General features: G+C 50.2%; 2 protein-coding genes across 3 annotated transcripts in view; one reads left to right on the top strand and one right to left on the bottom strand.

Moving 5' to 3' along the window:
* Positions 1–19,048: 19,048 nt before the first annotated feature.
* Pafah2 (platelet activating factor acetylhydrolase 2) lies at positions 19,049–50,346 on the bottom strand. Its single transcript, XM_055610989.1, has 11 exons — positions 50,253–50,346; positions 44,121–44,256; positions 43,012–43,165; positions 42,142–42,238; positions 35,251–35,319; positions 34,661–34,799; positions 33,379–33,492; positions 29,282–29,373; positions 27,356–27,526; positions 24,901–25,055; positions 19,049–21,181 (listed from the first exon to the last, which is right to left on the bottom strand). The coding sequence occupies exons 2-11, from the start codon at positions 44,208–44,210 to the stop codon at positions 21,072–21,074; spliced, it is 1,191 nt and encodes a 396-aa protein (XP_055466964.1). The 5' UTR covers positions 44,211–44,256; positions 50,253–50,346; the 3' UTR covers positions 19,049–21,071.
* A 20,180-nt stretch (positions 50,347–70,526) lies between these two features.
* The window catches only part of Extl1 (exostosin like glycosyltransferase 1), a 15,246-nt gene continuing 14,856 nt past the window's right edge, over positions 70,527–70,916 (top strand). The window contains exon 1 of one of the 2 annotated variants that reach the window (XM_055611095.1): positions 70,527–70,916. This exon is cut by the window's right edge and continues 1,235 nt beyond it. The gene's annotated coding sequence lies outside the window, so the exon portion shown is untranslated. The other variant, XM_055611094.1, reaches the window with a different exon arrangement.

Here is a 70,916-nt window from a genome sequence, read left to right as displayed (position 1 = left end):
TGATGGTTTGCACAGCTCCCTGGAACTGATCAGCCATTACCTTGGTATTATTTCCTCTTAAGTTCCCATTACCTAAAGCTGTGTGTTCAGTCTCTAGTCTCAGCCGATTAACCTCCCCAGCAGGCAGGAAGACGTACTCCCAAGCTATGGACTCCACAGTCCCTTCCAGCCAGCACGGCTGCCAATGGGCAGCGTGGGCCGTGCCCCCTTCCCTATCCCAGCCACAGGTCACCGTGGGGATCCCATCCTGATCACAGAAGCTCTCAATCGGCTGGCATGGGTCTGGAGACATTCTCCAGGTAGGATGTGCAGTGGAAGTTTCTTTTTCTTGGTAAACTCAGTTATGTTCCGTAAGTATGTTTTTGTTTAATCGAAAGTGTGAGATTTTTCGTTGGGCTGTAGTTTGGCCACACCTGTTAATCGTGACGTGCGGAGCGTGGCTTTTGCCAGCTGGTAACGGCCTGCCACGTGCAGCACGGAGAGGGGCGTGGGCTAGGACTCTGAGAGCATAAATATGAGAGTGAGCGAGAGACGGCGTGGCTTGTGGTGTGTAGCGGTTTGGAGCAGACAGAGAAACCCTTCAGGGCGCAGCGGCGTGGAGGAGCCTGCTGGCTGTCTCTGTGGTTGACGGAGATTGGTACAGAGCCCTCAAAGAGCCCCCTGACCCTAACTAGCCGGGAGAAGTAAAGGGGTCTGGGCCCCTCTCCCCACTAACCTGTTCTCTCTCCTGCTTAAGGTTGGGAGGGTTGGTGGAAGAGAGGTAGGGGCCTAAACACCCCAAATAGAGTTAAAAAAAAAAAAAAAGTGCTACAGGTGGCTTCCCACTACACGTATGACTGCTGATTAGTGCCCCATGTCTCAAACACTATATTTTTAGGCATGGTCTCATGTAGCAAAGGCTAGCCTTGAACTCACAGTATAGCTGATAATGATCTTGAACTTCTGCCCCTTCTGCCCCTGTCTCCTAAGAGCTGGGGGTTACAGGTATACACTGCCATGCTGAGTTTGTTCACTGGTAGGGACGGACCCCAGGGCTTTGAGCATGCTAGGCCTCCTTCACTCTCTTCTACAACTCCGAAGACAGGAACGCCGGGGGTTGAGAGCTCGGCCACTGAGCTACACCCGAGACCTGGAACCAGGAAGTCGAGATCTTCCCATTTTACAGATGAAAAAGTGCATCTCTGAAAGACAAGGGAGCACAGCCAGGGTGGCGTGGCCATTGACAACAGGTTCAGGGTTGGCCAAAGGTTATGTCTATCCAGAGGCCGTCTGCTTGTCATTTCCCATAGCTGGCCACTGCCATCTGCCTCCTCACCGGAACGCAGCTCAGCCCGAGGCGGAGGGAGCCTGGCCTTCCATCTTGACTCTTACCCCTTCTGTCTTCTCAGCTTCCCTCAGTGCCCCAACCACAGAGTAGGGCTTTCATTCTTTTTCTCTGATGTCTTTCCTTGTCGCCAGTGTCTGCGGTGGCAGGTTTCTGGGACTTCTGTTCACAGGTGTGCCGCAGCTAACTGAAAAGGGAAAACTCGGAATGATTAAAATAATGAGGCGATTGAAAGACACCTCTGGCCCCAGCTGTCCTCAGGGAAGCCTGTTGTCCTAACAGGGACCTGGCCTGATGACTCCCTCTGTGTGTGTGTGTGTGTGTGTGTGTGTGTGTGTTGGGGAGCTCATTTGCTGGGGTGGGGGTGGGGTGAAGAGAAGAGGTTTGTGGGAAGACATAGGGCTAAGGCAGGGGATTAGAAAAAAAAGCAAGAATTTCGGGCTGACTATAAAACATGACATCATCCCTTTCGGGAATCAAGAATCTTTCTCTGCCCCCACCAGGGAATTGAACCCAGGGCCTTGCATTAGCCCAAGACACTCTCTGTGTGTGCATGCATGTGGGGGCCAGAAGATATTCTCAGCTGTCCCTTAGGCACCTTATTTTCGAGACAGAATCTCTCACTGGTCTGGAACTTGGCTACGCTGGCTGGCCAGTGAGCCCAGGGATTGCCAATTCTAGGGTCATCAGCACGCCATCACACCTGGGCATCACGCCTGGGCATCACACAGGTCCTTATGCCTGCTATGAGACCACCTTACCCAAATGAGCCACCTCTCCACCCCTAAGACCTCTCCCCACTCTGCCCCCTTTGGTTTGGTTTTGTTCCTTTGAAGCAGATTCTCAACTTGTAGCCTTTGCTGGCCTTGATCTCACATGGGTCTTTCTGCGGGGATTAAAGGCGTGGGCCACCACGCCCAGCCTAGGCGTAGTCTCTTTTAATGTATGAGTATGAAGTGAAATTGCCTTTGGAGAACCTTGTCTTTACCATTTGCTCTTTTTCCTCTTTTAAAGAGAGGAAGCCTGAAGTCTGGGGTGTGTGTTGGGGGGGAAGGGTGTCAGGATTCACTGGTGAGACACTGAATCCCATCCCTCAGCCCGGAACGAAGAAAGTGAGAACAAAAAGAGAAATGCTATGACAGCCTGAAAGGGTCTGTGGGTGGGAGCCGTCTCCTGGAAGACAGACAGGTCATGGGGAGCTGAGAAGGGGTCCTTTATCTCTGTTCCTTTAGGCCCAGGAAGGGACTGTTAGCACAGATGCTGTCATCTAAGGGCTCATGGACTGAGCCAAGATAAAAATGGTATTTAGCAGAAGAGAGAAAAATGAATTCAATTCCCAGTCCAGTTATGAGTTAGCAGCAGCCGTGGGCAGAATGGCAATGAGCTCCTTATTTTAAGCATGCTCTACAGAGATGAAAATAGAGCAAGTGTTGAAGCAACCCAGATTTTTTTTTTTTTTTTTTTTTTTTGCCATCAGTGGATTTAAGACCTCTCCTTTATCAGTCAGGGAGGAGAGAGAAGTATGGTCTTCAAAAACCCTCAGGACAATGGGGTAGCTTAGAGGTAAAGGGGCTTGCTGCTGAGCCTGATGGCAGAGTTCAATCCCTGGCACCACATGATGGGAGGAGAAACAACCCCAAGTTGACCTCTGACCTGTATGTCCATGCCATGACACACACATGTCCACATATAACAATAAACAGACTTTAAAAACTTAAGAAAAGGGATCTCCTTTGTGTAAAGAAGAGCTTTCCCTCTCACTGCTAGAGAAACTTCGTTTTCATATTGGTGCTGGCTTCTAAAAAGGATGATGCACTCTTGCCCCTCTTCTGAGCTTTTGAGTCAAAGCAAGACCCTCTCAAAACAGGGGCACCTGACAGTGGTACCCACGTGAGTACCTGGCACCAGATACATTACATACATTATTGCTTCTAGACTTTGCCACACCCTTTGTTCTGCACCATTTCGGCTCAGGGTAAGAGCACTGGTTAGTTTTTATTGTCACTCTGACACTTGGAAAGAGGAACTCGTCCCTCACAGCCAGGCCTGGCATGGCACACCTGTAATTCCTGCACCAGGGAGGTAGAGGCAGGAGGGTTAAGAGTTCAAGGCCAGTCTCCTCGACTCGGTAGGTTTCAGGCCAGCTGATAATATGGGGTGCTGTCTCAAGAACAAAACAAGGGCTGGGGTGAAGCTGGGCCAGTAGGAGGCTTGCCTAGCTGTGCATGGGCTCATGAGTGTGAGCTTGAGCTCTAGCACATATAAACCGGATGTGGTTGCCCCCAGAAGGTGATGGCAGAGGGACCAGAAGGCCAAGGTCATCCTTGGCTACATAGGGAGTTGAGATCAATTTGGGCTAGAGACTGTGTCTCCAAAAACAAAACCAACCAACTAAACAAACAAACAACTGAAATGAGGGCTAGAGAGAGGGCTCAGCTGGTAAGGCGCTTGCCGCTGCCAACTCTGATGACCTGAGTTTCAACTCCCAGGACCCACTTGGGCGGAAGGAGAGACCTGACCCCTGAGAGTTCTCCTCTGACTTTACAAATGTGTGCTGTGGCGTACGCACCACCTCATCCACGCATAAATGTAGCCAAGAAGTCAACAAGGCAAAAAGTCAGCCGGGTAACGCATGCCAGCAAACCCAGCATTTGGGAGGCAGAAAAGGAGGAGCACTACAAATCTGAGGCTAGCCTAGTCTATATCACAAGTTCCAGGCCAGGCAAGGGCATATAAGCAAGCCTGTGTTTTGAAATAAGCCACCCCACTCCACCCCACCCCACCAAAAACAAACAAACAAACAAACAAACAAACAAACAAAAAAACCCTCAAAAAACCAAAAAACAAAAAACAAGTGGGAAGTGGTAGCACACACCTTTAATCCCAGCATTTGGGAGGCAGAGGCAGCTAAATCTGTGAATTTGAGGCCAGCATGGTCTACAGAGAGAGTTCCAGGACAGCCAGGGCTACGCAAAGAAACCCTGTCTGGAAAAATAAAACTGAAAAAAATAAATAATCCCAAAACAAATAGTACAAAGGTAGGATTTGAGCACAGCCCTGCCTAACACCAAAACCCAGGATTTCTCTGTGCCACAGAGATTTTGGTTTAATTGTTACCTGATGGCAAGGCCTCCCCTGACTGACTGACCATGCGGTGCCCTGTCCCTGGCACTCAGTGTACTGCCCCTCTGTCACTTCTGTTGTATCCTTTGATTACTTGTGTTTTAAGATAAGACTTCATTCTGTAGCCCGCCAGACCTCAAACTCACACAATCCTCCTGCCTCAGCTTTCCAAGTACTGATGTGGCAGTTTGAATAAGAGCGGCACACATAGGCTCATGTATTCGAATTCTCAGTCAGCAGGGAGTGGCATCACTTAGAAGGATGAGGGGTGTGGCCTTGTAGGCGGAAGTGTGTCATGGGGGGTGGGCTTTGATGCTTCAGAAGCACAAGGCTGGTCTAGAGACTCTCTCTTCCTGCTGCCTGTGTATCCAGATGTAGAATTCTCAGCATCATGTCTGCCTGAATGCAGCCATGTTTCCTACCAGGACAACAGACTAAACCTCTGAAACCAGAAGCCAACCCCAACTGAATGCTTTCCTTTATAAGAGCTGCTGTGGTCCTGGTGTCTCTTCACAGCAACAGAACACTAAGACAACTTAGTGATCAATCACTGATATGTGCCACTTTTGAAAAAGAACAATCCAGGAACCTTTAGGGAACCAACAGGTTTGAGATTCTGCAGGGATGAAAGGAAGAGGAACAGGCACAGGGGCACCTTGGGGAGGAAAGTGGCATCCAGACCCCAGCACATGAGATGGGGCAGGAGGTGCTCTTCTACAAGTTAATCTCGGCGTGGACAGAGCTAAGCGGACGAGAAAAGAAGGCAGTGGCGCCGGTCGCCTGCCCGTTGCCTGCGCTTCTTCCTGCCCCTTCATCGAGGAAGATGAAAGGATAAAGAAGCCTTGCCCACAGCACAGGCACTTGACTAGTCCAGGCAAGAGACCTACAAAGTTGCTTTATCGAGATCTTTCTTCGGCTTGCCCAGGCTTGGCCTCGCTGGGAATGAGATGGGATCACTCAGAAAAGCCCTGCTCATGCCAAAGCCTGGCATGCTGGGGGGCGGAGTGGGAGGGGGGCACGCACTGCCCGCTATCAAACAGAAATCTCTCTTTAAAACTCTGGCAAACACTATAAACTCGCTGGAAAACCACACAGTCGATCAGGTCCTGTTTTGCACGCAGCTCTGAGAGTGGTAAGTCAGTCTTTTGGAACCTGCAGAACCAGGATTTGGGTACAATTGCTAAGAGACTAAAAAGCTTCATTGCTAGACAGGGGCCTGAAGGAGCAATGTGCGTATGGAACTGGAGTTAGAAAACCATGGAAGCCCAGAAACCGTAACAGGCCGATACAGGCTGTCCCATTCAAGCACTGCACTGGGGGTGGCACCCTGGTCCACAGCCCCTGCAGCTGTCTCTAGAGGCGACAGTTTGGGATTACCGCAGACATGTGCAGTAGAGTCTTTGCCTGATGGTGTCTCTCAGGTCCCCAAGCTTGCATGGCAAGCACTCTTCTGAGTGAGCTATCTCCTGACGTCTTTCGCTTTTTACTGCATCAAGCATCAAGCCCGTGGCTGTAGCCATTCATCCAGGCAAGGCTCTGGCTTGAGCCACATCCCCAGTGCCATTGCCTGATGGCTTTAATTTAATGCTAACGCTACTTAAAAACCCCTTGCTCCATAATCACGAATCAGCTCACCCCCCACCCCCCGGCTCCACCAGTGAGTGAAGGGCAAACAGAGAGTGCTCTGGCTGGGGGCAAGCATTCCTTCTGGTCTCCCCTCTACTAAGCCAGGTAGCACTCTGGCTTTGTGGGACAGCCTAGTGGTGTGGCTAACCCCTTTTCTTCTCAGGTACATAGAGCAATTCGTTTACACCTCCAAGCCTTCTTGGGGGATAGCCAACAAATTTCCAATACGCTGGAACTGAGGTCTCACTTCTCACTGAACTCCTTTGCGGTCTCTCTGCCGGGAATCTTCTAGAAGGGAATGAGTAGAAGCAGCAGTATCCATATGTACAGTATTTTTATTTACTATCATTTTTATCTATGTGTACATGTATGTGCCTGCTTAGCCGTATGTGCAAGAACAGGCTGAGTCCAGACGAGGCCGTCAGAAATCCTGGAATGGCATCACAGACAGCCGTGAGTAGCCCATTGCGGGTGCTGGGAACTAAACCCAGGTCCCCTGCAAGAGCAGCAATTGTTCTTAACCTTTGAGTCGTCGACGCAAACCCAACTCCCTCCCTCCCCCCCCTCTCTTTCCTTTGGTATCCCAGGCTTGCCAGGAGCTCACCACGTACCCCAGGCTGGCCTCTGACTTCTGATAGTCCTTCTATCTTAGCCCCTCACATGCTAGGATTGTGTGTGAGAGCCCCCATGCCTGGATTGTTCTAAAAATCTCAGTAATAAGCCTCTGTCATGGTGGATTATCCTTCCCTGAGATGCACACGTGCCGAGAGAGGTGTGGCTTGGTTGAGAGAGTGCTTGCCTCGCATGCTTGGGCCTCTGCACTTGATCTCCAGCACTGAGTGTTCCCGGGAGGTGGAAGCAGGAGTATCAGAAGTTCAAAGTCGGTTTTGGCTATATATATCAAGTTCAAGGTCAGCCTGGGCTAGATGGAAAAAAAAAGTACATGTTGGAACTATACTCTGTTATATGATGATACTCAGGGGTGGGGCCTTTGGAAGTCAATTTGGTGAAGAAAAGATCATGGGGGCAGACCCCATAATTGGTTAGTGTCCTTGTAGGAAGAGAAAGAGACAGGTGGTATAGCTCAGTGGAAGACCACCTGAAGGAAAGGAGGAACAAGCTGATTTGTCCTTCCACCATGTGAAACGTGGCAGAAGGCAGCAAGATGGTGGCCATCCAAAGTGGACAAACCACCAGCAGCCAACCAGTATCCCTTTTTATTTTTTTTTTTTGGGGGGGGGAAGGTTGGTTTTTCAAGACAGGGTTTCCCTGTGTATCCCTGGCTGTCCTGAAACACACTCTGTAGACCAGGCTGGCCTTGAACTCAGATCCTCCTGCTTCTGCTTCCCAGTGCTGGGATCAGAGGTGTGCCCCACCACACTGGGCTTCAGTTAGCCCTGAGCTTGGCCTTCTCAAGGCCTTGCCAGCTGTAGACTTCAGTTGCTGTTTCCGCCTCCTGTGTTATTATGTTATTGCACCCCGAGCTGAAGAGATGGCATCTGTTTCTCACAAATGAAGAGGTGGGAGGGGGTGGGAGGCGTGGACACAGGAGGGGAGCTAGCTGGGCCAAGATAAATGAAAACCCCAAACAAGTCAAAATAGGCACTTCGGGCAGAAATCCAAAATGGAGAAGACATGCCCTCTGGGGGCTTTCTACAGGGGACCTGAGGGCCTCTGGCCGTTCTCTTAGAGCAGCTTAGGGAGGCCTCATCCAGGCTCTGCAGCTCCAGGCTGTGACCTGGGTAGAGCAGGAAGGTGAAACAGCTCCCTGGGCTCAGCTGTGTTTCAAGCAGAGTGTCCGGAGCACCATGACAGGGATGGAGGGCCGCCCAGCTCTGCCCTCTTCCCTCAGATTTGCAACCCAGGGGCGAGAGGGGCGTGGCCTGTGGGAGATGAGAGATGGGCGGAGCTTTTGTTCAAGGGGAGGAGGAGGGTAGAGTCAGTCTGCAATCTTCCCTGCTGGAAGACGGTGTCCTGTCAGATAAGAGCTTAGCCTGGGGGTTACCACATGGGTTCCAGCTGAACCGAGCCTCACGGCCCGGAAAAGCCAAAGATGCAGGGGACATTTTGATCCCAGAGGCATTTTGCTATCAAAGCACTGAATAGAACAGAAAATCAGGTTGTTCCTGCAAGACCTACCCAGCTCTTGCTTGCTTTCTGATGCTCACCCAGCCCGCCACTCCACTGCCACTGACCTTCCCATCCCTGACAGTCACCAGGCCTCTAGCCACCTCTCCACTGTAGATTGTTCCAAGTTTCCAGTGCTGGGAGCCAGGGTAGGCTGAGAATCAGAGAGGAAGTGGGGATGTCGGCTTTGCAGGCATCAGTTCAGGATAAAAATTAGAAAACAACCATCTGGAGCCTGGAGAGAGGGCTTGATGCTCTTGCTGAGGACAGCACCCACGTCGTACGGCTCACCACCACCTTTACCGACAAATGCAGGAGCCTCTGACGCCCTTCTCAGGCCTCTGAATGCACACCTGCACACACAGACTCAAAAGGAAAAATAACAAAAATAAAATCTAAAAAAAATGTGTAAGTATCTGGTCTTAAGAATAAAGGTCCTCAGCTGGGCGGCGGCGGCGGCGGCGGCATATTCCTTTAATCCCAGTACTCAGGAGGCAGAGGCAGGCAGATCTCTGAGTTCAAGACCAGCCTGGCCTACAGAGCTGGACAGCCGAGGCTACACAGAGAAACCCTGTCTTGAAAACAAGACAAAACAAATGTCCTCACGTGAATCGATGGTGCACCGGCAGGCAGGTCTACCGAATGGCTGCTATAAGGTGTGGAAGGGCACAGAAGGTGCTGAAGGCACCAGAAGCTTTCCTACACGAAGTGAGAGATTTACGAAAGCTTCCGGGTGAAGAAGCCAGGCCTCAGAAGGGGAACCCTAGGAATGGAGCACCGGACAGTCCTTGGGAGGATGCAGGTGACCGGTCCATACACCCTGTCCTCCTGCCTGCCCTTGTGGCCTGGCGCACAAACACAACGTAGCCTCTCAGGTAGGCCTGCGGGGTAGGCAATGACAGAGGCCTAGCCAGTCAGGGAGACACACGACCCAAGCAGCATCTCTGGGGTCCAACAACCTGTTCCTTGGTAGAGAGCAACGCCAAAGGCTTCATCCTCTAGGATTGTGGTCTAGAAGGGGCTGGGAGGTTGGGGCTGCTGGCGACCATCTTGCCTCCATCTGGAGCGTCAACAGCCCTACTTCAGATTTCCCGTGCCAGTAAATCCCCTTGTTGCTCAGACTAGATCACATCCGTATTTTGTTGTGACTAACAGGCTCCCAACACGCTCTCCTGTTCCTTGGGTTTGTACATGCGGGGATCCCAAAGGGAACCCTGCCGCTTTCTGACAGTCCATGCCCATCTGTGTACCCACAGTTGGCAGCCACACCTTCCGCTCTGGAAAGGGAACCCGTGCGCTCCACGGGAAACCTGCACAGCCGCCCTTCCACGCTAACCAAACCCCTCATCCATTGTTATGGTTTGCATGTAAAACGTCCCCCCGCAGCCTCATGTGTTTGAGCATTTGGTTCCTAGCCACTTGGTGCCAGCCTTCGGTGCCTGTGGAAGTGGGAACTTCTGGACAGAGAGCCTCGCTGACAGAGGTGAATCCCTGGGGGCAGGCTTTTGCAGGTTCATCTGCTACCAGGTCAGGCCCAAGCTCTCTCTGCTTCCAGGTCCACCCCCAGGTGAAGGAGCCATGCTGAAAACCCCGCCTCTCCAGCCACCATGCCCTGCCTGCCATGACGGACTCACTGTGTAGCCAAGGGTGACCTCGGACCTCGGCTCTCAGCTCAGTATTAGGTCTCAAGAAAGTTTTCTAAACTCTCACAGCTAGAAAGTGGGGATCCGGGGCTGACCACAGAACCGTGGGCCACAGTCCCTGTTCATTCACGTTCCCTGCCTTCCACCAGCTATCTCATTTGTGCTGGGTGTGACTTCAGTAATTAATTGAGCATCGCCTAATTCACTTGCCAGCACTTGCCTGTCCCCGTGGCCCTCTGCTTAGCACTACCCTGGTCCAGTCAGGGTAGCTAGGTTCTAGTCCACAGCTGTGCTGATGAGCCTTCATGGCTAAACCTCTAATTGTCTTTTCTTTTTATTTCCTCCTTTTTCGTTTTTTATGTGTACATGAGTGCTATGCACATGCATGCTTTTTGCATGTGTGTGGGTTCACATGTGTGCAAATACAAGTGGAAGCTGGAGATCGGTGCTGGGGCTTACCCCTGATAGCTCTTCATCAAGGCAGGATTCCTTGATCAAACCCAGAGCTCACTGAGATAGTCTTGCTAGCCAGCTAGATCAAGGAATCCCACGTCTCTGCCTTCGGAAGCTGGAATGGCAGGCAGCCGCCACAGCTATCCAGCAATCACTTTTAAATCTCTGAGGCACCTCCCCGGTCTGGAGTCCTTATTATTATTATTATTTTTTTATTTTTTATTTTATTTTTTAAGAACAGGTCAGGGTTAGAGAGTGAACACTGTATTCCCTTTATGCTGACCATACTGACTCGGTGAAGTCAGACAGCATTCCAGGTAGGAGAGAGGACACAGCAGGTCCCCATTCGGCTGCACACAGCATCAGCCCGCAGAGAGCCAGAGGCGCCGGGAGATGAGGCTGGGTCCCCACAGCATTAGTCACTGTCTGCTTCCCCTCCCCAGGAGACGGGAGGGAAGAGGCACACCAATTAGGCTGAATTGATGAGGGACTTCAGGATGATGAAAGGGTGAGGAGTCATGTCAGAGGATAGAAGTGGGAGATCCGGACCACTCAACCCAGAGGGATGACAGGAAGGGCCAGGTCTCCAGGGGATAGACAGCCGGGTGGCAGGGCCAGAGCGCCAGTCCAAGGCTCAGGGTGGTCAGGGACCCGCTGGCTCTAGTCCTGGCTGTCAAAGAAAACAAATGGAAAGCAGTGTGGCCCTCGACCAGTTATTTCAGTTCTCTAATCTTCAATTTCCACATCCAGAAAATTGAGAGGTCAGGAGTGGGGTGGGGCAGTAAATCCAACCAATGTATACAAAGAAACGTGTATGATGCTAGCAGGTAGACATTTGTAATCGTGGTTGGTGGGAGGTGTGGGCAAGAGGAACAGGAGAGGCCAGCCTCAGTGACATGGTAACTAAGGCTAGCCTGGGCTATGAGATGCAGACCCTGTCCCAAAAAGGAGGTTGGGAGATAGACAGCCTGGGCTGGTGAGATAGCTTGCTCTTTCAGCACGGGGACCTGAGTTTGCTCCCCAGAAACCATGCAATAAACAAGGCTAGTTGTGGTGGCGGATTTTTAATCCCAGTGCTGAGGAGGTGGAGACAGGCAGGCCTGGGACTCACTGCCATCCAGCCTAGCCCACTTGACTAGTTCTAGGCCAGTGAGAGACCCAGCTAAAACCCAAAGCCACCTTGACAGTGTCCTCTGGCTTCTATACATGTACATACATACACACACACACACACACACACACACACACACACACACACACACACACACACACGTGCACACCTACCCCACTGCTTACATTTTAAAAATCCTTAAAAACATACGTACCTGCATATACACACAAAACATTTCCTCAATAAAAGTAAATAAACAGCCAGGCATGGTGCACCCTCCTTAGTCCCAGCACCCTGATCTGTGAAAGCTGTTGCAGACACTCTGAGCTGTGAGTCCCGGACCAGCCAGGGCCACATAGTAACTCCATGCCTCTTGGTTACTTTTCTGTTGCTGCCACCAAACACCATAAACAACTTAAGGGAAAGGGGTTTATTTTGGCTTACGGACCAGAGGGGTGGAAGACCATCGTGGCAAGGCAGAAACAGGGCATCAAGCGGCAGGCAAGGCAGGAGCAAGACTCTAAGAGGTCACATCTTATAATCCTGGCTCTAGGTTGCTGGAGACCCGGGATCCCTGGGCTCATTGGCCAGTCAGACTAGCCTACCTGTGGAGTCTCAGGCTGGTGAGGAACCCTATCTCAAAGAGGAAGCAAGAGGGATCGAGAAAGCATCAGGCATCTTTCCATAGGCACCATCTAATCACTCCCTCCCTCTCTCCCTCCCCCCTTCTCTTCCTGGTATCCAGATCCAGATCCTCAGTGGCAGTGAAGACACTGGCCTGTGGGTGAAGGCCCTGGCTACAACGCCAGAACCATGTAGAAGCCATCTCTGCAGCCTTGTGCCACTAGAGGATGGCAGTGGACGCCTATGCGTGTGGCTTGCGTTGGGGGTGATGCCCAGTGATCATAGTGGCATTTACAGCCCAGACGGACCACTTGAGTGTCCTCCCTGAGACCCACGTGGTGAAGAGAGAACCAGCTTCCGGGAACCTTGTCCTCTGATCTCCACAAGCCACCACCCCATACAAAAAATAAACAAACAAAAGCTCAACAGCTGGAGAGCTGGCTCAGCAGTTAAGAGCTCGCACTGCTGTTCCGGAGGACGGCTGTTCCATTCCAAGCTCCCATGTTGAGTGATTCGATGTCACTTGCACCTCCAGCTCCAGGGAATCCAATGCCCATTTCCAGCCTCTTTGGTCACCTGCACCCACATGGCATTCACCGGCTCAGTGGCTTGCATTTTATCCTCTTGGATCCTCTCTCTCTCTCTCTCTCTCTCTCTCTCTCACCCTTTTCTCTCTTTGATCACTTACTTTGGGAGATGCCAGAAGCTAAGTCTGGACACTCCACGTTCTAAGAAATGTAGGCCTTGTAATGATAGTGACAGGAATGAAGGCCCCTTGGCTCAGCCTCATGGGAGATGATCAGCCAAAACAATCCATCTATGGCACTCCAGAATCCCTGAGCCATCAAAAGTGCGAAGGAACACTTAAATCCTGGCACAACTGGTTACACAGTGATAGATAATTGTTGGCATATTTAAAAAAAACTTTTATTTACGTTTCTTATATCTTCTACTCCCTTCTCCACCCCAATCCTTCCCAACACCCCAACACTAGGTAGGAGAGAGTCAGGGTTAGGGGAGAGGGGGAGCAGTTCTTTCTCTTTCCTAGCTGTTTCCTGCTGGTTAGGGTCATTGGGTTCCTGAGAGCCAGTCCGATCCTTGTTTCAGGAGATCTTCATCTTCTTGTCTCACAACAGCAACCAGGAGCTTCAGGGGAAGCAGGAGCAGCCTTGTTCTTCTTCCTCGCTCCATTCCCTGGGCTCTGGCATTTGTTCTCTCCAGAGTCCTCAGATTTAAACTATCTGCAGCTGGCAAAGAGCTCAGAGGCCACACAAAGTAAATAGTTCGCCGTTGTGAACAATCTGAATCAGCCGCATATCCCACACGTGGGATTGAAACAAAAACATGTTTACATCCACGACAGAAAACCAATAAAAATACCAAGTACACTCAAGTAGCTCACACTCATTTTGTTCTGGGGACAGGATTCCTGGAGCCTAGGCTGGCCTTGAACTTACTATGTAACTGTCTTAGTTTCCTTTTCTGGGTCTGTGCTACACTACCCAACAAAAGCAATGTAAAGGGGTTTGCTTTGGCTCACAAGTCATGGCGGTGGGAAATCAAGGCAGCAGGAGCTTGAAGCAAATGGTCACGGAGCATCCACAGTCGGGACGCCAGGGAGGGAGTCTGGCTAGTTCCCTTTCCAGACTCAGAGTGTCCAGGTTCCCAGCCAGGGAATGGCACTGCCCACAGCAGAGAGTCTACCCATTCCAATCAGTGTAGTAAAGATAATTCTCCTCCTGGTGCACCCAGAGCCTACCCTAACCTAGATCATTTCTCACAGGGGCGCAGAGAGCCTTGTCTCCCATGATTCTAGACCTGGCTAAGGGCATAGTGAGTGTGAACCATTACCACAGCCAAGAAGCACCTTGAACTGATCCTCCTGCCTCCCCCTCCTTCGTCTAGGATCCCAGGTGCGCACCAGCAGGCTTGCCCCTCAAGCTCAGGTACCTGACACTTTTTTAGCCTCTCACTCTCCTCTGCTAAGCTGAAACCGGTCACCTGGGCCACTCTTGAGGGGTGTGGGTCCCCTGTGACAGCACTCACCACAGCAGACCTGCCTAGTCACTTTTCCCCCTTGCCTTTAGATTCGGTTCTGTGAGCCCAGGGCCAGCCACAGCGCAGGCACCAGTGCCAACCCTCGAGGCCTTCTAGGCTAGGCGTCTTCCTTACCCAAAGGCTCCAAGGTACAACTGTACTGTGAATTGGGGGGAGGGGTCTGAGAACAAAACCTGGGCAGTGATGAGTGTGTCTAGAGTGTGTGTGTAGCTGGAAGATCTAGGGCTGTTCGTTTTCACAGACCCTGAGGGCTTGTTGACACTAGTCAAGCACTCTACCAACCGAGCTGTGCGTACTCAACCGAAGATTTTAACCCAATCTGCCTGCTACCTGCTGAGTATGTGTGAACTCTGGTTTCTTCACGGACTAAACCAGCCAATTTTTCTTCTAAAATGTCACGGTTCTGAGTTCCAGGACTTACTCTTATTCCCTAAAATCAGGCCAATCTGTCTAAGTCCCTGTGTGGCGGGTGTCTTGACCTCCGCTGAGTGTCTGTGCGACTTCCCATCAGATCCCATCCATCTGGGCCCCACCCTCGATCCTCTGGGGACCAGCATCTCCAGAACCCTGAGCAGATCCTAGGCCTCTCCATATACAGTCCCCAAGAGAGTCTGACGTACACATGCAACTACTAATCAGAATTGGGGGTTCACTGACTTCTAAGAGAATCTAAGTGTGTTTCTCTCAGCTAATGACTCCATGGATTACGGAGACGCTTTTATATCGGATGGATGGATGGATGGATGGATGGATGGATGGATGGATGGATGGGTGACAGACAGATGGATGAAGCCTGTTTTTTATTGCTATCCAAAGTACACGTGTTACTGCTTGGACCTAGTGGTGTTTTCAACAGAAACAACTCTTTGTATGAACAGGCTAGGCAATGCATTTAGCTGGGGAAGAGAGTGGGGGTTATTTCAGCTGACAGGGGAGCTGGTACAGAAATGTTTTTTCTTTCTTTGTCTGTTTATCTATGCGTGTGGCATATGTATGTCTGTGTGTATACATGAGTAAGCCAGAGGGTCGACACAGGGTCTCTTCCCCTCTTGAGCTCCACCTTAGTCTCTGAGACAGCATCTCTGGTTGAACCCATAAGCTCACACACTGGCTAGATTGGCTGACCAGTGAGCCCGGGACCTGCCTTCTCCACCTCAGCCCTGGGGTTGCAGACGTGTACCCCTGTACTTGGCTTTGCCGTGGATGCTGGGGAGCCAAACTTGGGTCCCCACACTTGCAGAGTACTTTCCTGACCCAGCCTGAGACCCTCTTTCTTTTTGTGGAGTGGCTTTGGTGAGGGGCTAAAGCACTGGCTTTGGAGCCCACATTTTAGGTTCAAGTCCTGTTCCCATCACCTAGATGCTGGTGTCTTGGCTGGTCCAGCAAATTTTCCAAGGCTCACCTTCTTGGTCCAAACAATGGAAATAAATGCACTGCCTTCTAGAAATGAGGTTCGGATTAAATGGTACAGTGTGCAGAAAGCACTCAGCACAGTACCCAACACAGAAGTGAAGTGCTTACTGCCAAGCAGTAGCTAGCTCACCCAGCAAATGCAAAATTCGGCACACCTGATGGGTAACAGCAACACGTGTCTTCCCGGATAGCGCTTTGTAGACAACAAGGGTCATTCCATTTTACCCTAGTCATCCAGCAAAAAAAACACCCGAGGTGGGCAAGGCCCCCACGAGTGACCCTACTTTGCTGAAAGGGAAACAAAAGCCCAGGAGGCCCCACTGGCTCCAGATCAAACAGCAAAAGAAAGTGCCTGTGTCTGAATCCAGTCTTGGGCGTGATTCTGTGAAGATGAATAATTACTCATGCACACTGGGCAGGCTGCGCGTCTCGGGCCCATCTGGCTTCGCAGCTCGAGGACGGCCGTGTTTCTAAGCAGCTTTTTTTAGACGAGATCAAGATGGGAGAGAGGAGCTGGCAAACTGCTTTCCCTCGTTTTCCAGGCTGGCATGATTTGTGCTCAGCTCTGCCCTCCTCCTCATTCCCAAATGCTTCTTGCCTGTGGCTTCCCAAAGTTCTCTGAAGCTGCTCTTGGCTGGATGGCCAGCCGCTAGCTCTGCCCTGGCTCCTCAGCTAGGATCTGGGGAAAAGCAAAAAAAGGGGAACAGGGGCAGCTGCAGGAGACATCAGAGAGCTTGGGCCAACACCAGCTGGTCACGAGTCTGGGTAGGGAATGAGGAGCAGATAGAGGCCAAAGGGCAGGGTTCCTGCTGCCTCTGTCAGTTAGCAGGGGGGTGTTATTCCCCGTCCAACAGATGGGCCCTGGAATCATGTAATGAAGTAGAACATTCACTGTGGCACAGACCGCTGCTCTCCCGGGAGCACGAGGCCCGGAGATCAAATGTTGACTGAATGCAATCAGGACACTTCATTGAAGAGGTAGGCTGGCTGGGAGGGGCAGACCAGCCTGAAGCTCCAGGGGTATCAGGGGTATCGAGGTGCACCTGAAGGGGGCTGGGAGGCCCTGAGAGTCAGCAAAGCACCGGGAGGGAGGGCTAGGGAATGGAAAGACACGGGAAGAGTGTGCAGAGGCCGGGACAGAGCAGACGAAATAAGGTACGATTCTATGGGCACCTTGTAAACTGTCAGGAGTGGCAGGCAGAGCTGAAGGGGCCTCAGACGAGCCAGCTCAACCGCTGCCGCCCCACATCCTGGTTCACAGAGAGGAAGGCTGGAATCCACAGAGCAACATGAGGTTGCACAGTGAGAGAGGGCGACAACCGACTGGGCAAGAACCCAGGGATCTCAGGAGAGGCCCATGAAGCCCTGTGCCCACAGAAGGCTAAGGAGAGACATCTTCTTCAGTGGTGTGGCCACCGGTGGGGTGTCCACACTCTTGGGAATGCCTCATCCTTACCCATGCTTCTGTAAAGAATCCTCCGTGAAGTCACTGAGACAGGGCACACACGCACAACATGTGTGCTTGAACACACACACACACACACACCACACACACACACACACGCACCATCAAAACAGAAAGAGGACCAGTTAGGAAGAGCTATCAAAGGGAGGGAGGGGCTGGAGGGGGGTGACTGATAAAAATATACTTTATCTATGTGTGAAAACGTTGTAACCAGGAGGCTGGAACAAGGCTCAGTGGCTAGAGCATAGACTGCTCTTGCAAAGGACCCGGGTTCAGCTCCCAGCACCCACGTGGTGGCTTGCAACTCTCTGTAACTTCAGTTCCAGAGGAACAGACGCCCTCTTCTGGCCTCTGTTGAATCCTGCATGCACGTGGGACTTCTAAACACAGAACACAAACACATACGCAGTAAGAACAATAGCGCTAATAACATTCCGGAAAAATTATCAAAAGAAAAAAAAATAAAAACCACAAAAGAAAATATCACGATGCAATCTATCGCCATGCATAATTAGCACTAACAAAATCTAGAAAAAAAACCCCAAAAACTCAGGGCTCCAACCGACTGATTTGTTCTTGCCACTAGACAGCCCACCCTGCCAGCCTGGGGTTTTGGCACGAGGACCGTGCTTCAGATGGACCTGGCCACAGAACACAGGGGCCTGAGGGACTAGTCCAGGGCCCTGTAAACAGGAGTGGGGGCGTGAGCAGCTGTCAAGTAGACTCAAGGCAAATGGAGAGGACTGGTCGGTGTTAGACCCACCGTTTCCAGGAAACAAGGGGCTTTGTAGTTATAGGGGGTAGAAGTGAAGGAGAGCATGCAGAGGTGACTCATTGGTCACTCTCAGGGTGGGGCCTTTCTCCCAAGGACACAGGGGACTTGACCCACTGACCCCAGCCTCAAAATCCACAGACAAAAATTAGCCAGCCTCTGCAGCCGTTCTTCCATTTGACATTTAAAGATTTATTTATTTATTTAATGTATGCGTGGTTCCCTGAGTTTTGGTGCACATGTGCATGGAGAAACCCTCGGAGGTCAGAAGAGAGCTTCAGACTCACCCAGAACTGGGGCTACAGGCCATTGTGGGTCATCATATGGACGCTGGGAATGGGACCCTGGTCCTCTGTAAGAGCAGTGGGTTCTCTTAACTACAGACCTATCTTTCCCGTCCACCTGCTGATGTTTTAGAACTTGGGCCTGTGTTTGGATGATTAGGTGTGCAATTAAAACCCAAATCAATCCATTAGTGTAAGCTACTGGGTGAGAGGCCTGCAGGGTTCCAACCGTGCTGTGAACTTTGATTTCTGGTGTAAGAACCAAGAAATCAGAGCAAAAAACAATGGGAGGGTGTCTCTCTTCACGGAGCTTTAGGCCAGGGCTGCACTCTGGCAGGCACTCCACCAGAATGGGATTTATTGATTTATTTATTATTTAAATTTATGAGTGCGCTATCTGCATGCACAACTGAATACCAGAAGAGGTATTGTTGTGAGCCTCTGAGCCGTCTCTCCAGCCTCCGAGATATGTATGTATGTATGTACAAATTTACGGTTTTTTTTTTTGACAGGGTTTCTCTGTGTAGACTTGGTTTCTCTCTTTTAGTCCTGGACTCACTTTGTAGTCTAGGCTGGCCTCAAACTCACAGAGATCCGCCTGCCTCTACCTCCCCAAGCGCTGGGATTAAACGCGTGCCACCTCGCCCAGAATGTGTATGTTTTACGCAGACAACTATTTCAGAGAGGCAATGGTTTCTGGCTTATGGGATAGGTCTACAGAAGGGTCCCCTGGTCTGCTGCTGCTGGACACGTGGGCCATTAGCACAATGAATGGACAGGTCCTCTGTCAGGAGGTCCTAGGTCTCACAGCTTTGCACCTGTATTATTTTTGGGTCTCAGAAGTGAGGTCACAGGTGCTATGGCTCCCAGGACCAGCCCAAGGTGGCATCTTCTTTGGGAGAGTCCTGTGGGCACTGGGGAACTGGACTCTGGACCCACTTGGGGGCTAGAATGTCCATTCTAGACCAGTATGTGCTCTCTGGGAAAGAGATTCTGCGGGCTACGGAAGAAGACCAGCCAGCGACTTCAGAATAGACAGGCTTTTTAATAGTACAGTCAACAGTGACAGTGTCGACTTCAAGTGGGCAGACGATCACGTCAACAAATCTTGAAGGATGAAGATCATACGGGCCATTCTTACCATGAGACATTTAATACACGAATAATTAGAAAGCGCACGTGTGGGAAACAGGAAGCGTACATCTAATAACCCATAACCGAGTCTAAGAACATCCCCTCACTCATTATCCCAACTGTTTGGAAGGAAGGCCCTCACTACACACATTCAGAGATGGAGGTTGGAAAGATAACACAGCATGCTCTGATTTACACGGTGGAGCCAGAACTCAAGGCCCAGCTGTGCGGCCGCAGAGCCATGACTCTGAGGAACCTCCTGATGCGTGCACGTCTCTCTCTGCTGACCTTGGCCTACTGTGCAGAGATGCATTTCTGTTCTGGACTTGCCCCTCCAGCGTTCCCTCCTTGGACTCGGGTGATGTGTCTTGTATGGTAGAGATACAGTCCTAGACGGGCCTTCCCGTAGAGCTTGGAACTCTGGGAGACTTCCTTTCTTTGCAAGGGTTTTCCATGTGGGCACATCAGTGAACAAAGGGAAACAGAAAGAAAATTCACTCCCAGATGGTTCCCCGACCTGCTCTAACACAGACTAAATAGACCAGGTAGGACAACACACCATCAGGCAAACGTGAGAGTAGGACTGTTTCTTGACTTAAACTGCGGACGATGGCCTCAAAAACACAAAACACAACAGACGGCTGGAGCACCCAGGTTTGGAGCAAGCTGGTGGCTCATGGCATGAGGGCTAAGAGGCAAGACCACGCTGACCTCAGATAGAGATCTGGAGCTCCCTAGAACATTCCCAGAGTTGAGCTGGCCAACCCAGTGCCCTCGGTGGCCTGTGCAAATGGTGCCTCGGCTGCATTAGTATCCCACCACCAAGCTTAACCTACCCAGGATGCTTCCTGACAAGACACACCCGTGAAACCTCAAAGACGCCGAGCTTCCGAGTGACTCGGCTGTGGCTGTGTTCTGAGGACAATACTGTTTGCCACACCCGGGGCTCCTACGAATAACAGTACGAGGTGCCCATGGCTGTTTTGCATACAGCAAGAAGACTGAAAAGTAAGTGGGAAACCAGTTACCCAGTGTTTCCCTGGGGAGAGACGGCACGTGGAGAGTGCCAGGCAGGGATGGAAAGCCCTAAGGTTTCCCTCAGGCCTTTGGCATCACGAGGCACGGTGAGAGAGTGGGCTTGCCCAGTCTGCACACATGGGCTCCACGGGGCTCGGCCTGGGGCTCAGCCAGTCTCCCCCTACAGCTTGTTCTCTTGGCCCAGCGTCAGAAAGTCAGCTTGCCAAGAGCAGGGGCTGCGGCTCGGACACAACAGTGGCGGCCTAACCTTCAGGGCAAACACTGTGAAGTCAGCCCAGGTGGCTACCCCGGCTCCAGTGTGGTTTCCTTGAGATGAGCACCCGGACACCAAGTGCCCTGGGCGTGGGACTGTCAAGGCCCAGCGCCAATGGCTCCTCTCGCTGTGAACTCCACATGGTAACTGTGGCCAGAACAGCAGAAACGGTCCGTGGCTAGAGAGAGCTCAGCTGATCAGGCACACACTGCTCTTATTTAAAACAAACAGGTCCCGGACTGTCACTGGGACCCGGTCCTCTGCACGTAAGTACATCACAGCCATTAAGTCAGGCATAACCACTCACGTCAGATCCCCAGCGCTGAATGAAACCAGGCAGAGTGGCAGTGTTTTGTCATTCAGAAGGAGGGTCATCCTCACTCTAAAGTAAGTTCAAAGCCAGTCTGGGATATGAGCCCTTGACTTAAAAAAAAAAAATCAACTTCCCAATCAGCCAGTGATGTGTATTCTGTTCTGAGGTGTGTTTAAGATCAGCGAGTCCAAGTGCCCAGTTGCCCAATCAGCTGTCTGATTACATCTTCTCGGTGTGTGAAAAAAGGATCCTGCCGACAGGTTACAAGTACCCTGGGGCAGTTCCTGAATGGAAACTCTGCTCAAGCGACCTACAAACGGCCAGCCGTGCCTAGAGACAGGTATTGTGGGGACCCCTGGATGAGCCGGGGTCCGATGCCGTCGATGAAGCTGCTCCACTGATCGTAGTCCTCCTTCAGGTCTGCATGGGCACAAACAGGAAGGAGGGTTAGGCAATCCTCTGCGGAGTCAGGCTTGAACAGCCCCTGTGGGGTTAGCGGGGTGTCCCAGAGAGAGGAGCAGCTGGGATAGCGGCCTCCCAGGCAGCTGGGGAGAGAGGTCCAGGAGTCAGGGCAGCTGGGTCTACCCGGATAGGCATGGAGAGGCCATGCAAGAGCTGTGGCTTCCAAGGAGAGACAGGCGGAGGGAAGAGGTGCTGGAGGCACGGGAGGTGTGCGATGTTCAGGACAGCAGGCGAGGGAGGAGAGGTGGAAGAGCGGTCTTGAGTAGCTAGCAGAAGGAAGCAGGGATCTTACTGGGAGGGTGGCACTTAGCACTGGGAGGCGTCAGGTAGGAGCTGAGAGGCGCTGTTGAGCCACGTCTGGCCCATTTTAGTTCCCCATGTGACAAGGCACTGCGGAGTCACCTAAAAGCTTCCTTTCTTTTGCTTTTTAATGATTTATTTATTTTTAAATTTCATATACATTCGTGTTTTGCCTGCATGTAAGTCTGTGTCATATGTCTTGGAAATGAAGTTACAGACAGATGTGAGCTGCCATGTGGGTGCTGAGAATTGAACCTAGGTCCCCTTCTGGAAGAGCAGCCAGTGTTCTTCACCCCTGAGCCATCTCTCCAGCCCCTAAGAGCATCCTTTCACTGTAAAGCCAGCTGATGGAAGATGCGGCACCCTCACTCAGGCTTTGTTTTCTCTCTGCTCACCTGGGATACCGTGAGAGCCTCCATGTTACCCACACTCTTGGCTCTCAACTCTCCATCCCACCCACCCTCTCCACGCAGCTAGACCACAAGCCTGTCCAACCATGCCGTTCTCCTGCCTCTAACCTACCGCAGGCTCCTCACAGCCGGAGGAGGCAGATCCCAAGACCTTCAGCAAACCCAGAGACCGCTGTTTCCAACTTCAGCCCACTTCATCTTTTCCCTTCAACGGCTCCGTCCTGAGCTCTGGATTTTTGGGAACAGTTTCCCCAAACTACTGTCCCTTCCCTCCCTGTGGCCTCTCTTCATCAAACAAGACCAAAGCCAGAACTGCCTTGTCTGGGCATCCTCTTCCCAGGCTGTTCTCCCCTTCCCTCTAGTCCCCTGGGTCCTCCTAAGCAGCCACTGTATGCCTGTGATCAAAGACATGACAACACAGCACAGCAAAGACGGGACACGGGCTGTGGAGCGTGAGAGCCAGGCTGCAGGCTGCCATTGCATAACACCAGATAGCCTTCAACAAACTGCAGGTTACAGAGCTTCTCTACGCTTCAAGGTATTCATGTGAGAAAATGAAGTACTAAATAAAAGAACGACCGGAAAGGGCCATCTTCAGAATTAGACATGACAGATAGTGCATCTAGAGCGCCGAGAGCGGCAAGTATTGACGGCATCAGCGCCCGCAGCATGAGGCCGAATCACCAGCGAGATTCCTCCGGCCACGACTCCTGCCTTCCACCTCCTCCTCTGCTGTCTCTCCCCTTGACTGTCTCTAAAAGGTAGCACTGCGGGCTCCCTGCCTCGAGACTGGACGCCTCAAATTCACCAAGGTCTACCTGCTTCTGCCTCCCGGGTGCTGGGACTAAGGAAGTGTCACCACCCCGGCAGCCCCCACCATCTTTAACCTCCGACTCCTATAGTGACGTGTGCCCAGGGGAAACAGGAGGTGTGGGCTCAGGACCAGGGAGCAGGAAGCACTCAAGTCTTGGGAGTTGGGTCTGCCCCTTCCTATCAGGAGAGGACACACGTCTCTGTAAACCCCGGCAGGCCTCTACAGAGCAGCTCTTTGCTCATGATTTGCACGGTGAAATGAGCAGATATAAACAGACATGCAAATTTGGCTCAAAGTACCAACGCGTTCTTAGTAGGACAGGCATATTTTAAACATGAGCACAGTCCCAACCAAATGGGTTGCACACGTTGTGGGAAATGCGAATGAAGCAGGTTGTCCAGAGCCCTGACTGGAACACAGCACATGTCTGAGCAGCGCCTCTCCCAGCAGGACTCTCTTTAGAAGAAGCCCTGACACAGCAGGGCGAGGGTGCACACCTTTAATCCCAGCACTCAGCACTCAGGAGGCAGAGGCAGGAGGATCTCAGAGTTCCAGCATGGTCCACAGAGTGAGTTCCAGGACAACAGAGCAACACTGTCTTGAAAAACCGAAGGAAGCCCTGATAGAGTGCACCCAAAGGAAGGTGATACTGGAACCTACGGGGACTTGAACAAGGAACTGCTGCAGGTCCCATGGACATTAGCTTAATGAACAGAGGACATGACGGGGGACCACAAAAGAGCTGCCATGTGCATCTAAGGCATCTCTGGTCAGCTCTTGTGATAACTAGAGCAACTGTGTATGCGCATGGCGGGGAGGAGGTGGGGGGGTACGTGTGTGTGGTGTGTGTGTGTGTGTGTGTGTGTGTGTGTGTGTGTGTGTGTGTGCTTAGAGTTTGAAGCACTTTCATCTGGCTGCCTCCTGATGAAAGTGACTGGTGCGGGGTCAGCTGCATGAGGGTCATGGTACCCTCCCTCCACGCTGACTGCATTGAAAGGCCACGTGATCAAGAAAGCTCCAGGCTGGGGCTGGACAGTGACCAACAGTGTGTTTTGGTGGGCGAAGGTGAGCTGACACAAGCACCTCTCTTGGGAATCTGGTGTTAAGAGAGAATTGTAAGTGGTGTAATAAGGTTCCCCCCCACGGCTTACTCCCCAAATACAGCTGTGACAGTGGAGCGGAAGAGGCAGGTGTGAGCCCGCAAGGACAGTGAACCGGCCGCCGGCGGCAAAAGCTAGGCCAAGTTCTGAGGAAGCAAAGACTGAACAAACCGACGCTTCAGGGGTAGAATAAAAGAGCGCAGAAAGAAAGAAGCTGAGGAACAGGAAGGAAACAGGAAACCACCCATCCTGCAGTGACCTCTGCCCCCTTGACTGTGCTGCCCACGGGGACCAGGAATACCTCATAAGCATATTTTCACTTGTTTTTTTTTTTTGTTTTTTTTTGAGGTAAATTAAAATTTTAGTCTTCATGGCCAAAAAAAGTAATGAGACCATCAACTCCTTTTTGCCATATTTGTGTTCGTGTGCATGTGCGTGAGCACATGCCACAGAGTGTGGGGGCCGGGAAGACAACTGTGCGGTCAGTTCCCTCCTCCTATTCTGTGGGTTCTGGGGACTGTACTCGGGTCATCAGGCATGGGCCACAAGCCATTTCCCGTGGGGTCAGCTCACTAGCCCCTAGAAAATCACCTCAAGCAATCAAATTCCCAGTGGAGGAGCCGGCTTGCTGGTCCATCAGAGAAGACAGCTTCTCTGGGTAGAGGCGACACCAGAGACCTCGAGGGGCTTTGGGATTCAGGGGGTCTGTGACTCATGATACTGGTCACAATCTGCCCAGTTACTTGCATAAAGACTCCACAGTGGACACAGCACCGACAAGTTTGGGGGCAGAGGTGGTGGAGCAGAGAGAGGTGACTGTGCAGTCACAGTGAGGGTGCCTCGGCTCAGAAAGGTTAGAAGATCAGGCCGAGGTCACTCACCTCCTAGGTCAGGGCCTAGAGGGGCAATCCATCAGGGATGATTTTTCTGTGTTGCTAAGCATCGCTTCTTCAGTCAGGCTTCCATTTGCCATAAATCCCCTGGGTCCTGGGCCTGTCACGACAGGACCCGGGGACCCCACATGCGCTCCATAATGCCCCTGTGTCTCCTTACCAAGGTGCCTCTGCAGGAAGGCCAACATGGCCCGCACCATAACCTCCTGACCTTCGTAAGGGTTCAGCGTCCCACGCGTGTGACTGGAGAAGAACTTGGCGATCATGCCGCCTGTCAGGAAAGCAAAGTCACTTTGACTCCGATGAACGATGCCCCTAAAGAGAAAGAAAAACAGCCCAAAGGGGGTGGAGGTTAGGCTCACGCATCAAGCACCTACTGTGTGCAAAGCACCTGCCTGTGTGTCATGCCCGACTCTCCCAGCCACCCTGTCAGGGAAGTATTTTCCTGTGTGACAGAATCTGGGGAGGGAACAAGTGACCCTGGACAGCACTAGGATTTGAACTGAGGTATGCCAGGCTGCAAAGCTGGCTTGATGTCTAGATCACCATGGTGGACAGTACAGAGGCAGAGCTGAGGGTCCCGCCACCTACTGCTCCTACCGTTTCACGGCTGTTCTCCAGTGACCCGAAGGCCCATAAAACATTTAACCTCACTGCCAGAACTGTGCCATGGCGTCAGCAGGGAGAGGAAACACCTGCTTTTCGTTACATAATCACAGCAGAGAGGGCATGGAAAAATGGGTTTTGGATTAAATCCTTTGCCTGTAAGTGCAGCATTCATTCACCCATCTATTCATCCATTCATTTATTCACTGGTGGTAGTGAAGACTGACCCAGGACCCCCAGCCCTCTAAATACATTTAATTCACACGTGATATCCTCACTGGATTCCTATTGAGCTAAATTATTCATAACTCAAATGAATGTGGCATGGAAATCCAAATAGTAAAATACCTGTCTCACGTGTAAGAAAAGAAAAGATTAAAAAAAATTAGATCTACTCGTTTACTTGTGTGAGTGTGTGCATGTGTGTGTGGTACATCTGGATGGCGGAGGACAGCTGGCAGGAATCAGTCCCCCTCCCACCGTGCAGGTCCCAGGGACAGAATTCCACATTCAGGCTTCCTGGCAGGTGCCTCTACCTGCTGGACCATCATGCCAGCCTACAACTGTTTTGTAAGGGCACATGAAAAAGGTGTGTAGAATGATAGACGCTTGAGTATTCAGAACTGGGTTTAAAAAATACTATTCTGGGGCTGGAGAGATGGCTCAGTGCTTCAAAGCCCTTGTTCTTGCAGAAGACCCATGTTCTATTCCCAGCACCCACACAGTGGCTCACAACAGTCTGTGACTCCAGGTTTAAGAATCCAACACCCTCCTCTGGCCTCCATAGGGCACCAGACACACATACGCAGGAAAATATAATATATATATTAAAATAATTACATCCGAAAAAAATGGGGTTGAGACAGGGTCTCACTATGTAGCTCTGGCTGTCCTGGAATTCACTACGTAGACCAGGCTGGCCTCGAACTCACAGAGATGTGACTCTGCCTCCCAAGTACTTGAATTAAAGATATACACCACCACATGCAGCTCTTAAAAAACTTTTATAGAACAGACTGCCTATTGTTAAGTCTCCTTTGTGTGCCCTGTCTCTTCCCTACAGATTCCACATGACCGAGTCTGACTGGCCTGGGAAAACATCCCCACCGTCCTGTCCCTCCAACACATGAAGTCAAAATGAAAGAAGAGGGCCAGGCCACGGTGAGCAAGAGAGGAAGCCACGGAAGCTGCTACGGCAGGCAGCGGGCACTTGGGGGCTTGGCATGGCAAGGAATTCAGCCGCCTAGCTCATTTCCAGGGTGCAGAACGCACAGCCAGTTGCCTTTTCCCCGACACTGGTGCGTGTGTGCTGCTTGGCTTGAGCAGGGCAGTGGCAGGTCAGGGAGGTCTCCGGCTGGCCCGAGTTCCGCATGCCTCCCACAGGGCCAGCACCTGAAGATGTGAAAGCCTGTTGTTCCCGAAGAATGGCAACCGCAGTGCCATGAGCAGGTGAGGAGAATGCAGTTTACTTGGCCAGCAGAGAAGAGGTTTATTTGGTTTGGATATCATGTTGATGCCCCGGTTGAGCTTTCCATCCCCGTGCCTCAGCTTCCTACGTGCTGGGATTACAAGCATGCGAACCAGGCTCAGCTTGCATAGATGGCTTTTAGAAGAAGGCCTAGTCTAGGATAACCTCAGTGAACAGGATATCCATGGGAATTCTACAAATCCCCTCAAACTGTCAACTCCTACTACATCCACAGTCTTCAAAAAAAGTAAGATTCCTGTAGGAGGCTAGAGATGTCTGGACTCCACCCAGACCCGATACAGCCATTTTCCAGAAAGTACTAAGTTCATTCTATCATGCAGCCACCTGAACTGTGGAATAAATCTCGGTAGGTGGAACCTAGCAGAGACCGCAGACATCTAAATCACTACAGGATTGCAATGTGGGGGATTCTGGCCATACTCGGATGTTCTGTGAATATATAAAAAGTTCTGGATAACCTAGAAGAAAATGATTAAAAAGGGAACAGGACCCTGGGGTAGTCCCAGGGGGGCATACTTACAGGACAGTCACAATCCTGGACTGCTCATGCCGGGCACATATCTTCTTCATCAAGTTGACGCTCTCCACAGTCTGGAATTTCTCAGCGTTGATAAAGAACACAGGGCCCCGGGCCTTGGGGTAGAAGTCGTGTTCCAGAGGGAACATCCAAGCATCCAGGGCTATAGCACACCTGGGATAAGGCAGACACTGAGCGTCACTAAGAAACTCAGGCAAGAAGAATTAGGGAGCAGATGTCAGAATGGGACTCTTCTTGCCAATGGGAGGACGACTCAGAAAGCCAGGAACTGGGTGCTGGAACCCTCACTCTGTTATCATGATCCTACACAGGCGTCCCCTTCACCTGTCCCCACGGAGCCTCCTAGAATTTAGCCTCCCTCAGAAAAGGGGTGGACTTCCTTCTCTGGAGCTACCCTCAGGTGATGCACTCAGTTCTGCAGAATGTCACCTCTTTCATTTCATCTCTCAGTTCATTCATCCTCACTGAGTGACTGCTGTGGGTGAAGCCCTCTGGATGCAGAGATCAGTGAGAAAGGCTGTACATCCAGGACATTGTGGGGAGACGGGGGGCAGGACCGAGAGACTTTAAAAGTATCAGAACCACAGCTCTGAGCTCTGATGCGAAAGATGCTATATGAACCCAGAGCCTGGGTGACAGAGAACCCTGCCAACTTCCTTGGTGCCAAGGGCAAAACTGTGGCACTGTGACTCGGAGGCACACCCACTCCATCTTCTCCCTTTCAGCAGGGGACAGCCAGCCTTGCACTGTACCCATAAGGCCCCTGTTTGCCCTCCTCTTGCTCTTACATATCACCGTGGTCTGACGACTTGAATGCATCTGACTCCATCCATGCTCCCCCTCCTGCACCCCCACCCTTGTGCAAATTCATCCTCTCTTGGCTTTGCTCTGACTCAGCCCACATCCACCTAGCCTTCAGGGTGGTCTGCCATGTCTCACAGTAGCCAGGAGGCTTTTAAAGATATAAGATTAATTTTTTCTCTGCTTAAAATTATTTTTTTTAAATATTTATTTATTTATTATGTATACAATGTCCTGCCTACATGTACACCTCCAGGCCAAAAGAGGGCACCAGATCTCATTTTAGATGGCTGTGAGCCACCATGTGGTTGCTGGGAACTGAACTCAGGACCTTTGGAAGAGCAGCCAGTGCTCTTAACCTCTGAGCCATCTCTCCAGCCCTCTACTTAAAATTCTTTAGTGGGGTCTGGAGAGATAGCTCAGCAGTTAAGAGCACTAGCTACTCTTCCAGAGGTCCTGAGTTCAATTCCCAACCCCCACATGGTGGCTCACAACCATCTATAAAGGCATCTGATGCCCTCTTCTGGTGTGTGTACAGGCATACATGTAGCAGAGCACCCGTATACATAAAATAAATAAATAAAATATATTTTAAAAATTCTTTAATTGTGTTCTATTTTACTTTTTAAGATAGGGTCTTGTGCCACAGTGGTGACACACACCTGCAATCCCAGCACTCGAGAGGCAGAGGCAGGCGGATCTCTGTGAGTTCGAGGCCAGCATGGTCTACAGAGTTCATTCCAGGGTAGACAGGGCTACACAGAGAAACTCTGTCTTGGAAAAAAATAAAATTAAAAATAAAAGTAAGGTCTTTCTTAGGCTTGCTTTGAACTCTGTGATCCTCCTGCCTCAGCCTCCAGAGTGCAGAGGTATGGGTGCGTGTACCACGCCTCTTACCCTCTTCACTGCATTAAGTGCTAAAGCTTGTTAGGGCCTTTGCTAGCCACTTCCTCCCCATAACATAATATCTCAAAGTCAGACCTTTCTTTGCTGATCACCACTAAATCCCCAGCCCTTCAGAGGGCCCAGAACACAACCCTGTGTAACACATCCCGGCTGAAGGAATGGCTCATGAAGCTTGACCACGACAGCATCACTGGCACTCACCGAAACTGGACCTCCTGGCCCAAAGCAAGAATAGCTGTAGCTCCTCCAAACGAGTGTCCCATCACAGCCACACGGCTCATGTCGATGCTGCCCTGAGGAAAGCAGAGAACTTAGCCGAGCCAGACACTCACAGAGAAGCAACTGCAAGGGAATGAAGTGAGCTATGATGCCAGCCAAAGCTGCACCATCTGAGCCTCTGGCTGGAGCACGGTACCTACTAGCTTGATTCTCAGGCAGGTTGATGGCAAGTTCAAGCCTGGCTTGGCCTATACAGTGAGACATTGTCACAATTAAAAAAAAAAAATTTCAGGAGGTGGGGAGATGGCTCCATGGCTAAGAGCACTCACTGCTTTTTCAAAGAATCTGGGTTCAATTCCCAGCACCTACATGATGATTCACAACTGTCTCTAACTCCAGTTCCAGGGCACCTGACACCTTCACACCAATGCACATAAAATTTTAAAATAAATAAATTTAAAAAAGGAACCTCTGGGGTGTAGCTCGGTGGCAGAGTACACTCAACACAAAAAGGCTCTGGGTTTAATACCCAGCATGGCAGAGACCTTCCGTCGTGGAGATCTGACCTCTGGTGCGATCGACCTTTAAAGGACTATGCTTTACATATGCTCTTTCTCTTTGTTTTGTTTTAAGACAGAGTCACTCTGCATCCCCAGCCATCCTGGAACTCATTCGGTAGCCCAGGCTGGCCTCAAATTCAGAGATCCTTCTCTCTCTGCCTCTGAGTGCTAAGATTAGAGGCGTGTGCCACCACTCTGGCTCTTGACTTTGTAATCCTCCTGCCAATGCTACTACCTGAGGAGGGCAGGCATTCACACTCCTGCGAGTACCGAGGCAACTTCCACCAGCTCATCTGCTGAGAAGCAGCCCCTCCATGCACAGCAGTGGTTCTCAACCTGGGGGTCATGACCCCCGGCAACCCTCTGCCTCCAAAAAGATTTTAACCGTAGCAAAATTACAGTAGTAACGGAATAACCTCATCTCAGGGTCACCACAGCATGGGGCCGCACTACTAGGAAGGTTGAGAAGCGCTGCCCTACAGCTCCTGCCTCACAAGCTGGTCTTCGGGGTGCCTCAGTGAACACAGCGGGGAGCACAGGGAACTGCCCTCCATTTTGCCCTAGAGCAATAACCACCTGTGCAGAAAGCAGCTCAGGGTCTACTTCCTCAGCCCTGATTTTTGTCTACAGCCCAGGGGAGAGTTTGTGTGCCCTGACTGCTCCGTGTGCATTTCTGGTTGTTCCTGAGCCTTCAGGGCATGATTTTTATAAAAAGCCACCTCGGATGCCTCCTAGGGAGCTGGGAAAATCTCTCCAGGCTTTGTGTGCCAGGCTCTGTGCAGAGGCCTTGCTCTCCTCAACTTCTAGGCCAGGGTGTGCATCCGTTCTGCCCCTGGGCCGGGAGGAACACTCGAGGCGGATGGGCTCTTCAGCTTTTTAAACACACATGACTGTATCCGTACCCCTCCAAATCAGCTCTGTAGAGAGGCCTCCCACCCACAGTTTCCTTCCCACCGCAGCCTGCTTCCTGCCCCTAACCAGCGGCCTTTCATAGCGGCTGCACAGACAAGCAAACACAGGCGCACGTTTGTCGCTCTTCCCAAAGAGCTCCTCCCGCCAGCTTCTCTTTGTGCGCAGCAGTATAGCACAGAGGTGGCGCTGCCTTGTCCTTCCCCACAGCTACATTTGACATCACTCGGAAATAGACAGCTGGCTGCGCAACCAAATCTCCGGACACACGGCTGGACCAGTTCTCTGCAGTTCCATGAGACTGAGTCCTAGCTAACAGCATGAGCGAAAGACTAACTTCCAAAGCTGGAGAAGAGATGGTTCTGGGGTTAAGAGCCCTTGCTGCTTTTGCAGAGGACTGGGGTCTGACTTCCAGAACCCACGCCAGGGAGCTCACAACCCTGTAACTCCAGCTCCAAGGGAATCCCACACCTCTGGCTTCTGCACTCATGTACACATGCCCAAATGCAGATAGACATTCATATATAATTTAAATTTACGTATGTATATATGTTACGTTTATATTTATTTAAAAGTCTAACTTCCAAGCACATCTATAAAAGCTCTCAGGGACTCCCTGCCTGTGCCTTTCTGCTGGCCTAATGTTTGTAGCACACGTGGGTTCAAGAGTGAGGAGGGTAGAGCCTGAAGGTGAATGGAGCCCCGGGCAGGGGTGTGGCTCAGGGGTAGAGTGGCTTTCTAGCTTGGGCCAAGCTCTAAATTGAATCTCAGTTCTGAAAGGAGCCTGGATCCCTGGACTGCCTCTTGCACTCTGATGACAGTACACAGGAGAGAGACATTTCTATTGAATAAAGCCCCTGAGAGAGGTCTCTGTGCCCAGTAATTAGCATTCCCTGCGGCCCTTAGAGGAACATATCAGTTCCTCCCCACTGTCTGCTTTCAGGAACAGTGAAGCTCATACGGAACACTGGACTAAAAACTGCTGGATCAAAAAATAAGAAAGAAAAGGAGGGAAAAACTGCACATTTGTGCTGCTGATGTCTCTAACACACTGCCTTCCTTGGCTGTGGAGGAGGCTAACTCCCTCACAGGGGGTAGCGGCCGCTGGGATCCATAGGTTTCACAAGAGGTGCTCAGGTGGCTGATCGCCCATTTCCTCTGGGTCTACCTGGACAGCGGCCGCTGCTCCTCAGTGCCGGGCTCAGATCTCAGGCAGATCGGTCTGGACTCCAGCACTGGGGGGGGGGGGGGGGGGGGGGGGGGGGGGGGACCTACTTCTCCACTCAGCAAGTAGTCACTAACGCCCACCAGAGTCCAGGTTCCACCTCGCCCACAGGCACATGTGTCTTTAAAGGGGTGTTGAGACATAAAGAGGCTTTGGGAACAAGAGTCCCAGATTAAAGCTGATTCCACCATCTTCTTTTCTTTTTTTAATTTTAACCTTATTTTATGTGCATGGGTATTTTTGCTTGTGTGAATGTCTATATGCTAATGTGCCTGGTGCTCATGGGAGCCAGAAGAGGGCAATGGATTCCCTAGAACTAGAGTTTCAGATGGTTATGAGCCACCATCTGGGTGCTGGAAATCAAACCCCAGTCCTCTGGTTTTCTTTGTTTTTTGTTTGTTTTGGTTTTTTGAGACAGGGTTTCTCTGTGTAGCCTTGGCTGTCCTGGACTCGATTTGTAGACCAGGCTGGCCTCAAATTTACAGAGAGAGCCACCTGCATCTGTCGCCCTGAGTGCTGGGATTACAGGCACAGACCACCGTGCCCGGCAAACCTGAGTCCTCTGGAAGAGCAGCCAGTGCTCTTAACCACGAGCCATCTCTCCAGCCTCCCCCATTTTCTGTTTGTGGGTTCTTAGCCATTTCCATGCTTCTCTTCATCCGATGTGCAGAGGTACTGACTCATTCACTCTGTGTGTATGTATGTGTGTGAATGAACAAGAAAAAGCTACCACATTTTGTTTTGATATTAGAGGGTGAAGAAAGATCAGGGTAGAAAAGTCTGGGCTTTGGAAGACAGAAGCCACACCTCTCCGTCACCACGTCCCGAGCCAGGACAGTGTCATGCTCTCAGGGAGGAGTCTTGGGACCCTCTCAGAAGCTTTCTTGGCCACTGGCCTGCAGGAGACAGGTGGCTGCTCCTCAATACTGTGATTTGGGGAAGGCACTCTCCTCCAGCCGTGTAGTACACTGGGGCCCTCAGTCCTAGTGTTCCAGCTCCTCTGACCGGGAAGGTGACACACCTACACAGGCCACCCCAAATATCCTCTCCCTCAGGCACAGTGACTGGTCCATTCGGACCATGCACTCTACTCGAGGCCGCAGCCTAGAAGCTAAGAGGCTCTTTGCTGTTTGATTCTGGGGCTGTTCAGGCCCAGGCCTGGGTCTCTTGCCACTCTTTCTTGCCTGGAGTTTGGTGAGAATAAAGGCCACATGCGCACAGGGAAACTGAGCCCAGAGAAGGGGGTTAAGAGCACAGAGCCGACAGGCCTGAGACCCTGGATCTCACTGCACTGGCCTGAAGCCAGCCTGTGCTCTTGCCAGCTGTGTGAGCCAGCAAGGCTGTGGGGAATGTATTGCTCTGGGTCATCCTAACCGTTGCCATACCTTCAGGGTCATCAGGTCCAATCCACCAGGGAAGACATTGAGGACAGTCTTCCCGGAAGAGGCGTCCTGTAGGATCCGCAGCGCCCGCACACACTCTCTCACCCGCTGGTGCACCTGCAACATAGCCGGTCTGCAGGAGCATCCCAGGGCCACACGGCGTGACCCTCAGGCCCCCACGAGCCCATGCAGGTGGCAGTGGGCGAGCAGGCCTGCCCACAGTGGCTTAGCATACATGCCGTGGCCCCTGCAGCTCACGCAGGTTCACTTGACAGCATTGTGAGCGGGCCCAGGAGCTCAGGTTGCACTTGCCTCCTCACAGGGCCTTCGGGATGGCCAGATGAGAGCATTTTGCAAACACAAGGAACGGCGAGTGCTCCTGTTCTCAAGCCTGGATGGTTCGACTTGCCCATTTACAACACAGGCTGTTGCCTTTGCCTGCTCTTCTCCCATTAGTCTCTCCTTTTAAGGACTGCCCCCAACTCCAGCCTTCCCCTAACAATCTGACAACGGATTTGGGTGGGAATTTTCATTTTGCCTTTCTCCCCGGACCAGGAATTTTCAATATGAGCTTGGCTCTGGAATGAAGGACAGGGAGCTCTGTCGATGAGCTAAACATGTGCAAAGTCACAGCTGGTGGGAGCAGGTAAGCCAGCCTGCAGGTGGTGGTCATGGGAGACGAGGATGGGCTGGTCCTCTAAGTCCCCGGTGGCTGTGAGGCTGCACCAGGTTAGTGAAACCTGCCCTGCCTGAATGAGACCATCGGCTCCCTTGCCACCTACGCAGCTGGACTTCACCCACAACTGCAAGAGTCCTGTGATTCAAACCTTATTTATTCCCATGGATGTGGTGAGCTCAGACCCACTATGCTGAGGCTTCTGAGAGAGAACATTAGTTAAAGGTCTTGCTTGTGGTTGGCTGAAGGTCCACGTTAATGACCTGGTCCTCACGGAAGATGGAGCCTTTAGAAGGTGGGATCTAGTGGGGGGTCTTTACATCATTGAAGACCTGCCCTGGAAAGGGATTGTGGGATGCCAGCAACCCACCCAACTCCCCACCATCTGAGATGCTTCCTAGAGGCCCAGGGCAATAGGTCCTCCTGACCTTGGCTTGCTATTTCCAGAACTGAGAGCTAAAAACAGTGCTCTCTTATAAGGTAATTACTTCTGGTATTTTGCTGGAGAGATGAAAACCATGGGACCAGCACCACAACCACGCCAGTGGCCACAAATCTACCTCAGATTCTGATCACAGTCCTGTGACTATGCCAACGGGCACAGCCTACCTGGGGATTCCTAACGTGGAATTCCTTCTCTCCTTCCTTGATCTGCCGGAAGGGGATCCATTCCTCCTCCAGCGGTTCAGCAGGCTGGCTCTCTTGTGAGGTCTGCTTGTAGAAGTAGGTGGCCGCAGCTGACTGGTCTCTGACCCGCACATGCCAGCAGAGAAGGAAAGGCAATAGTGAGCTCCTCCCCCCTGCCCCCATGCCTCCCTCCCAACCATGACACACGGCGTCTCTGCTTGGCTGGTAGGTTAGATCGGCAGCCGCAAAGGAGAGCAGAGAAAACGTGGGTTGTCAGGGGACAGGTGTGGGTCTGGGCCCAGAGGCAGCTGTGTCATTTTCAGCCAGCTACCGGACATCTTTGAACCTTGGTGTTCTGTTCTTTTAAATGGATATAACTGTTTTGCATGGTTATTAGAAATAATACATTGGGGCTGGGGATGTAGCTAAGGGATAGTGTTTGCTAGTGTGTGTGGGTCTCATGCCCCGGCTCTGCGCACTAAACTAGAAAAAGATGTAACACACGGGCAGGGGACTGGCCTATTCCTAGCTACCCACAGGCCAACAGACTGCAGGCATCAGCAACATCTCACCTGTGCTCCACAACAGCCACCACAAAGCCATGGGAGGCCAGCTCCATGCAGAAGGCCGAGTACAGCGTCCTGGTGGTCAGAGGGAGACGAGATCAAAACCACGACCCAGCTTCACCCACCCTCCAGCAGGCCCACCTCGAAAGACTGGCTAGGAAGGTGTCATGGTGGCCCTCCCAAGTATTTTTCCCCAATCATGCAGCCCTTGTCCCCCAGGGCTCTAGAGTCCTCTGGTATGTGTCTGCAGGCCTGTCTTCAAACTGATGAGCCTTTCCACCCAGCTGAGTCAGCCACCCCAACCCCAGACAGAATCCGACTGCTCTAAGGTATGTGCGTATGTATATGTTCCAGCGTGTTAACAAGCGTGTACACGTGTGTCTGCATGTGAAGGCCATGTTGTCAGGTGTCTTTCTATCACTTGCTTCTTTCTAATCATCATCATCATCATCAGAGACAGGGCTTCTCACTGTACCTGGACCACCTCACTTCTGTGAGACTAGCTGGCCAGAGAGGTCCAGGAAGCCTCCTGTCTCATCCACCCTTGAACTGGATGACAGGTGTGTGTGGCCATGGGCAGATTTTAGACGGGTTTTGTGGATCCAACTCAAGTCGGTGTCAGGCTTGCACAGCAATCCTGTAACCCACTGAGCAAGGTCTCACTGTGTGGTCCAGGCTAGCCTTGAACTCACCAAGAGCTGCCTGCCTCTGTCTCCCGAGTGCTGGGATTAAGGGCGTGTGTCACAAGGCTTAGCATAACTATTTCTTAAAACCATGAAAGGACTGGCAAGATGGCTCATCAGGTAAAGGCACTTGCCTCACTGGCCTAGCAACCTGAGTTTGATCCCCGGAATGCACAAAATAGGTGAAAGGTGAGAACGTACTTCACGAAATTATTTTCTGCCTTCCACAAAAGAGTCCACATGTACAATATATGATAATAATAAATTTTAAACACAAATACAAATCAGAGTAATTTAAAATTTTCAAGTAGTCATATACATGTTTTGAAAAGTTAAAAAGGGGATGTTAGGGGTAGCTGTGGGGCTGGCTCAGCAGTTTAGAACACTGGCAGCTCTTCTGGAGGACCCAGGCTTGACTCCCAGCACCCACGGGGTGGCTCACAACCGCTTGTAACTGCAGTTACAGAGGATCCGGGACCCTCTTCTGGCCTCCACAGATACATGTGACACACAAACAAACGTGAGCAAAACAACTATACACATTAAAAAAAAAAAAAAAAAAAAAGAAGAAGAAGAAGACAGGGGCTGTAGCTCAGTGGCGGAAGACTTGCCTAGCATGTACAAGGCACTAGCTTCAAAATGTTTTTTTTTTTTTTTTTTTTTTAAGCCAGTTGTGGTAGCACACAACTATAATCTCCCGAAATTGGAAGGCAAAAATATCAGGAGTTCAAGGCCATCCTTAGTTACATAGTGAGTATACAGCAGCTTGGGCTACATGAGATCCTGTCAAAAAAAGGAGGAAGGGAGGGAAGGCAGGAAGAAGGGTGGAAAGAAGGGAGGGAGGGAGGAAAGAAGGCAGGCCAGCCAGGCATGCCAGTACACACATATTATCCTAGCACTTGATGATGGTTGGATCAGTTCAGGGCTATAGCCTTGTCTATGCATCAAGATCTTGTCTCAAAACAACAAGTAACAAGAAACATAGAGGGGAAGAGGTGGCTCAGCTCTTAAGAGCACTTGCTGCTCCAACTGCCTGTAGCTCCAGTTCCAAGGGAGCTGATGCCCTCTTCTGGCCTCAGTGGGCACTTGCACAAATGTGCATACACACACATGCAGACACACAAAACTAAAATTGTTTTTTAAAGTAAGAAAATCATATTAATGTTACTAATATGTTTTATTTAAGCTATAATGACCTATTATACCTATTTTACCTTATTTAACTATTGTAACCTACGTAACCCACTGTGATTTAAAATATAATTAAATTTTTAATTAATGAAATATTACTATATTCTTTGACTCCTGTGCAGCCTTTGGAGTCTGGTTCATATGTTACACCTGAAGCATGCTGCGGTGTTGACATGGAGCTGACAGCCTAGAATAGACCAAAATGGCTCTAACAAAGGAGATGCCCACAGCTGTGTTACATAGAACTAGCCAGGAGATTTTCCTTAAAAAAGCAGAGTTCCCCCTTTCTACTGCCTGGGATGCAGACATAATGGCTGGAATAAAAGCAGCTACCCTGGGTCAGGAGGTAACGTTAGAATGGAAGCCACAGACAACAGAGCAAGATTATCAAAGTCCGGTTTTCTGTTACAGTCATGTAACTGTAACAGCCACCCTAACAGTCTACCTCCGGCCCCCTGTCACCTTGGTTTTTTCAGTGTTTTGATGCAGAGTTTTATGTGCCCAGGCTGGCCTCGAACTCACTATTCAGCAGGAGATGAACGCTTGATCTTCCTGCTTCTATTCTCTAAGTGCTAGGGTTACAGGCAGGTGTCACTGTGCCCAGCCCTTCTAGCTTGCTTTAACTGAGAGAGAGATAAAGAAGTTTTGTTGGCTGGTTAGTGCTGTTTTCTTCGTCTATAGTCCACGCCATATTTACAGTCATGCTTGCCCTGTCTCCACTTCTCAGGTACTGAGAGTACAGGCATGCACCAGGACCCCAGGGAAGGAAGGAATGTTTTAGTTAACTTGGTGTTTTCTGTTAAAGATACTTTTCTAACTCAGACAGGAAAGTCAGTTTCTGAAGTTTCCTCTCAGTGTCCTTCCATGTCTCCAAAGAGGCGGTGAGCAGGGGTCGGCGTTGGAGCCCTTCCTGGCGTGCGCTGTGTGATGGAGGCAGTTGCTGCTTGCTACTCAGGGCCCAGTGGCTCCTGTCTGCCTACTGCAGAGGGCTGTTCAGGGAACAGGGGCATTCTGGGAGCCAGTTGGGCGGTATCTATACGCTCCTCCCTGCAACAAGGGAAGGACTTCAAGGTGAAATTAACCAAAGAAGCTACAGACAAAACTGTCCTCTGGTCCCGTTCTTTCCCTTCTCTTGGAATTTCACTCTCGGTTAAGGAGGGATGTCTGCACGGGCTCACTCTGGTCTACTGAGGAAAGGCACCCAACGGAGCTTCCTCAAAAGAGCCACCCAGTCACCTGGTCACTGCTCTGTCCAGCAGTGGGTGGCGAGGGAGTGTCTCCTTAGTTCTTTCTGCTAGGCTAGCACATAGCACACACACGCACACATATACACGCACCCACACACACAGGCTCTGAAGGCAGGAACTCTTCTATTCAAAGCAGGCTTTCAGTCCACTACAAATGGAGCCATCTGAAACCACATGCTCGCCTCCCCAGCCTTTTCCTCCACCTACTCTCTACTTCCGGCCACACCCTAGCTGTGTTTGTCTATGCCAGCTCCTCTAAGGTGAGGGGCTTCTGGGTGTGTGTATGTCCAGATTTCCCACTTTCCTTTTGTGCCAGGAGGGTGACAGAGATTGGTGCTTATGGAGGTTGGCTGAATGAGTGAGAATCCAGCAAAACAGCCCTGTGCTCCTTTGGGAATGAGCATTTAGTGGGAAACAATGACTTCCAGACACTGTTCCAGGCACTGGGGTGCAAAAAACGGGAGGTGTCTGTCTTCACAGAGGTTACAGTCTAGCAAGGAAGACAGACATTGGAATATAGTTATACAAGAAATAAACATACTGTAGGGGTGCCTCAGCAGCCAAGAGGGACTGTGCTTGCAATGTACCCAAATTTAATTCCTGGCACTCACATCAGGAGGCTCACAACCAACCACCTGTAACTCCAGCTCCAGGGGATCTGAGGCTCTTCAGTCTTCCTCAGGTACCTGTGCTCATGTACACACACACACACACACACACACAAAAGTAGAACAATTCACTTGCAGGCTGTTTGATCCCATTGTGAACCTCTGAGACTGTGAACTGTAAAAACATGTTTCTTGATTGGTGTGGCTCAGCCCTAACACACACCTTTAATCCAAGAACTTTCTGTTTACTGTAAACAAGAACTTGTGGTATGGCTCAGCCCTAGCACACACCTTTAATCCAAGGGCTTTCTGTAAATAGGATTAAATAAACATAACCCAAGGTCAAGAGGCGGATCAATAAACCAGCTGACAGAGATTAAAGGAGGGACACTGAGAGAAGGGTATTTAAGACACTGTGGAGAAGAAAGAATGGACTTTTGGCTTTTTCTTTCTGAGACATGAGATGAGCTGGAAGTGCTTTCTCCTTCTGGGATGTCTGCTGAGGAGGAAGGTCAGCAGGGTGCTTTCTCTGCCTCTCTGAGCTAGTATCCCAGCATCTGGCTTCTGAGTCTTTGTTGGTAAAATCTAATATTTGGGATTTTGTTAAAAAAAAAAAACACAAATCATTTATAAATATGCTCTAATTATATTAAGTATTGAGAAGTACAAATAGTACTTGAAAACTCAGCCTTATAGAGGGGTCAGTGCATACCTCTAATTTCAATAATTGAAAGTTTAAAACGAAATTAAGGGTTTTTTTTTTTTTTTGAGACAGTTTCCCTGGGTAGACTTGGCTGTTATAGAACTCGTTCTGTAGATCAGGCTGGCCTCGAACTCACAGAGATCCTCCTGACTCTGCCTCTGCTGGGAGGAAAGGTCAAGCTTTTAAAAGCTATTAAGATGTTTCATTTAGGGGGCTGGAGAGATGGCTCAGTGATTAAGAGCACTGTCTGTTCTTCCAGATGACTCAAGTTTGTGGTTCCCAGCAACCACATGGTGACTCACAACCATTTTTAATGCCAGACCCAGAGGATCTGACACCTTCTAGAAATGAGGGAGAGAGGGAGAGATGGAGGAAGGGAGGGAGGGAGGGAGGGAGAGAGGGAGAGATGGAAGGAGGGAGGGAGGGAGGGAGGGAGGGAGGAAGGAAGGAAAGAAATTTCATTTAGAAGAACACTCATGGTTTCATTAGAAGAACATTCATGTACTCCACAAATATTTACTGAGACCACAACCTACCAGGCCCTCTTCAAGGCACTGGACTAGCAAGAGGGGATTTGTGCTTGTTTTCCCATTTTGTTTTGAGACAGGGTATCACCACACAACACACACTGGCCTGACCTCAGGACCCTCCAGTTTCTGCCCTCCAAGAATGACCGACGTGAGCCACCACTCTGCCAGCTTTAAAACAGATCTACTAGGCTACGGTGTGGACAAAAGTCGGAGGGTTGGCAGCTTCTGAGAGTGTGGCACTCTGGGATGGACACCAGACATGTATGTTCATGGACGAACAGACCGAGAGCTCACTGGCAAACTTAAGTGAGAACAGGCAGGCTACAACTGTAAGCTGTGTAACAACCCTGTGGTGTAGACGGAAAAAGCCATGGGAGCGATCCCGACTGGACACTGAATTATGAAGGGGAAGCCAGTTGCACAACATCTGGTGAAAGAGATTATCAGATGGCTGTGCACCTAGTAGGCACCCCATCCAACTGAAACCTCACAAGCCGCACGAGGAAGCCACAGCCTCAGCTGGCAGATGGTGAAATCCGGCCTCCCGGAGAGTTACAATTGTCCCACTCAGACACAAGGGCCACGGGAGGTTAGGCTGTGCAGGCTGGCACATCCCCAGATAACCAGAGATTAACTGAAAATCAAAGGCATGACGGAGTCTTTGATTTCTGACCGTGCCTTACACAGGCTTTTCTGGAAATGTCTCTGCAGCCCTGGGTTCTGCACACACGCGTGCTGTGGACTGTACACGCCATCCTGCCCCACTGTGTCAGAAAGACTACCTGGGACACCTGGACGTGGATTTGATACTATTACATACTATTACAAACTGCAGTGTTTTTATTGTACAAAGATCTCTGTGCTTATGAAAGTATGATGGCTTCCTCGCAGAAAACAAAGACTTTTCACATTTTCCCACCACCGTTCCTGTGTATCCGGTTAATGATGGCTCGTGGTTAAGAGCACAGGCTGCTCTTACAGAACACCAGAGTTTGATTCTCAGCACCCATATCCGCTGCCTTATAGCTCCAGATCTGACCCCTTTGGCCTCTGTGGGCACCTACTCTTACTGCGCATGCCCGCACTCGGATACACGACCCACACTCACAATTAAAAAGAATAAAAATAAAGCTTAAGAAAAAAAAAAAAAAAGGACTGGTGTCTGAGTTGCTAACTTGAGTTTAAAAAAAAAAAAGTGTTAAGTAGATCTTGGCTTGAGATCAAGACAGAACTGAATTTTCAATTTCTGAAATGGCCCTAAACATACTTCTGCCATTTTGTACTATGAATATATGTGAAGCAGAATACTCAGCATCGATGATCATAAAACTGAAAATCAATCAATTGTGAAAAATGCTGAAGATCCTCTAGACCTTATGGCATCACAAGTTCAGCTTAGGGTCCATCCTTTGTACAAAAATAAATGAGCACACCTATCTCATTAGTATGCAAATTTGCTTTTGCTTTTAATGAGTGGTAAAATGACATGAATACCAAATCATTGTGTTTTTTTTTTTTGTTGTTGTTGTTTTGTGTGTGTGTGTGTGTTTCTTTTTCCTCCCAGACAGGGTTTCTCTGTATAGGCTTGGCTGTCCAGTATAGACCAGGCTGGCCTGCCTCTGCTTCCCTGAGTGCTGGGATTAAAGGTGTGTGCCACCAGGCCCCACTCCAAATCAGTTTTAAAATCCAACTCTTTTATGATTTCTTACCAATGAATGTTTGACCTGTATATTTTATACACTTCAATAGTGGGTGGTCATGTAAAATGTCAGGCAAAAGCAAGTTACAAGTGGAAAACCTTACGAAGCCCTGTTCTAGAAGCAGGGCCCAATGCTCTGCCAAGGGGCAAAGGGGAGTAAGATGGCAGGCAGACGAAATGTCTGTAACACAGCCACAATTCGAGGGACATGGCAAGGGCCAGGGACAAGCTCTTACCTGAAGCCTCCTAGGCCATGGGACAAGATGATCAAAGGGTATCCAGAGTCCTTTGTCTTAAAGGGGCCATTCCAGCTAACAGGCAAGCGACAAGATCCTGGCAGAGACACGGGCTGTAGAATCTCTGGCTGCCCTTAACTGTAATCCCATGGGCAGCCTGTGTACCGGCAGGGATGGGCATTTGTGGCACCCCCCCCCCAGCTCCAGAACCACCAGGGAAAAGACCTAAAGAGGCATCTGGGGCAGATCTGTGAAACTGCAAGGCCATGGGGAACACCTGGGGTGGGGCCTTAAGAGGAGGTAGAGAGAACAAGACTAGAGGGCATGCTGCAGGAGAATCGATGTTCACTGGGAGCCAAGAATGTCCAATCTAGCTGCTGGGGTGGTGGCAGAGCGTATGGCTGGTGGGGTGTGGTTCAGTGGTAAGTGGCAAAGCACTGGTCTACCTTGTATAAGGCCCTGGGTTTGATCCCCAGTACTGAATAAAAAATGGGTGATCTACGGAGTGGATAAGAACGAATGGTGGATTTAGGAGTCAGCACCACGTCCCCATCTGATGCCCAAACACTGCACAAGAGGTTCTAGTTCTTTCTACATACACCTGGAACCTCACCTCTACAACAGCTGGCAGGCAAGTGACTTGCCCAAGTCCCACTGCCGGTAAATGACAAAGTCTGGATTTGAATCCATGACCCAGATTCTCACACATTCAATTCTCTCCCATCTCTCCATACCATGGACTGGACTGTGCAAGTTTAAAAAAAATATGGTGTCTGCCTGGTTTTCTCCTGGGGACACAACCAGGCAACCGGGAAAGCACCCAGGTCCAGGCCAGCCTTATCGATACCCAGAGGGACAGGCCAGCCTTACCGATTCCCAGGTTGAACAGCAAGCCCACCCAGCGCTTGTTATACTGTAGGTAGTCAGCCAGGCCCATGCAGTACTCATAGCGGGGAATCCAGAGGGGCTGCTCGCACTTCTCCTCTGATGCTTGGCAGGGGTAGAAGAGTCGGAAGAGGCTCCCCTGGAGAAAAGAAGAGAACAGATGCTGGGACAAGAAGGCCAGGCATTGCGGATCAGCAGGAGTCTGGGCACCTGCCAGGCTGGATGCCAGAACACTCAGATCCAGAGGCAATGTTGTTGCTGGCACATCAGAAGGCTTCTGTTCTCCCGATTGTCAAGTTACACCCTGGAAGGGCACCTCATGTGGGCCCAGGCTTGGTGGAACAGGGGAACTAGAGGGCTGCTCTGAGGTTGAGCAGGTTGGCAGCAGTGGGCCAGCTAGGCCATTCCTTCAGACTGCCTCTCAGGAGTACGAGAGCGGTTACCAGGCAGTGGGTGTCTCTCACAGGAACAAAATCCTAAGAACTTGCTGGGCCATGGTGGTACATGCCTGGAGTCCTGGAGATGGGAGAATCAGGGCCTATGGTCATCCTGGGTTACATTTCCAGTTGGAGGCCAGCCTGAGCTACATGAGAAAACTCAGAATGTTGAAAAGGAAGAAGAGAAGGAAACAGAGAAAAAGAAAAGCCTAGAGACTGGCAGGAGGGTCAGGAAAAGGTAGAAAACATATGGAGACAAAGACACTGCTTTCCCAACCAAGGCGTGGAGTCAGGAAGTCAGTGCTTGGCCCACCCTGCTTCCTCACATTCGCCTACATCAGGATGGGATGGAAAACCTTTCATGGATCAGATGCTTGTGCTCAAGACAGGAGAAAGGGTCTATGAGCTGCCTCTGAAGCCAGAGGCAACCTCTCCTCCTCGCTGTAGGAAGAACTCAGTCTCTCATCAATTGGGAAGGTTCTAGGAGTTTGAAAGAGGAATTTAAAAAGGGAGGAAGACAGGCCTAAGGGCTGATGACTGAACCTAGCCCAGCTGCAACTTAGCACCCAAGAATTACACACTCAGACCTGTGGTGGCAGAGTCCCCATACAGGCAGCAGCTGTGGCACAGCACAGTGGCAGAGCTTGGGACACTTACCTCAAGACTCTGGCCCTCCATCACATCTGTGCAGCCCACGTGGTGGGGTCCCGAGATGGGTGGAAAGCACATGGACTGGCCGGCTCCCATCTTATCACCAGCTGGACCAAAGCCTGGGCGCTCCTGAACTTGCTGGCTGAAGGCAGAGCACACAACAGCCTCTTGCTGGACTGTTGCTTTTCATGTGCCAATGCTGTACACTTCCTGGCATCCTTATCACCCCGACCTTCCTGCCAGCTACTCACCAAATCATCTACATCATTTACCCTTGCTACTTTGCCAACATTTACATTTGCTTTTGCGGTGGTGGGAGGGAAGCCAGGGCCTTGCATTCCATTCCCAGTCCTAGGGACTGTATGCTTCATTTTCTTCTGTTGGGGTGAGGAGATGGTGGTGACAAGCTACTCCTTAGATTCCTCAAAACCTACAAACCTCAAGGATGTGGTTCAGCTGATAAGTGTTTGCCTAGCAGTCAAGAAGCCATGGGTTCGATTCCCAGCACTGCATAAAACAGCTGTGGCAATAAACACCACAGCAACAGCTGTAACCCCAGCACTGGGGAGCTGGTGTCCTGAGGATTAGGAGTTCAAGGGAACGTGGGATGCATGAGACCCTGTCTCTGGATTAACACATACAGACAACTGCACCGATCATTCGTCCATCCAGCAGTACCTGCCGTAGCAATCACAGCCCAGACCTCACCCTTTCCTGGCTAATGATGTTCACTGCGGTCCAGCGATTCCTCTGCTAGCACTGTACTAAGACCCTTATAGACACTGCCTCACCTAAACCTCTCAACAGCTCTCTGCGAAGGTAAGTATCAGGACCAATTTTACAGACAAGCAAACCAAGGCAGAGAGTTACCCGGGCTATGGGAATCTAACCCATAACCCACCCTGCTTAAAGCAACAAGATCTAGAATCCTATTCCTTACGGCCCAAACCACTCTCACTGGGTAGGGTCCTGGGCGCACATGTTTTGTTTTGATGTTATTCTGAGTCCTCCTCTGGGGGGATCGGTGTGCAAGCCAGAGCATGCCTGGGCAAAAAGTGAGCTTAGGAGACGGCTGCTGCCAGAGCTCCCTGCCATCACCCTTCTTCCGGCCTTGGTGCACACACGTGCACCACTGAAGAAGTCAATGAGCTGCTCAAGGTCACAGCTCAGCTGTTACTAAACACACACACACACAATCGCCCCATCACCTGGTCCAGAAGAAAATCCCCACGAGCCCCAGCCCAAAGAGCCACTCCACTTAATGCTGGAGGTAATAATTTTCTTTCTACTATTCATTTTTTCCCCCTTTTGCTTTGGCAGTACAAATTTTTAAGACGCCGCTATTACAAAAAGGGGGAGGGGCAGGAGAGGAGGAGCTCCGCTCCGTGGCCGGCGGAGGGAAGGGGGAGGAGCCTCGGCCGGTTCCCCCTTGGGGTCCAGGGGCACACACTGGAGAACTAAAACTGCAGCTCTAGGACACGTGTGGATCCCAAGACAGCGAAGCAGCTGCAGATCCTGTCATAAAAGAGAGATAAAACGCCACTGGAGTTCTGAGAGAGAGAGGGAGCATCCCCAGAGCGTGGGAGCAGAGAGCAGGGTTAGACAGGAAAGAAAAGTAAGTGTCGGGGAAAGGGCGTGTGACACACAGGGGCAGCTAGTGCCCGCAGCAAAGGGAGAAAGGGAGAACGGGGCCATGTGCGTGCAAATTCCCACGCTCTTGTGGGGGTGGGTATGAGCATCCACGCGCATGTGCAGGCCAGCCTCGTGTCCGTTCTCACATGCTTTCCACCCTTTTGTTTGAGACGGGGTCTCCCGCAGAGACTTCCAGGGGTCTACCTGCCTGCCTCTCATCTCCCCATCATTCCATCATTGAGATGACAGCATACCACCAAGTCAGGCTTTCTTAAAAATTACATTTATTTATTTAGTGTGTGGAAATGCGTGGGTGCCACAGTGTTGTGGGTGTCAGAGGGCAACCTGAGGGAGACCAGAGACCAAACTCACTCAGTCAAGTTTTGCAGCAAGTGTTTGTTTCTATCCACCGAGCCATCTCACTGCCCTCTGGCTTTTTTTTTTTTTTTTTTGGTGGGGGGGACAGGGTGTCTCTATGTAGCCCAGGCTATCCTGGAACTTGCTATGTACACCAGGCTAATCCTGAATTCACAGATCCACCTGCCTCTGTCTCCAGATTAATGTCATGTACCACCACACCCAGCCTTTTTTTTCCTTAATGTGAGCTCTAAGGATCTGAACTTAATTCCTCCTATCTGTGAGACAAGCACCCTAGCAACTAAGCTTTCTCCCCATGAGAGACCCAAGCCTGAGACCCAGCTCTTTTGCCACCTAGCTTGGACAAGTTAACCTGATCTCTAAGCATGATTTTCCGTCTGCATAAAGGAATTTGTATCAGTCTTGTGGTTGCTATGGAGATAAATGAAACCATGCAATTAAAGCACAACGCATAGTACCTGACTTGAGCCAGTATCTACATGTGTTCGGTGATTCAGAAACAAAGGAGTATGGTATGGCAACTGTGTAGATTTGTGAACCAAAGGAAAGAAGGGGAGGCAAAAGGGAGGCAAATGTTGAGAGTTCTGTGACTAGGATTTTTGTGGAAAGTGAATTTTTTTCCCCCCTCAGGAAAGCACATTTCAGAGTCATGGAGGTACAGAACCCTGGTGATCCTGGCAAGCTTGTAAGAGGGTGTATCTGTTAAATTCTGCTTGGAAATAAAAACCTAAAGAACACAACTGGCCAGACTGAGGCTGAAAACAGCTTGAGTTCCCCTGGCTCACGCTGACTGATGCCCATGAAGGATGAGAGTGGGGAATAAAAGTCAGTCTCACTTGTAAATTACAACAAAGACACCCAGCCTTACTTCTCATAAACACCACAGGATTTTCCACGGTGGTCGGTCAGGGGGGTTCCATTGTGTACCTTGGCTCCACAGTTCATGACAGTCCCTGTCCAGAGCCTCTCTATCATCCAGGCCCAGTGAGGCCTCCTAGTTCCCTGGGACAAGTTCCCAACCCCCCATCTTCCAGACTCTCAGCGCTGAGCACAGCCTCCTCCCTTACCTGGACTCCCAGCACAGGCTGCCTCAGGCTTAGGCCTAGGGCAGCGGCCTCAGCCACCAGCTTCTCACAGTGGTCCATGTGAGGTCTATGTCAGAGGTTCCTGAACCTACAACCCAATTGCCCCACGATCTCTAACAGTGTATTTCTTCCATTTGCAGAAAAAACAAAACAATACAAAAACAAAAACAAAACAAAACAAAAAAAAAAAACCAACAATGGTTGCTTTTTACAACTGAGCTACACTCCCAACTCCAGGGTGTTTCTGACCAGCGGGATTTGAGAATCTCTGAAGGAGGGTCTCTTCTTTCATTCAAACACACCTGCACCAAACACTGAGTGTACCCTGTGATGGTCACTATCCTCTCACTGGGAGAATGGCCCTGGCTACCCGGAAACACATGGATTAATGCTGACCAGATGGCTCAGGAGGCAAAGGAGCTTGCCTCTAAGCCTGATGTCCTGTGTTCAATTCCCAGAAACTACACTGTGAAAGGAGAGGAATTCTGTCCCCGCCCCCCTACGCTGTCCCCTGACCTCCTCACATTTACCACAGCACGCAGGTACCCAGCCACACGAAGACTAAATTAATGTTTTTAAAAGTTACTTTCTCCAATGAGTGCCATTTAACTTTTGCACACTTATGCCTTTCCTTTTCATGGGAACTCTAGGGGGTAAAGACCCTCTTTATATCTGCATGACAAAGTATATGTCAAAGCTTTCCACAGGCAGCAAGACCTCACTGTGTCTTCTTTTGGTTTTGATTTTTAAAACTTTCAATTCTTCTCCTTGCTTATCATGAGATAGGGTCTCTCTGCGCAGCCTAGCAGGCCCCTATCTTTGTTCATCTCCTGGAAATTGAACCCCGGTCCTCTGGAAGAAAAGCCAGTGTTCTTAACTGCTGAGCCATCTCTCCAGCTCCCCAGCTCAATTATTTTTTAAAATTGTCATGTTTATCAGGAAACAAGGCTCTATACGATAGAAGGAAAAGAAAAGTTTTGGTGACTTTGAATTCTATTTCTGCTACTTACCAGCTGGCTATAAGATCTCTAAATAAATAAATAAATAGAGCATGGATAAATGGATAAATAAAAGCTGTCATATACTTAAACATATTTATTATTGTTTATTTATTTATTTATTTGAGGGGTGCCATGACACCACCTGTAGAGGTCAGACAACAACCCGCAGGAATTATCTCTCTCCTTCCACTCTGTGGGTTCCTGGAACAGAGCTCAGGTCATCAGTCATGACAGCACCGTTGGAAGGACCCTGCTGTTTGAGGCTGCAGTCTCCCCAGTCGGGATAACAGGACTCCCTCTCCCCAGCAGGGCCTCCTGCACTCTGCCTGACTTCATCTGCAGAGTGTCTCTAGACATAGACCCCCCTCCCCCCGTAACCACACTTGATATATGGCCTTTGACAAAGCTCCCTTCCAACTCTCCCCTCCCTGAGCCTTTAGGATAATTAGGTACTGTGTTCCCATTCCTATGATAGAAGCATGCCGTTCAATGCAAAGCAAGCATCCTTAAAGTGCTCAGTTTTAACCAATTATGTACACCTATCCTTGGAGCCCCTACTCACTCCCCAAGGGGTATATAGCCTTTGCTCTCTGGAATTAAAGGTGAACTAGCTCCCTGAAGTGGCTCCCGGAGTGTGTACTCCCATGGTGCTCACAGCCTTCCAAGCTCTGCACCTTGTCTTCTGCCCTCCTGCCTTCCTGGGCTGCTGGCCAACAGCCCCCCAGGGAGGAGGACCACACAGCACCCTTACTCACTGAGCCACGGCTGTAAGACCTTCAACAAACACCTTAAACCCTAAACCTGCCATCTACAGCTACTCATGAGCTTTGAGATTATATGTGTAAAGTGTCTAGCACAATGAAGACACTATAACTCCACGGGGCAGCTAAAAATAATCATTTTAACGAACTATATGACCACCCCAAGTCTAACTTTCTTATATGTAAAATAGGGACACTTCATAAGTGTAGTTCATGAAAACTGATACAGCCTAAGGCCACTGTCATTACTCATAAAACGTCAGCAACTAATCAGCAATGCTGGCGGCTTCCATTTTTCCTGGGCATAGACCCTTTTGACAAAATGAATTCTTCTCTCCCAGGCTTTTCCTGTCTTCGACACACCTACCAAAGTCCACTAAAGAGGCCCAGAGGAGCCCAAAGGGAAAGCTGCTTTCACTGCTGCTCTGTCCTTCTGCCAGCCCTGTGGACTTTTCATCACCGGCTATTTCAGGCCAGAGTCCAAGATAAGCAACCCTCTTGGGATTCCTTTCAGACACCGCTCTCTGAAGACTATGGGCTCTAGGCCTGTCTGATCTTTGGTCTGAAGGAAGTGGAGAAATAACCTGGTCTTAGATGAAGACATCAAGAGCTCAAGGGACAGGATTGAGCAACAAGGCAGTAAAACTAGAAAAGTGGGCCCTGACGAGAATGTTCTAGGGCACCAACACGCGGCACAAAGAGAACCTCTGTTCTGTTGCTTGTGGAGGCCTTGCAGTTTACAAAGTATTTCCATACACTGTGATAGACAGGAGGAGGAGGAAAGAGGAGAAGAGAAGGAGGGAAGAAGGGAAGAAAGAGGAGACGGAGGGGAAAGAGGAGAAGGAGTAGGGGGAGAATTAAAGGCCCAGAGAGCCTGTGCGATTTGCCCAAGGTCACGGAGAGTGAGGCAGAGTTCTTTGCTGCACTTCAAGTTCACAGCAGTGCGCGGGAGAATTTGGAAGCCTTCCTCCACCAGCATGGAAACCAGGATAGCGAAGAGTGGAGGGCAGCCCAAAAGATTTCAAAAAACTGCCCGCGCTCAGGGACGTGAGAATCACGGCGGGAATCTTGGGGCCTGCGAGTGACAAGTCTGCGGTGACCCTGGGAGGGCTCAGGTGCGGGATGGATTCGGACGGGACTTGTCTGAACAGGAAACAGAGACGATGAAGAGCAAAGATTAGCGTGCAGATCCTGGGACTGAGAGAAAAGAAGGCCCCACGCTGGACTATGAAAGAGTCTTCGGAGAGCTCAGTTAAGAACTGGAGCTTTCGTCAAACTTACCCACTCAACGCTGATCCCTCAAAAGCAACCTCACAAGGGTCACTCGACGGAAACCCGACACCGCCTAGGAGCCCGTGGCCCTCTGGGAGTGGTAGTTCCTCTCTCTTAACGTGCGAGCTTAAACCTAGCTCCTGCCTTATGTTACACTACAAGTCCCGAGGCGCAACGCGAGACACAGCGCCTTGTCATTTCCCAGGACTACAATTCCCAGGGTTCCTGACTACGCCCGTGGGCGGTGTCAAATCAAACGAGGCTGGGATGCGGTGAGGTTGCTCCCCCTGGTGTCTGAGGAGCAGTAGCCGAGGTGAAACGTCTCAAGCGGAGGGTTCCAGTGCTGGAAAATAACCCTCCGCCTCGCCGGTCCTCACATAGTTCCCAGGCGTTCCTGGAAACGCTCCAGGCTTCACTTTGTTGTCGGGGAGAGTGATAATGGGAGGCTGTTTTCTGCTCCTGTAGATATTATTTCCTGTGAATATCTGAGACTGATTGTTGAGGATACATCACGCCGCTTCTGGTGACACCTTGAATTTTCCATTGTTCTCAGAAGACTCAGCTGAGAAGAGGGAGGAACCTGAGAGATCTTGGGGTCCACATCGCAACCCTCCTTCCCCTCTTCACCTCCATTTGATTGGCCCCGTGCTGGGTGTTTTGGAGACACACTGATGGACAAGATATTGTCTCTAGGGTTAGCAGAATTCAGAAAGGGTTGGGAGAACCCCAACAAGTGTGGGAGCCTTGAAAAGCACCCGCCCAAGCTAGGGAAAGGGAGCTGTGTCTAGAGATACTTAAAGGAAGAGATGGGTCAAAAGGAAAGGATTTTAGCAGTACAGGGAGTGTGGAAATTTCAGATGAGATGTCGTGACTTAAGTCGTACAGAGGCTGGACTATGAATGTCAACAAAAACTGGACCATCCCAAAAACTCAGAAACCGTAAGTGTTGGGATACGTCTGTAGTGCCAGCATTCAGAACACAGAGGCTGGGCCTAGACTACATTCTGAGACTCCATCAAAATACCACCGTTGACACAGCACACACACACATACACACACAAAAAAAAAATGTTCACCAGCTCTTTACAGCCTGTCATGGTGGTACACGCCTTTAATCCCAGCACTCAGGGAGGCAGAGGCAGGCAGATCGCTGTTTGAGGCCAGCCTGGTCTACAAAACGAATCCAGGGCAGCCAAGGCTACATAGAGAAACCCTGTCTCAAAAACCCAAACAAAACAAAACAAAACCCAGCTCTTCACAACCTAATGAATGAGGTCCCAATTTCTTACCCTAGCATTAAGTGCCCCCTGACTCCACCATTGCATTCTAACTCCTGACAGGACCCCCAGCTACATGCAATGAAAGCCTCAGCAACCCAGGGATGCCTTGAGTTCTCACTGTTTCCCGAGGTCTTCAGCGTGACTGGGTGTTCTGGTGTCTCCAAGTGCTCTTCCCTGCCTGGTGAGCTCTTTACTCTTGCCCTGCTTCCACTCTCTGAGACTCCTTCATGACTCCCAGCATCCCACCCCACCTCAGCTTCCTCTCAGTTGTTGGAACATTTACAGACTTCTGACTTCTTACTGGGTGTTTTTGCCTTCACCACCTTGTAGCATCAACCAGGATGAAGGTCTTTTGTTTGTTTGTCTTCTTCTTCCTCTTCTTCTTCTTCTTCTTCTTCTTCTTCTTCTTCTTCTTCTTCTTCTTCTTCTTCTTTTTCTTTTTTCATACTATTTTTCTTGTAGTCTTGGCTGTCCTGAAGAAAACTGAGATCCCGGAGGCCACCATGTGCTCCACATGTCCCTTCGAATTATTGGCTGGAATCCTGCTCCAGGTTCCTCCAGGCTCATCTCTCCTCCTGGAACATGCTGCCACCGCTGACCTTCCAGGAGCCATGATAAGGTCATTGCAAGGGTGGAAACAGGAATACATAAGTCACAGATTTAATGAAAGCTGTGGTCACTGCCGGTGGACACAGACCAGAGAAGTGTTAGTGAGGACTGGAGAAGGCTCTCTTTGTCTGATCCAGGCCATACAGTTGTTGCAGAACACTCTTAACAACACAGAGTCCCCTTGTCATGAGAGGAGGTGTCTGGAGACGGTGTATCTCCATCATCTAGGCTTGCTGACCACCAATAATGGAGGACTTCCTTCAGGTCAGCTACCATGCCAACACTAACCTTTTCCCCGTGCCTAAGCCAGCTTGAAGGATATTTGATCAGGAACATATAAAAACCTTTTTGTCCAGGAAGAAAAGAGGCTGGCTGTGGTGGCACATGCCTTCAATCCCAGCTCTGGGGAGGCAGCGGCAGGCAGATCTCTGTGAGTCTGAGGCCAGCCTTGTCTATAGCCAAGGCTACACAGAGAAACCCTGTCTTGAAAACCAAACAAAAAAGGAGGAGGAGGAGAGAAAGAAAGAAGGAAAGAAAGACAGAAAGAAAGAAGGAGAAAAAGGCAATCATTAGCAGATTGGTATCTTATACACTATGTATTTTGTGATCAGACCTGTATAAAATGGCTTCCCGAATAAGCTGAGTCCTTTGCTGAGTCTTCATCTTGGTGTTTGAGGTCTTGTCGACCCTGATCTGTCATACCAGGTTTAACTGGAATTTGGATGAACAGCTTTAGATTTCCTCTTCCTCCTCCCTGCTGAACTAGGACACTGCCTTCAAAATCAAGATGAAATTAGTATATAATAAACACCATCGTTATTATTATTTTCTTCTTGAGATGGGGTTTCACTATGTAGCTCAGGGTAGCCTCAAACTTGCAGCCCTCTTTCATCTCCCAAGTGCTGGGATCACCAACGGGAGACACTATGCCCTGTTGTAGTAGGCGTTAATATTTACTCTTGATATATCTCTTAGTAAAGCCTCAGTTAATCCTAAACAGCTGTATAACCAAATCACCACACAGAGGCTGGGATTTATTTAATTAACCTAGACCACAATGCTGGGCAATAGTTTTTCCATCCTAAACCTCCAAGCCCACATAGTTTCCTACCATTCACCCATTTTACTTGCTTTTAGTTATATCTTAGGTCATTCTCCACGTCATTCCAAGACCTCTCCTCCAGCCTCTGCTCTCCCAGCTTCTCTCCTGCCGCTTCTCCTCCTCTGCCTCCCACCTCTTCCTCTCCTCTGGCTCCTCCCCTCTCCCTCCTACTCCTTCCTCTCCATTGCTCTACATTGTGGCTGGTTGTTTTATTTTGGCATGTTTACACAAAGTTGAGACAAGTGATGCTTAGAATACGTATCACAATGCAACATCCGGATTGAAACCAGAGAGTGGGGGAGAGAAATAAGCATTTGAATGAAGAGGGGTAAGGTGTATACATTCCAAAAGAACATTATATCAACAATGCCCAGCCTGAACATCCTAATACATTTTAAAACTTTTTGAAAGGTTTACTTTTATCTTATCAGTACATGTAAGTATATGCATGGTGCCTAGAAAGACCAGAAGTGAGGGCCAGATCCCCTCGACCTGGAGCTAAAGGTGGTTGTAAGCCACCAAGTGGGTGCTGGAAATTGAACCCCGGTCCTCTGGAAAAGCTGTCAGTGCTCTTAATCACTGAGCCATCTGCCCCTTAAACACTCTAATCGTAAATGTATAGCTCAAAATTGTGTGTGCAAGCATGCATGTGTATGTATACGGTGCATACCTATGAATGCCTGGGCTCCTATGCCTGTGGGTGTGCGCATGGAGACCAGGGCTGTCCATTGGATGTCTTGCTCTATCGCTCTCCATGTAATTATCTCGAGACAAGTTTCCTACTAAAGCAGAAGGCCTTGGCTAGGCTGACTTGCCGGTGAACTCTTGAGGATCACCTGTTTCTGCTCACCTATGTTGGGGTTCTGGTAACACGCAACCATGCCAGCCAGGTGTGCAGGGACACACCTTTAATCCCAGCATTTGGGAGGCAGAGGCTGGTAGGTCTCTGAGTTGGAGGCCAGTGTGGGCTACAGAGTGAGTTTGAGGACAGCCAGGGCTACACAGAAAAACAAACAAACAAACAAACAAACCCTGCTTGAAAAACAACAAGAAGAAGCAAATACGCAACTGTACACAGCATCCTTCCTCCCTTTTCTTTTTTGTTTTTTCCAGACAAGGTTTCTCTGTGTAGCCTTGGCTTGGCTATCCTGGACCAGCTTTGTAGATCAGGCTGGCCTGGAATTCACATTGATCTGCCTGCCTCTGCCTCGATGAGTGCTGGGATTACAGGCATAATTGGGGATGCAAATGAAGGCTTTCATGCTTATATAGCAATCGGGCTTCCCCTCTGAGCCATCTCCCTAGTTCCCTATCCCTGATTTTAAATTTTTATTTTATTTCATGTGCATGAGTGTTTTTTTTATTAAATTTTTATTTTTTTAATATTAGTTACAGTTTATTATTGTTTATTATTACAGTTGTATCCCAGCTGTATCCTACTCCCTCATTCCTTCCCATTCCCACCCTCCCTCCTTCATCTTCTCCCTACCCCTTTCCAAGTCCACTGATAGCGGAGGACCTCCTCCCCTTTCATCTGACCCTAGCTTATCAGGTATCTTCAGGCCTAGCTGCAAAGTCCTGCATGGGTGGGTGTTTTGGCTGCACACGTTAAGCGTGCCATTTCCATGCCTTGTACCAACAGAGACCAGAAGAGGGTGTCAGAGCCCCTGAAACTGCAATTACAGACCCTTGTCATCTGCTATGTAGGTTCTGGGAGCTGAACAGGGAGCAGTGAGTGCTCTTAACTGCTGAGACATGGAGAGCCGCTTGTTTGTCAGGCTGCTTTGTTCTTGAGCTCTCAGCGAAAAACATGTTTTCACCCTGGCCTTCACCTGGAGACAGGGATAGGCAGGATGTTTTGCCAAGTCCACTTTCTTTCTTTTTTTTTTTTTTTTAAAATAAAAAAAAAAAAAAGGAAAAGCTCTTTTTTAATTTTTTTAAATTTATTACAATTTATTCACTTTGTATCCCAGCTACAGCCCCCTCCCTTATATCCTCCCAATCCCGCCCTTCCTCCCTTTCTTCTCCCATGCCCCTTTCCTAGTCCACTGATGGGGTGGTTCTCCTCCCCTTCCATCTGACCCTAGCCTATCAGGTCTCATCAGGACTGTCTGCATTGTCCTCCTCTGTGGCCTGGTAAGGCTGCACCCCCCTCAGGGGGAAGTGATCAAAAAGCTAGCCACTGAGTTCATGTGAGAGACAGTCCTTGTTCCCCTTACTAGGGTACACACTTGGAGATTGGGCTGCCATGGGCTACATCTGTGCAGGGGTTCTAGGTTATCGCTATGCATGATTCTTGGTCGGAGTATCAGTCTCAGAAAAGACCCCTGTGCCCAGATTTTTTGGTTCTGTTGCTCTGCTTATGGAGCTCCAGTCCCCTCCAGGTCTTTCTATCTCCCTCTTCTTTCATAAGATTCCCTGCACTCTGCCCAAAGTTTAGCTGTGTAAGACCTGAGGTCTCACAGCTCAGGAGTTTAAGATCTAGCCCTTCCCAGAAACTCCCCCAGACCAAGACTCATTGCAAAAGCAAGAGGTTTATTAACCATTGCGCAATGGGGTCACCCCTTCCGGTCAGGAAAGAGTGGCACTGGGAGACAAAGGCCTTTAGGTTTTTAAAAGAAAAATTGTGGGAAATTTGAAGTTGCAGTTTTGGCAATTTAGGATTGGATGAGGAAGTTATAAAGTAAGATAATTGGTTAGACTTAGGTGCTCAAGCTTGGCCAGTCCTGCCAAGTGTGGATGCAGCTGCAATTGAAGGTGGGGGTGGTTAGCTCATCCTTGAAGATTAGGGGCTGTGGACTTTTGGCTGGAGGTCAAAAGCTACTCAGAAGTAGTCTGGGTTCGTTGCTAAGAAACACTATCTCAAAGACAAGGGTCTGGTCCTTCTTTTTGCTGAGTGAAGGTCATTGCTTGCTTGCCCTTTTTTTTTTTTTTCTGTCCTCACAGATATAGTCACATTCCTCCATTCTCTGGAAAGGTACTAAGAAGCTTTAGCTTAACCTGAACCTAAAACTCAAAACTATAGGCTTTAGAAGACATACAGGTTACAAAGTTAGTCTAACCCTTTCAGTTGTGAGTCTCAGCATCTATTTTAATATCCTGCTGGGTAGAGTCTTTCAGAGGCCCCCTGTGGTAGGCTCCTGTCCTGTTCCCTGTTTTCTCCCTCTTCTGATGTCCATCCCGTTTGCTTTTCTGAATGAGGATTGATCATCCTACCCAGGGTCGTCCTCCTTGCTTAGCTTCTTTAGGTGTACAGATTTTAGTATGTTTATTCTGTATTACATGTCTAATATCCACTTATAAGTGAGTATATACCATATGTGTCTTTCTGCTTCTGGGATACCTCACTCAGGATGATCTTTTCTAGTTCCCACCATTTGCCTGCAAATTTCATGATTTCCTTGTTTTTATTTGCTGAGTAGTATTTGATTGTGTAAATGTACCACAACTTTTTATCCATTCCTCAATTGAGGGACATCTGGGTTGTTTCCACATTCTGGCTATTATGAATAAAGCTGCTACAAACATGGTTGAACAAATGTCCTTGTTGTGTATTTGAGCATATTTTGGATATATGTCTAGGAGTGGTATAGCTGGATCTTGAGGTAGCACTATTCCTAATTCTCTGAGAAAGAGCCAGATTGATTTCCAAAGTGGGTGTACAAGTTTACATTCCCACCAGCAATGGAGGAGGGTTCCCCCTTTCTCCACATCCTCTCCAGCATGTGTTGTCACTTGAGTTTTTTATCTTACCCATTCTGATGGGTGTAAAGTGAAATCTCAGGGTCGTTTTGATTTGCATTTCCCTGATGACTAAGGATGTTGAGCATTTCTTTAAGTTTTTCTCCACCATTCGATATTCCTCTATTGAGAATTCTCTGTTTAGCTCTGTTCCCCATTTTTAACTAATTTTTTAATTTTTTTACTTGATTTGTTGCTGTTTAACTTCTTGAGTTCTTTATATATTCTGGATATTAGCCCTTGGTCAGATATAGGGTTGGTGAAGATCCTTTCCCAATCTGTAGGCTGTCATTTTGTTCTGACAACCGTGTCCTTTGCTTTACAAAAGCTTTTTAGTTTCATAAGGTTCTATTTACTGATTGTGGATCTTAGAGCCTGTGCTATTGGTGTTCTGTTCAGGAAGTTGTCTCTTGTGCCGATGAGTTCCAGGCTCTTTCCCACTTTTTCTTCTAACATTTTTAGTGTGTCTGGTTTTATGTTGAGGTCTTTGATCCAAATGGACTTTAGTTTTGTGCAGGGTGATAAGTATGGATGTATTTGCATTTTCTACATGTAGATAAGAAACAGGAGTCCTAGTGGCAAGAATGGAGACATTTAGTTCTTTTCCTGGTTTGGACAGTATTCATGTTTTGTCCAAGTTCAGGTATTCTCATTTGTCTCCATGCACCACAGCCCCAGAGTGACCTTGTCTGTTGTTGCTGTTCTGTGAAATTTATGTTCAGCAAGGGGGTCAGCGACAGCCCAGCTTCCAGAGCTCAGCCGTCGGCTTCTGTCTGATAATGCACTGATGTCTTATCCGGGCTGTGGCTGGGGTGTGTAGAAACGACTGGCCTTTATGTCCTCAGGGATCTCTGGGGGAAAGTCCTCTGCTGGGGATTTTCGATTGTACTCAGAGCTTCGTAGGCAAAGCTTATGCCCTGACCCTGGCTTACCCCGACTACAGCAAGCCTGAGTATAGACTCTGGTGCAACCTCTGTGAGGTCTGGGCCGCTCCCTAAGCCTCCCTTTCTGCCTCTGTAGGTTGAAGCTTATACGACACAGAGAGGACCCTCTTTTGGAAAAAAACACTCTCCTGGGCATGCTAGCTCACACTGGCAATGCATCCTGACTGAAACAGAGGAATCTCGCTGCAAGCTTGAGGCCAGCCAGGGCCGTATAGCTACCAAGTGAGTTCCAGGCTAGCCTAATCTACACAGCAAGAAAAGAACTGTAAAATATCTTCCTCGTAGTAAAATTCGAACCACATGGGCCTGTGAATACAAGGCCACAGGGAAGTGACACTTCCTTAGCTTTTCTGTAACTCGGAAAATAAAAGGGCACAAAAGGACAAGATCGTTTCATTTTTCTTAAGTCACTGAGTCACCTTGCTGTCCGAAAACTCACGGCTCACCACCTGCTCAAGCCTCTGAGCAATTTCTGGGACAGAAGCCTGGAAGTTGGTGGGGCCAAGTCAAGGTGTTCTGAGTGGAACTGAATCCATTTCCAGCTGCAGCCCAGACAAACCCTCTTGATCATCATTTTAATTTATGGGTCTTTTTTTCTTTTTATAAAATATTTATTTGCTGGGCACAGTGGCACATGCCTTTGATCCCAGCACTCTAGAGGTAGAAGCCAGATGGATCTCTGTGAGTTCAAGGCCAGCCTGATCTATAAAGTGAGTCCAGGACAGCCAGAGCTGTGACACAGAGAGACCCTGTCTTGAAAAAAACAAAACAACCATAAAAATATGTTTGTTTTCATTTTACATGTGTATTTTTTCCTGCATGGCCTCGTGTCCATGGAAGCCAGAAGAGGGCGCCAGATCCCCTAGAACTGGAGTTACAGATGGTTGTGAGCGGTCATGTGGGTCCTGGGTCAGAAACCCAGGTCCTAGGCAAAAACAGCAACCACTGAGCCACACCCACACCCCCAGGCCTTTCTTTTTAATTATTATCTTCCAAACAGTATCTTATTCATCTCTGTCCGGCCTCAGACTTATATATAATATATATATAGTATAACTGAGGATAGCCTTAAACTTTTTTTTCAATTTATTTATTATTTATACAGCATTCTGCCTATACACCAGATCTTACTATAGATGGTTATGAGCCACCATGTGGTTGCTGGGAATTGAACTCAGGACCTTTGGAAGAACAGCGAGTGTTCTTAACTTCTGAGCCATCTCTCCAGCCCAGGCTTAAACTTTTAATCCCCCTGTCTCTGCTTGCTGAGTGCCGAGATTATAGGAGTGCACCACCAGGTTCTAACGTGTGTGAATGCTGAGCTACACCTTTCGCCCATAAAGTTATTTATTATTTTTCCACAATGGTAAGGATTTAACCCACAGAATAAAATGACAGTAAATTCAGCTCAGACAGATCAGAAACAAGCTCTCTTTGTATTTATTTATGTAATGATTCTTCTATCAAAAAGTTTTTGTTGAGGATCTAGGATGTGACAGGCCCTAGACTCAGTCCTGGGTATAAAGCAACAAATAAGAGAGCTCATTCCCATACCCACGTGCTGCTTTCACTCCCAAGAGAAAGCGCCAGGGCTGGCAGGGAAACCATCCAAGGACCAACTGGCTAGAGGTGAAGATTGAAGTCAGGTCAGCACGTCAGCAGGCCCTGGGCCAAAAACGTCCAGACTCTGACCTCAGGGTTTATTTCTCTTACACATTTACGCACAACAAAACTTTGGGGAAAAGTCTCCACATGACAGTAATCACAACAAAGCTTTAGGCTGGGCCTCTTTCATAGTGACGGAGCCTGTTCACTGAGAGACAAAATTCAGGATAAAGGCCTAAACAATGCTCAGGGTTTGGAGGCTTCCCGAGGGCTGGCTCCGTAGCATAGCAGGAAGGTGAGACAAGGCCCACTCCAGCCTCCTGGTGACCAGGCATCAGTCATTTTCTTCCTTTGAAGAGAATAGGCCTGTGTGTGTAACAAATCTGGTTTCTCTGATGCTTTCTGTAAGCTGTGCCTCCTACAGGAAAAAGAAAAGGAGTAGATAAAATAATCAAGACAATTACCTATTGCGCTACTTTCCAAAGGAAGAACGCCCTGCGGTGGGAAACGAGAGCAAGTCTCTGTCAACGGATGGTCATAGAGGGGGTTGATTTTTGAGAGCTCGTTTGGAGATTCTAGCAGGGGAATGTCAATGCTCACACACCCTTACCTTTTTAATCTTTATTTTTATCTTATGTGTATGGATATTTTGCCTGCAGGTATATCTGTACACCGTGGGCATGCAGTGCCAGAAGAATGTCAGAACCCCTGGAACTGGAACTACGGATGTTTGCGAGCCCAGGTTCTCTGGAACAGCAGCCAGTGCTCTTAACCAAGGAGCCGTCTCTGCAGCCTCAACCCATATGCCCTTGACCGAAGAATGGCCTTCGATCAGGGATGTGTTCAGCTTGATGGAGCTTGCGGTGCTGGGAGGAACGTGAATGGAGCAGTGACGGAGGAAGGTAACACTGGCTAGAGTAGCTGGCTCATCGTTGACGGTCAATCGAGTGATGTGTGGTGGCCACCTGGCCCTCACATCGGGGAGTCAGTACCTGAGCTGAGTCCAACCATCCTCTCAGGCAGCGGTCCACCACGCGCCACATGTGTCCCTAGGTCCTTCTCAGTGTTTTTTCTCTTTAATCCTCCAGTGGAATGTACCTTTCCAGAAAACAACCTTTCCGTGTTTCAAACAAGGAAACACAAGCGTGAAATGTAACCACAGACGCCGTCAATTGCCCACCTTATATTCTTCATCACTCCCCTGCTCTTGGTGGTGTGGTCATTTCCAGCTGCCGAGAGCCCCTTCACCCAGGATCTGGCTTCTGTCCTGTTGCTTCCTTGCCTGCGGTAAGGCCGAACTTCACGGCAGCAAGGGGAAATGGTAAGAAGTGGCTGGTGTCATGATGGAGAGAAGGCAGAGGCCACAGGAAGGGGCTGGGGAAAAGATACATCTGCTGTGAAGTAGGTGCTCTGCCGACCCATCTGTCGGCAGCTCATCAGCAGCGGCTTATGGCATCACCTCCACCACCGGCACCTCCGCCACCCAGATTTGTTCATTCTGTGTGTGTGTGTGTGTGTGTGTGTTGTTTCTCCTTTCTGGCTCTCTGTCTGTCTGTCTGTCTCTGTCATTCTCATGTCCCCACTCCAAGACGGCCTTTTGCTCCAGAACCCCTTGCCGTAACCCTAGATCTGTTACATGATGTGGGGTCTGTTGGCTCTAACTTATAAAAGTACCTTTCCCTGCTTTATCCTAACGAGGTCCAGTCTAGCTAGGGCAGACTCCCCATAACCTATTCGCTACAACCAGGCCCCGCCTCCTGTTAGTCCATTAGCCCTACTGGCCTTTTAATACCCCGAACTCGCTGACGGATTAACTCACTGGTAAAGTCAGCACCTTCATGAGCAGAAGTCACTTCTCAATATTTCCTTCAGCTGGGGAGTTGGCGCCGTCGGTAGAGGGCTTGCCTAATGTGCGCAAAGCCCTGGGTTCCTTCCTAGCACAGGTATAAAATTGGGTGTGGTGGCATAGGCCTATAACCCCAGGTATAGACAGAGGATCAGAAGTTCATCGTGGCTACATAATGAATTTGAAGCCGGTCTGGAATGTGTAACACTCTATCTTTTAAAAAACAATTGTGCCACCAGCTGGGGACTAAGCCTTTGTTTGAACCACAGGCCTGTTTTAGACGTGTGTGGTGGTGTGAATAGGCATGGCCCCCATAGACTCGTGTATTTGAATGCCTAGCCCATGGGGAGTGGCACTATTCGGAGGTGTGGCCTATTGGAGGAGGCGTGGCCTCGCTGGAGGAAATGTGTCACTGTGGGGGTGGGCCTTGAGGTCTCCTGTGCTCCAGCTATGCTCAGTGTGACGCAGTCTCCTTCTGCTGCCTGCAGATCCAGTTGTAGAACTCTCAGCTTCTTCTCCAGCACCGTGTCTGCCTGCACAATGCCATGCTTCCTGCCATGATGATAATGGACTAGATCTCCGAAACTGCAAGCCAGCCCCCATGAAATGTTTTCCTTTGTGAGTTGCTGTGGTCGTGATATCTCAGCATAGCAATGAAACCCAAACTAAGTCAGCATGTCCTACCAAACCGTAACTCTCATCTTCACTCCATCCTTGTCCTCTCGATTGCAAACTCCATGTCCATTGTCAGGAAGGACCACGTCTGTGCCCGGTGCGTGGCATTCCTCATCTCACCCAGTTAACACGATAGATGAGAAGGTCAGTCATACCACTCCAGTTTAAAGGCAGACAACAGAAGGACACCAAGGCCAGGTGGCCAATTACTGACAGAGCCAGGATCAAAACTCCCATCTACCTGTTCAGCTGTGACATCTTGACTCCTAGCTACAGAAAGGACTGGAAGTGAGGTCCTGGGGTGACCACATTCTTCCTCTCTTGGGCGTGACTCCAGGCCTGGGTGTGACCTCACAATCACCGGAGCCCTGGCTGGGAGTAGCAAGGACTACAGAGCCCAGAGGGAGACAGAGGCCTTTTCTTCAAGGCAGAGGGGAGCTGGGCAAAGCATTCCTCATCCTGCTTTCTGGCTCCTTCCAGGCCTTTGGGAGCTTACTTGGCCTTAGCGACACAGTGCTTCCCAGAATCTCTCAGCAGAAGTGACTGGTGGAGACGGAGCCAGCTCAAAGACGCCAGAGGCCAAGGCAGGGCCCACTTCCCACTCTCAGTCTTCTTCTGGCTCCTGGGCCTGCTATCACGAACCCCATCAAAAGCCTGGCAGAAGCATGCCCTCCTGCCAAGCATAAGGCGGCCTGGAGGTACGAAACTCTCCGTGTCTAGGGATGGGGGGAGATGCCGGAACAGGCTGGGAGTAGGGAGGTTGCTGCCAGCCCTCACTTACCCTTCTGGGGGTGCCCACAACCTTGACAGGAAGGTAGCTGCCCTTGTCAGAAGCCGTGACGGCTTCAGACCAGTGTCCTGCCAGAGAGATCCGTTCCTCTTCCACACACAGAGTGACCTGTGTGTATACCTGACCGCCTCTCTGTTCTCGTCTGCGTTCCCCTAAGGGGGCCACCCCTATGATGGTGTACACAGCAATGACGTGGCCTCCTCCCCATGCTTCCTTTCTTAAGCACCTTAGTCTGGTATGTTGTCTCAGGGTAACTAACCTAACACAGTCCTGCTAGCAGCCCAGGTTGGCATTGAACTCACAGCAATGCTCCTGCCTCAGCAACATGGCATGTTGCTCGTAGGCGTGAGTCATCACATAACCAGCTTGTGTGGGTTTTATCCTAAGTCTGATGGAAGTTCCTGGGGATTAGCTTTTAAACAGTGGCCACAGGGGCTGGGGAGATGGCCCAGGGGGTAAACACTTGCTACACAACTGTGTAAACACAGGCTGGGTGTGGCAGCCCAGGAAGAGACTGGAGAAACCCAGAGCAAGCTGCAGAGCTGAACCAGGCATATAGGTGAGCTCTGGGTTTGATTGAGAGGCCTTGCCTCGATGAATGGAGGGTGATTGAGGACGACTCCCAGTGTCAGCCTTGCGTCTCCACATACATGTAGACACAGGAGTGCCCCATATATGTGACTGTGCTTCTACCCACATACACACACACACCAAAACAAAACAATCCCTAAATCTTGGCTGTCCTGTCACTTTAATACGACAAAGGCCACGGATCAAGGCATCAAGAGGAGGGTGGACATGGCGTCCTGGGAGGGCATCCACAGAACTGCCTGAACAGTCAGGTGGCTGGATGCCCTGGTGTGGTCTCCTTGGAGAAAGGAGGGAGGAGCAACAGGAGGGTAAGGCCTGGCCTGTTTGGGCCATTTCATCAGGCCCCGGGGTCCAGGGGCTGTTCCTGGCTCTTGGGCGGTTAAATCAGAACAGTGGCCCTGTGAGTAAGCCAACTGAGAAGGTGATGGGGCGGCTCTGAGCCAAGTAGAAAGCCTTTGACAGACCCATGCCACTCCAGGCCCAGCTGCTTACCCTCTCTCCACAAAAGAGAGCCTTGGTAAGGCTCCAGGGAGAGCTGGGGTGGGAGCTATTGAGGAGATAAGGGAGGGGAACAGAGACCAGAAGCAACGCTGTGATCTTGCTGCCAAATGGTGGCAGCTGAGCTAGGGTAGGGCTGCGGAGACAGGAGCTAGGGTTCAGGGTTTGCAAGTGTCACTGGAGGAACTTTATGAACAGCCAGAGAGGGTGTCATGTACATTACAAGAGAGGCCCACCCTGTTCCTAGTCTGGAATTCACTTCTCTTTCGTCCCCTACCACAGATGCTGTTGTGCCCTGCAATGACACTGCTGATGTTGGTGGCTTAGGAAGGGGTTTTCTAGGATATGATACCTCCAGGACTCAAGACAGAAAGTTCAGCACAATGCCGGGCCCACAGCAGAGACTCAGCAAATGGGTGCTGCCACGTCCACTGAGAAAGTAGAGAGTTTGGCAGATCTGAGGTCAGACAGGCCATGCCTTGGGTACCGGCTCTATTCTCCACTACCTAGGCAACCTTGAAGAGCAATCTTACCTCCCTTCATCTGGAAGCCCAGCTAGAGGGCCTGGTTCTCCTCGTAGCTTTGAGAATTAAATGAGGCTGTGTCTGTCGGGGCCCAGCCCTTGCGTGAGCTCCATGAGTTATAACAGCAATGCTCTCATTTAACGCAGCTGGGCTGCAGAGGTGAGCCAAGACTCAGAGAGAAATGGGACTGAGGGCCCTCTGTCTCCTCCTCAGAGCTCATCTCCGGACCTATTTCTTCCCATACCCAGCCCCCATCCTCCAGCCCTCTGCAGGCTTTTTCCTCAAGGCGCCCACAGAAAGCTGGCATAGCTCAATATGCCAGGCAGCTGTCCCTGGGGAGGGAGAGGAGGAGAAATCAATCCTCTTGCCTCTGCTTGGAAGGCAGCCTGTTAGTCACCTGGGTTTGAAGCAGCCTGCTTGCTAGGTAACAGCATGGCTCTCCTAATTAACCCCTAGGTGGTCAGGGCTGATATGAAGGTGTCTGGGTGTGGGCAGCTCGGGGAAGGCCCAGGAACTCCCTTGAGGGATCCTCAGTTTTAGGAACCTTCAGAGAGTCTAGTTCAGTGGAACACGATAGAGGGAGGAATAAAATGGCTTCACGATCAAGCTTTGAAACCAAGTTCACTCACTCGGGCTAATCCCACAATTTCAAAGAACCCTGTTCCTTGAGAATGGCTGGGCCTCAAAACTCAGCCTGCAGCCTAAGGCATGGACGCTGGCTTGTTCGTCATGCCTGCTCACCCCCATAGCCTCTGGGTTTGCTTTTTTCCCTTGGTTTTTCAAGACAGAAACTCTGGGTAGCCCTGGCTGTCCTGGAACTCTGTAGACCAGGCTGGCCTTAAACTCACAGAGATCTACCTGCCTCTGCGTCCAGAGTGTTGGCACTAAGGGCCTACGACACCACCTGCCAGCTTTAAATTTTTAAATTAATTAATGTGGAGACAAGGTCTAGGAAAGCCAGGCTGGCTTTGAATTCAGGCTACCTTTGAACTCATGGCAATCCTCCTGTCTCCTCGCTCCTGAGTGCTGGGATTACAAGTGAGCTCCATCACATCCATCTTTCTCTGAATAGCGGAAGTTCATCCTACAGAAGGCAGAGACCTATATAGAGGGCAGTGTCCAGGTTTGCCCACTTAGAAGGTGGACTTGAGTGGAATAAAACACAAGCTGCAAACATGCCTGGCAGGCCTCACACCACTGTTCATTGTTTAGAGAGAGACTGGTTCTCACGCAGCCCAGAGCCATCTACGAATTGACCTTGAATTTATGATCCTGTTGTTTCCACCTCCCAAGTGCTGGGATTACAGATGTTCAGCACCAGGCCTGGTTTATGGGCCGCTGGGGATGGAATCCAGCACTCTGTACGCGGTGGGTCAGCCTCGACCAACTGAGCTACATCCATCCCTATCTAAGCTCCGACTGTCAAGCCTCCTGCCTCTACCTCAGGGATAGAGTGTGACCTGAGCATTGTAAGAAGACCGCTCCTCCCCAGGCTGCTTTTGGTCATGGTCTGTCACAGCATGAAAGCAATCCTAGACAACTGGGAGTCCCAAGTCCAGGTCCTGGTCTGCTCTAAGGTCTGCCTCGGTGTCCTTGGGTGAGTCATCAGTATGAGCTGACTGAAGACTTAGCTTGCTTTCTGTTGCTCTGGTAACACCCGACCAAAAGCAATTTGGAGAGGAAAGGGTTTACTTCATCTTATAGCTTATAGTCCATCACTCAGGGACAGGGACAGCAGGGCAGACACTCAAGAACCTGGAGGCAGGAACTGAAACAGACGCCATGGAGGAAGGCTGCTTACTGGCTTGTTCTTCGTGGCTTAGTCAGCTTTTTGTTTTATACAGCTCAGGACCACACAATTCACTAATCAAGAAAATGCCCCCCCCCCAAAAAAAAAGAAAAAAAAATGCCCCCAAAGCTGGGCAGTGGCGGCACACACCTTTAATTCCAGCACTTGGGAGGCAGAGGCAGGCAGATCTCCAGGAGTTTGAGGCCAGCCTGGTCTACAGAGCAAGTTCCAGGACAGCCAAGGCTACACAGAGAAACCCTGTCTCTAAACACTGAAAAAAAAAAAGGAAAGAAAGAAGAAAGAAAATGCCCCCATAGACTTGCCTACAGATTAATCATATAGAGACACTTTTCCAAGTGAGGTCCCCTCTTCCTAGAAGACTCTATCAGTGGTTCTCGACCTCTGGGTAGCACCCCCTTTCGAGAGCAAACGGCCCATTCACAGGGGTTGCTTATTTATAACGGTAGCAAGATTACTGTCAGGGAGGCGCATGAGAATGATCCACAGCACGAGGAACTGTATTAAAGGGTCGCAGCATTGGGAAGGCTGAGAACCGCTGGAGTCTGTCGCTTGTGCCAAGTGGCAGAGGAGGGCGACAACATCATGACACGGGAGGAGATGACAAGAGCTGACACGACGGGACGGACCACCTGCAGAGGCACAGCTAGAGGCTGAACCCTTATCCTTGGGCAAAGGAGACAAGTGCTCTATCACTGAGCCATGCCTCCAGCCCCTGGAATGCCATCTGTGTGCCGAGTGGGGGTATGTTTTGCAGACTGTTGCATGCCTGCCACCTCACCCCACTTTGGGAAACAGCTATTCTGAGCATCCCCATGGTGCAGATGAGAGAACAGAAGCACGGAGAGGGGACATTCACTTGCCTAGGAAGACACAGATTCTTGGGGACATTTGGGCTATATTGTCAACCATAGGGCTTGTTCATTCTTAGGGCCTCCCTCCCAGAAGGACATGGAAGCCTTTCCGAGGATTGCAGGCCCAGCCTGAGAAAATGAGAAGGAGGATGGGAGGGCCCCAGACTGAACTCCATGGAGGCGGCCTTAGCTCCCATTCTCTGTGCGCCTCGTGCCTCAGGCAAGAAGTGACACACATCCCCAGGATGGAAGGTTGAGCCGAGACAGCCGGGAGGCAAACACCACTGCGCTCAGCGGCCCAGGAGCGCTGCTTAGTTCTCAAGATCACACACAAAAAGGTGCCTCACCTCCTCCCCACTGAACCCAGGCCTCTCACTCTACCTCACTGTGCCCTCGCCTTCCCGCCCTGGCCACTCCCTGTTCCCCAGGATGACGGCTTCCATTCCTTAGATCAGCATCCAGCTACAGGACACGGGTCTCTTAGTGCCTTTGATGAGTGTTAAAGAACCCGACAGGTTCCCCGGGAGCCCTTGGCACAGCCCAAAAGCCAGTTTTCAGCACGAGCTCGGGACACCCCTCATCTCTGCCTCCACCCAAGCCTGCAAGCAAGCTTGGGAATTGGTTTAGACAAGCCCAGGCCCAGCTGGCCTGAGAACCTCCCCTGCAGGAATGAAGGTGAAGAGGGTGTGTGTATGTGTGTGTGTGTGTGTGTGTGTTGCAATGCAAAGGGAGAGTGCTTCCAGCATGAGCCAGCCATGAGCAGAGAGCTGGGGGCAGGGTGGCAGTCAGAGCATGACGGGGTATCGATGTTGTGTGACTAAACTTTCCCTGGGGAAGACACTGCACATGCATTTGCTCCCCCCAGATAGCGTGCCTGGAGTCTGCGTGTGCTGCTGGGAAAACAGGTCACATGTCTACTCTCCTGCCCCTAAACCCGTGCCCTGGTTGTCCCTGTGTCTGGAGCAATTTTCCCCTTCATAGTGAAGCCTGGACACTGACATTCCTCCCCTGCCCAGAAAGAAGCCTTCAGGAGGCCAAGATGTTATCAGCTACCTGCTCTCCTCAAAGCAGCCTCGCCCCCAGGATGAAGCTCATTAAGCAACTGTGGAATGAGGAGGTGACCATTTCCTCTCACTCCCTCATTGTGATAGTGACTTTTCCCAAAAATTTATTTTGGAGCTGGGAAGGTGGCCTTGTCGGTAAGGTCCTCCGGAAGCATTCATGAGGCCCAGGGTTACATGTGACATCACATGACCCAGGCCTGGTGGAGCATGCCTGGTGGAGCATGCCTTGGTGGAGCAGCACCCAGGGGCTCAAGGCAAGAGGAGCACAAGTTCAAGGTCGTTCTTGGCTACACAGCTAATGCAAGGCCAGTCTCCAAAGCAAACCAAACAAAAACTGCTATGAACCTGGGAGGTAGCTCAGTTGGGGAGCAGCTGCGTAGCTTCTATTCCAGGGCAGCCCAAACAAAGCAAAACAAGGCGCAAACAACCTTGCTTCCTTTCTGGTCTTGACCTGTCACTCTCAGAGGACCTCTCTGCCCCTGGGTTCATCAGACCCCTGTGTGCTGCCGGGTCCCTTCATTCAAATACTGCTGTCTCCTTCTAACAGCAGGGGGGTGGAGGAGGGGCCCTCTCACTCAGCAGATTGCCTTGGTTGGTGGTTACAGGAATGGGTGGCGGATTGAGAGGCGGCTCAGTGGAGAAGAGCACCTGTTCTTGCTGATGACCCAGCTTTGGGTCCCTGCACCCACATGACAGCTCACAATTACCTGTAACTCCAGTTCCAGTGAATCTGACACCCTCTTCTGGCCCCCACAGGCACAAGGCATGCACACACAGCACACACACACACACAGGCCAACACTCAGACACACATATTTAAAAATAAGTATAATTGTTAAAAAAGGAATATACCTTTATTCTTAGCACTTGGGAGGCAGAGACTGGCAGATCTTCGAAAGTTCAAGGCCAGCCTGGTTTACATAATGAGTTCTGGAACAGCCAGGGCTATGCAGAGAGGCACTGCCTCAGAATAAAAGAAAAGAGAAATAGATAAGATGGTTTACTACCTGGCCAAGCCATGGCAGTACAGGCAGTTATTCGAGGTCCCTGAGCCTCTACTTTCTCTTATATAAAATGGGAATAATAGTCGTATCTCCTTTATAGTCATTTCTTGCATGCTCAGGACATGGTCACATAACACTCAGCCTTTTTCAGCCTGATACTTCCCCGGGGAACCTGGTCCAAGTTAGGATGCTAAGGGCCTGTTAGATGAACGAATGTGAATGCAGGAAGGAGGGGAAGGAGCATGAGGACCCTGAGAAAGGTCCTGGCTCTGACTAAGGAGACTCATGGCAGCTTCCTGCAGGAAGGGAACCTTCCACCAATTCCAAGTGGGTGAGGAAGTCAGCTTGGCAAGATGGCAACAGCACAAGCTCATACCTGTCTCCTCTGTGAGAAGGCCTAGGGTTCGCCTGAGCAGGTGTCTGTCATTGAGCAATCAACCTCTTAGTGCCAAGAGCCCAGCCTCCTTTTGGTTCCATTTTCAGGATGTTCCTGGGTACATAGCTGTGCCCCGCCCTCAGTCTGGCTACTCACCGAGGAACAAAGGAACGGATGGTCACGTAGTGGCTGGCTCCCTTACCACATCAGCAGCCCTCCCAGGTCAGGGGAAGGACATCCCTACCAAGGGCTCTTCTAAGACCTCCCTTGGCAACTCTAAGGAGTATGCTGTTCATCCATGGTATAGATGCAGGTGGCCACTGCCCAGACCCACCCAGCAGCCAGGGGCACAAGCAGAGGCCCCATCAGGGAAGGCCCTGAGCTCAAATCTTCTCCTGAACACTTCTAAGCTGGATCACCTTAGGGAGAGCCCATCCCTTCTCTGAGCTTCAATTTTCTCAATAGAAAACATATATATATATACTTGTCCAGCGTCCACAAAGCCCTGGGTTCTATTCCCAGGATGATGAAATAAAATGTTAAAATACATAATGACAGTAATAATAAAAGGGATAAATGACAGATAAATGTCTACTTCGGATCACTGGTAAAGAACGTGAAGAGAAACAGGCTGTCAGTGCCTAGCCACCAGTGGTGCCCTCCTGGCCAGTATTAGTCTTCCAGAGCCAGGCGTCACGGCGAACAGCTGGAATCTGAACCCTAGGAGGGGAAGACAGGACAATCAGAGACTCAAGGTCCTTGGTTGCAAGGTGAGTTTGGAACCAGCTCGGGCTACGGGAGACCTTGGCTCAAAATGAAAACAAAACGAAATAGTACCCCCTAGGAAGAGAGATTGCAATGGGTTAAATGGAGACCCAGCCTCCTAGCCGGGAGCCAATCAGGGCTGGCGGGGGCGGAGCCGGGCTGCAGCTAGGGAAGAGATCTGGACCCAGCCGAGCCTGCTGGAGTGAGACCTGGAGCTGCCGGCTGCGCTTCGGGGCCAGGAGCGGGAACTGGAGCGTAGGTGTCGGCCTCTGCCCTTTGACAGCTCCCAGCAGTAGGGTGCAGGGCAGCTGCCCGGGTCAGGGACCATAGCAGAGGGAGAGAAGACCAGCACCCCAGAATCCTCTCATTCCAGGCAGCCCGGGCAGCAGGCATGGGCTGCACCCGAGCTCTAACTCCAGCCGGCCCCGGTGGCCCACATGGGCACAAGGTCTATTTTTAGCTCTGCCACAGAAGGCCAGCCACCAAGCACAGGGATAGCCAGGGGATTTCAAGGGCTGTTGGGGCAGAGGGAAGAGTGGGAGAGACCAATCCTGCTTCCTTCCACATCACCCTCGGCCATTCCCCCCACCCCACCCCC

Source organism: Psammomys obesus, unplaced genomic scaffold, assembly GCF_907164565.1.
Source record: "Psammomys obesus unplaced genomic scaffold, mPsaObe1.curated_primary_1811, whole genome shotgun sequence".
In the NCBI taxonomy this organism is placed as follows: domain Eukaryota; kingdom Metazoa; phylum Chordata; class Mammalia; order Rodentia; family Muridae; genus Psammomys; species Psammomys obesus.
The sequence above is the reverse complement of the archived record's forward strand: the minus strand, read 5'-3'. Positions and strand labels throughout refer to the sequence as shown.

Coding starts and splice junctions, on each gene's coding strand:
- Pafah2 (XM_055610989.1), bottom strand. CDS start 44,210: ATGGGAGCCGGCCAGTCCATGTGCTTTCCACCCATCTCGGGACCCCAC. Junction 34,800..35,250: donor GTGGCTGTTGTGGAGCACAG/GTGAGATGTTGC, acceptor TGTGCGGGTCAG/AGACCAGTCAGCTGCGGCCA. Junction 25,056..27,355: donor TCCAGGATTGTGACTGTCCT/GTAAGTATGCCC, acceptor CTTTCTCTTTAG/GGGCATCGTTCATCGGAGTC.